The following is a 72,089-nucleotide window of genomic DNA, read 5'->3' as shown; positions in this document are numbered from 1 at the left end:
GATAAGCAACTTAATCAATAAGAAGAACAACAAGAACTCATAAGATGTGGTAGAGAAAGAAAACAACTAGTAATGTTGACTTATTCTCAAAGAGGGAAAGCGAAAGTACAAATTATGCTCTCATGAAACCTATCATCCTCAAAAAAAACTATTGGGCAATTGATCATGAATATCAACATAAGGGCATGCATATTCCTTTGCTATTTCTTAGCTATCCAACAAACAACCTATAGTTTATTTGTCTTCAATAAAAGTAGTATATAGATCTCTAGGGTATGTGAAGTTATAGGGCTCAAAAGAATCTTATAAAAAATAGATTACTTTGATGAGACAAATCCACCAACTACCATATTCTGTGATAATTAGTAAGCTCAAGCCATGGCAAAGAATCTAGTATATCATTCAAGGACAAAGCAAGTTGATGTTAGAGAGCATTTCATCTATGAAAGAGTGCTCAATGAAGATATAACATTGCAACACTACGCCAGCAAAGATAATGTTGTAAAGTATCTTACAAAGCCAATTGGAAAAACATTGAAAAACTTTCGGTTTGACTTTGGAAACCCTAACCCTAAAAGTTTATATATATTCATTCTTTACAACTAATTTAGTGTAGAGTTAGTCATTTGTAGTGTTCTCTCTAGCTATGCCCCTCTCTCCTCCATCTTCACTCTCTCCTCCCCTCTTTCAATATTTTATCAAGGGGCCAAGGACTTTAAAGGGGGTGATGAGATTTTATGGTTAGTATGTGGCATCCTTTTGACTTTTGCTTTTAATGGTTATGTTGGAATATCTAGTAATTAAAAGAAAAAATGCTCAAAATTCTAAGCTCTTTGATGTTGCCTCCATCTCTTAGCCTAAATGCATTGTTTGTAGCAAGATTATTGGTGTTAACAAGGGTTCCAGAAGCAAGCATTTATTTATAATTACATTAAGCTTGGCAATATCTGAAAGCATTTTCATACTCCTTTTCCTTGAGTAATTTATAAGTGATAGCTTTCACAGGGGTTCTTTCCTCATGCTTGTTTGCACATGATCCACTTTCTCTTAAGCTGCTAATCTCTCAAGAAGCGGTGCCAAATCTTGTCACTATTTGTAATTTCTAAGTTTTTAGTCACCTACAAATGCATTTGTTTATTTGTTGTAGTGGATATCATAGTTCTAACATAGGTCCTTAAGTCATGTTATGGTTAGAGATGTAGGTTCAAACATGGAAAGGAATTCCTCGTTTCTTAGGTGAATGAAATTTGTTGTTTATGGAGGTTTTTGCCATCGGGAGTTTTAATGGTGAGAAGAAGTTGTAGGGTTCAAGAAAAAGTTGCAGGGTCCAAAAAGGGGATAGGTTTGAGAAGGGGGAGAGCTAATCTCCTTCATAGAGCATGAAAATGTTGTTAGATTCATAAAGAGGATAGGGTTGAAAAGGGGAGAGTAGTCTTCTTCAGAGGTCAAAGGGGAATAAGGTCTGAGAAGTCTAATCTAGGAATTTAAGGATTGAAAGGGTAGACTAGAATTGGGAGGCAAGATTATGAAAGTAGAATGAGTTTTGAAGTTAATGGGAAGTGTAGATCTAACAAAGGAATAGAAGGGGGAAGAGACAGACACAGAGAGAGAGAGAGAGAGAGAGAGAGAGAGAGAGAGAGAGGGGGGGGGGGGGGGGGGAGGGGGGGGGAGTGCAAGGATTAAGGGAAGAGTGGAGAGAGAGGAGATTACAAGGCAAGAGCATGCTATCACACATTGATAGCATTAAAGGAGCATAGACACACTAAGTGAGAATGCACAAGAACACAAAAGTGGAGTGAACACAATACGTGTGTGGGTTTCTTTGCATTATGGAGTATTTAACACATTCCTTGATCTTGCCATAGCATGTGGTAAAGATGCTTCTCTCTCTCTCTCTCTCTCTCTCTCTCTCTCTCTCTCTCTCTCTCTCTCTCTCCTCTCTCTCTCTCTCTCTCTCTCTCTCTCTCTCTCTCTCTCTCTCTCTATGATGTGCATGAGGTAACAAATTTCTCCACTATTGGCATATGGTATGGAATTCCTCTCTCCAAACCATTTTATAAGTATGTCTAGATCATTTCTAGAGAGGGTCTTGGCTACACCCCTCCTATTAGATCTATCTAAATATATGACCTTAGGTTCAAGCTATTACAAATAAAGCTTTGCTGCTACTCCACATACACACGTTGATCTCATAGAAAACACTTGATTGTGCTTTTGAACCTCATCAAAACATGGTTAACACTCCATGAGAACACATCCACATGGGTCTTCAACATGTCATGTATCAAAATTCCCTTCTTCTACTACCATTTGAACTGATAGTGCATTGCACATGAATTCTTTGAAGGCTACCAATTCTTGCTTTTTTGATCCATCAAGATTAACCTTAATCTGATATTGAGAAATGGTTTTCATCACATCAATTTCAAATATTGGGACTAGTGATAGATTTTGTAGCAAGCTAATATCCTCTATCTGAGTGCGTCCTTCAACATATAGTGATCATGTAGTCCTATTGATTGCCCTAGCCATAGGCACCTACATTCTTTTCTTTTTCTTGCCCATTTTAACTTTTTTTTGTTTTTTCTTTTTCTTTATCTCTCTCTTTTACGGTCAGATTGAAAACTCACAAGGGAATCACAACACGCATCTATAAGGGGCATCGAGATAGATGCACCAGCCTAGTCATGCTTGATTTTGGCCTGATGCAACAAACGTTATCCTAATAGAATTGAATGTGACCCTGATACTTCCTCCATTCTTAGAACAACAAAATTTGTAGGGAAATACATATTTATTGCAGCTAAATCTCAAAGTATCTTGAGATGCTTGACTTGCCCCATTCATCTACCATTTATACAAAATTTGTAGGGAAAGACATATTTATTGCAGCTAAATCTCAAAGTATCTTGACATGCTTGACTTGCCCCATTCATCTACCATTTTGATGGACAATGAAGCTTGCTCCACATGTCTACTCTAGTTGTTGCTGACCTTTAAGGGCTTAGATATTTTACAAAATGTTCCAAGCAAGGTGAGAACTTGTCCTCCCCCCACCTCGAAGATTGGGAAACAAAAAAAAGGTACACTACCACGTACCAAATTGATCCCCCTTAATTACTTGATAGCAACCATAGATTTGTGTGATAAGTATGTTCATGATTTTAATCCACACCATAAAGCCATTGCTCAAACCAGATTACCACCAATGTGGTACATCTCAGACAATCAAGCAAAATCACTATTGTGGATTACTTAGTGCATCTCATTAAAGTGTTTTGAGAGACTATCGAGCATCATAGTTACTGAAATCTACAACTTGTAGATTTAATTGCTCTTAGTATATCAATGGCCTATAGAAAAGTGAACATGGACTTATAAGTGAGAATAAATTGCAACTAAAGTTTGATCCTCTAGGCATTTGCAACTAGATGTGTTTGACAATATAAGAAGGAATGGTGCATCTATCTTGATGCCCCTTACAACATAAGTTGTCACCACTATCTTGAAGGCTAGATTGATGAAATATGTACAATCCTATTTTGAGTTGTCTACATGGCTTTGTTTGTTCTCATATAAGGAATAGCAATGCTATCTAGTTGTAAGAACTCTTCTTGGAGCTGTGCACCACATTGCTATTAGTTGTCTTGCTATAGGAATCATTGTACCTTAATGGTTTGTATATGTTATTGACCGCCTACAAGACATAAGGTGCATTCTTCATTGTGTCCAATAAATAATTAAAAATTCACAATGGTGCAATTCATGAGTAATCTTGTGAGAGTTTTGCTAGGACATCTCAGGAGCAGTCATAGATATGGTCTATATGCAATCTACTTAGGACTTGATACAATGTGAGAATATGCTGCCTTCTTAGCCTCAACCTCACTAGGACAAATAGGATTATGGCTTTCACCTATTGTCCCTTAGCTACACTCGTTAAAGGATGAGTGATTTAAGTAGGTAGAGCTATATATAGCCCCTGGCTACATACTACTTGGGAAGAAGAGACAAAAATGCATCAATACTCATGCAAGATTAAAAGACTTGGTAGATAGCCAATCTATAAAGGAGTTTGAGTGAAATTGATGGGCCTTATTATAAAAATTAGACTACAGTCAAAATTGCACACAAAACCTCCACAAAACACAATATAAAAATAAAAAAGGATTTTAGTAAAGGACTCTTACAATTACTCCAAACAAGAATAAAGAAGAAATTTTGACTTATGATGATAGGTTATGAAAATGTTCCAAAATACAATTGATATTTATGACCACAATGAGACATACGAATAAGAAACAAGGTATGTCTTATGGCTATGCAAAAATCATTTATGGTTTGCAATAAATACAAAATATCTAGGATCAAAATGATGAAGAAACTAATAATGTGATACAATGGTAGTCTTGTGTGGATTTCTTTCAAAGTGTGCACTGGCCAAGTACATGTGGCGGTGCATTTCTACTTCAAGGCTGCGTACATTATAAAAGATAGATTTGGATATAAAAATGAGTATGTTGGCAACCCATGGTTTTTAAAAGAGGATACCATGATGTATATTTTATCTGTTTGCTTATGTGAGGTGTGGATAATCATATGAATAGCTTGTCAACAAACAACTTGAGCAATAGAGTTCTATGGCTACACATTTACACATGGAGTTCTATGGCTACACCTTTACACATATCCTATGGTTTTCGAAGAGCATATTTTTAAGATCCACAAGAATGAAAGATATAGATTCATAATGTAGATCCTAGCAAGTCTGATATCCAAAAACCAATTTGATTGAGACATTCTAGTCCACACAATGAATATGAAAGATATCGAGATCACTTGTTGAAAAGCATACACATTCAAAAGATATGGGTTTCTTATACACTTGATGAATTTGAAAGATATCGACATCACTTGATGAAAAGTATACACATTCAAAAGACATGGGTTTCCTATGCTACTACAAATAATATGAAGACTTCTTTCGATTGGCTCATGATGATCAAAGTTTGTCAATGGAAATTAACACATTTTTGGTTCATCATGGTAATGATTAGGTTTGGGTAGTATAGTGACAATACTCATATGGGAATTTTCTTACCATTTTTAGGCTTTAAAAAAGAGCCTATGAGCACTAGAATGATAAAAAGGCAAAGATACAAAGCTCTAACACACTATACATAGAATCATATTGTAAAACCCTCTAAAAATCTCATTTAGGGGGGGATAATGAACAAGTAACGATAATTTATTTGAGATGAGGAAGAAAAGTCATCAATTCAAAGGAGATGGATAAAAACTAAATTAGCAATTGAAATGATATGGATAGAAGCACATCATGATGACTCTGCAAATAACATGTAAAAACAAAACATAGTAAAGATAGCATCAATAAAATATAGCAAAGTACAAAAAGTACGAAAGAAATCAAGAAGCAAGTGGAGAAAGAAACTCAAAAGAAGAAAGTAGCAAACGACAATGAGGAAAATTGAAGAAGCAATTGAAATGATATGGACAGCAACAAATTTCATTATTTATGTGTGTGCATTATTGAGTCTCCACCTTCATTATTTTCCAACACTTGTTCATTCCTAGGGAAAATCAAGTAGTTAAAGACTCATATGCATTCTCCAACTTGAAGAGTGCATACAAACTCTAGGTAGTATAGTTCAATGCAAAGTGTTATTGAACCATCCCTAATTCGATCCACCAAGTCAAACTTCACGTTATTTTGGTAGATAACATTAGGGGCTCCATATCACCACTACCATTTGAACCATTCACAATGCTTATTTAGATGGAAATTAAAAAGTTTTTTAAAAAATCATCAATCTAAATATAGCAACCACATCAAAAAGGTATAATAGTCAATATATCATATATTCACGCTATCATTAGAAAACCCAAGGCTATTATTTATATTTATATCAACACTTACAACACCTTTTTAAATAGATTAGGGAAAATTAGGTCTTAAACTTGCCCCAATGTAAGGGGTTCTCAAAGGCATGTATAGGACACCTCAAATGCATTGTTGCAAAACTTTTCATTACATATGACCATTCAAATTTGACTTCAAGAATGAGCTATCCTACCATAGTAGCTACATACTATGTAACTTCAAAAAGTCAAACCCTTGCTACTTATTATTGAAGGAACTACTATTGCCGCCTCATTTGAGTCATAACCCTTTTTGTCATGCTAAACATAGAAAGGACCCAGCTCAACTTGTCCTCAACTTTAAAATTGTCCCTCATATTGCCCTTCTCCATGTCTGCCAACCATTGTTTGCATATGTGAAGGGTGGCCCTAGTTGTCTATACATCAAAGAGACAAAAGGTACATATGTATTTAGAATCTCTCCTACAATTCACATGCTTGCATAAAATTACAGTATGGGTTTAAGGTTTTAAAACTTTTGCAACTTGGCATTTTTATATTGGTACTTGTTAGTGATTTGATTTAGCTTATTATTGGCTATCTTCCCATGTTTCTTATGGTAATAGACTTGCTGATGTGCTATTAGAGGAGCATGCATGAGATTCACCCAACAACTCACATGAATAAATCTCGCTAGTTGTTGATTGGGTGGCCGCCTCTATTTCATGGAAATATCTACTATTGCAACCCTATTGTTGTACAATTTGTGAGCAAATTGTAGATAGAACTATTGGCAAGCAAAAAGGTTTAAATTAAAATTTCCCTCCCTAGTTATATGATTGCATGACTTAAAACAAGGCAAGCTATCTACGTGTTCAATGTTGTAGTTTTACCATCCTTTAGCATTGCTTTACTCTAGTATGAGTACATGGTGACCTACTAGCTCAATAAAAACATTGCTTATATATGTTCGGCTTATCAGATTATGAGCATGACATCAAACTTGAGTGAGATTTAAGCTCAAAAGTTCAAGCATGCAAGATAAAACAAAGATCAATGTTACGGAAATTATATTTCTGATATATCTTGCTTTGGATATTATTATTTTAGTCAAGTGTGACTATGGCAAAGTAGTCCATAGGAGCGCACTGGACGCGGCGGGGGTCCTAGTAGATACTTTATGTGGTTAGTTGGGGATGCTTGACTAGCTTGTGTTTTGCCATGCTAGATGGTTGGTATTGTGGGTGATTCCATGTTCATACTGATGTCACCAGTGTTATTAGTGTTGTGCTTGATTATTGTGCTTTGAGCGCACTTATGTTGGGATCGGTTGATTCAGTGATTCGTTCAATCGATTGTTAATAACTAATGTAATTGGCGACTTGAGTACAGGTAATGAAACTCATAGCGAGGATTGGAGTTAGTGCAAGGGTACTGATCGAGGTGTCGCACAGCGCATTATATATGGCCATGGGCCAATTTTGTATTTGTTTTATTGCAACTTTGAGCAATATATGTTTTGTAGTGGACATAATTCATTTTTTAGCCTTAAGATGGCTATGTAAAGCAAATCCCTCATTTTTGGAAGAGAAGGATAATTTTGGCTCCTTGGTGCTTTTATGAAATATCATAAATACTCTAGATGAGGAAGCATGAGCCACTCATCTAGGGGGGGGGAGATTTGTACCCAGTCTACTGTCGTTCTCGTGGTGTGATTGTGTTCTTCTCCTCCAATTGATTAAGTGGTGAATTTGTGTGTGAAAGAAAACCCTTTTGGTTTCAGTGGTATCAGAGCCGAGGTCATGCTCTTGTGAAAGAAAAGAAAGTCTGAAGCTTCCTCGTGTGGATTCAAGAAGAAAAAGATACCTTGGAAAGAGAAGTCCTGTGGAAGATTCAAGAGGACATGTACATAATCGGAGCTCATGAATCGTGGGAAAAGAATATGAAAGGAAGATTGGCTGCACGTTTATTTTAAAGGCCAACAAAGCCTCGTCAAACGTGCCCTTAATTCCTCTCTATCTAGCCTTGGAGCAAGCTTTGGAGCAGCTGTTGCGAAAACGTGACTTATCCTTGCATTAAATGGTAGCCGTTTCTAGACTCGAGAGTTCTTTGTCTTCATCGCATCACGTGCCCATCTTCGCAGGGTCTAGATGCCCACCATCATAGGCATGCATTAAAGCTACCTTGGCAGTCGATCTTTTTGCTAAGCCTAGCCTGCAACAGCCACAATCCCACAGTCTTGCAGTCTTCAATAGCGCCGCCACCCTCGGGAGAACTAGCCGTACAGTGCAGAATCCTTTAGAGACCTTAGTAGTCTCTCTTCTGTTGCACGACCCCGTCTGTGGATTTGCAGTATTTTGGTCAACGTGCCATCTTGGATTCCGAAGCCTCTAGCCCTCTGATTTCGCAAGTGGTGCAGCCCTATAGTTTCAATGCATAGAGGCCACCTCCATTGCCTTTGCACAACTACAATCGCCGACAACAATAGCCTCTGGCTCTCAGGCCTATCAACGCAGACAGCAACTGATTTCGCGCTGCCGCCCTTGGGAAAATAACCCCTCCAAAGGTCGTTTAAAGGATTTATTTTATTTCCCAAAAAAAAAAAAGAGCGCTCTAAGGTTCTCAAAAAGAAGAGGTTTTCCCTCTCTTTGGCGATCTACAACACAAAGTACAAGGCCGTTCCACCAACCATCAAAGGTGTTTAAAAAAAAGAGAGAGAGAAGAAGAAAAAGGCAAAGCAAAATCTGAGAAGCGAATCAAGGAGGCGATTGGAACCACGAATCACCGAGCAATTAATTGGAGATTAGTCGAGCGCAAAGACGACTACGAGCGACATCATTGGTCACATATCTCCCACTCTAGTCCTTTCTACCTCTGATCAAAGAGCGAGATAAGTGATTTCTTTTGCTTTATATTTCATACACTTAGTATCTTTCGCCATCCATTTCTTACCATACACTCGAATTACACTTTCTTATCCGTTTAATTCTCATATACTTAGTATCCTTATTTTCCTCCGTTCTGCTTTATTTGTACTTATCGCATTATCATGGCACATCAGCCACAACCACCACGCTCCAAGAGCAGTTAGACACACTTCAGGCACAGTTGGCTGATAAGCGTGAGCATAGGGAGAGATTGGAAAAGAGAATCAATAGTAAGAAAAGGAAGAGACATTCATATAACGATGAGTCATCCAACGATGATTCCGACGATGATACTATTATCAGGACGGTCAAAGCCACACTGAGAGCACAAAATTCAAGGAAGGAGAGTAAGATAAGTAAAAAAGCTTTCTCATTTTAAAATTTCGATGGAAAGAAAGAAGCACACACAGTCTTGTCTTGGATCAGTCAGCTAGACGATTATTTTTTAGGGGAGAAATTCTCTGAAAAAGATAAGATTAAATGTGCTGCAAATCATTTGGTAGAGAGTGCTGCACTTTGGTGGAACATCACTAAGCACAGTAAAAGGCGACCAAAATCTTGGAAGTCTTTCCAAAAACTCATCAAGAGAGATTTCCTTCCCTCACATTTCAAAGCAAAAACCAGACAATAGTGGGATACTTTTAGGCAATTCGATAAGGAAACGATCTCCACATACACTGATAGATTTTGGCAAACATTGATCCAATTACAATCCTTAGAGAAAGTTAATGAGCGAGATCAATGTAAGAAGTATGTAGCAGGTCTAAAGTCTAAGTTGAGAGTCGAGATTAACATGTTTCATCCTCGCTCACTGAGCTCTGCAATTTCTCTTGCAATGACTTGTGAAAGGAAGAATGGGATCCCAAAAGAAGGGAAAGATTTAGAACGGCATGTACCTTTCCATAAGAAAAAGAGATTTGATAAAAAGCCCTTCTTTAAATCTAAAAATGGTTTTGTTCCACAGAAGACAGATTCTTCTTCGAAGCTAAATAGTGGAAATTTTCCAAAGAAAGAAATCAGGTGTTTTAAGTGCAACAAGGTGGGACACAGAGCCACTGAGTGTCTTGAAAGAAAGAAGACCCCGACGGCAAAAGTGCACATGATTGACGACGAAGCAGCCAAGCAAGAGGGAGGTAAGTATAATTGTCATGCTCTTCTAAAAATGAAAGGTTTCATTAATGGCAAAGAGGTTGTTATTCTGCATGATGATGGTAGTACACATGATTTCATTTCGGAAAGAACTTTAGCAAAGCTAAACCTAGAGCCTTTTGCATCTAATTATAAGGTCAAAGCTGCATTTACCAAAACAAAGTACAATTGCACTAGAGAAGTCAAGAATCTTGAAATCTCAATCAAACCCTACAAGGATACATGAGACTTTCTAGTGGCACCCCTACAGGGAGTGGACATCATCTTAGGAATGCCATGGAGGCATCAATATAATCCTAAGAGAGATTACGATTCACATTAGATGTGGATTGAGAAGGACAAACAAGAAATATGTCTGAAAAGCTCAATGAAACCTGAGATCACAGTCCTTTACTCAACCACACACAAGCCAAAAGAGCAATTAGAAAACGTGAGAAGACATATCTGATTTTGGTGAATACGGTAACAGCCACTCAGCTAAACACTAAGCCTACACACCAAAAGTTTCTTTCTCAAATTTTTGATTGTTTCTTAGAGGACTTACTGCCTGGACTACCATGTTCTCGACCTGAAGATCATAGGATAGAAATCCTACCGGGCAATACTCCACCTTGCAAAGCTCCTTATAGAATAAATCAGCTAGAACAAAAGGAAATTCAAAAGCAAGTGGAGGAACTGATAGAGAGAGGATTGATAAGACCCAACAGTTCTCCTTATGGAGCACCTGTCTTATTAGTCAAAAAGAAAAATGGAACCTATCGAATGTGCATAGACTATCATGCACTAAACAAAATCACAGTGAAAAACAAACATCCAATCCCTAGGATTGATGACCTTTTGGACAAATTGAAAGGGGCCAAGGTCTTCAATAAGATAGATCTCAAATCCGGCTATCATCAAGTTCGTATGGTAGAAGAGGATATATACAAGATTGCCTTTAGAACTCAAACGAGACATTATGAGTTCCTAGTTATGCCTTTTGGGCTAACTAATGCTCCAGCTACTTTTAGTAGAATAATGAACCGAATCTTTCTTAAACATCAAGATTGTGTGGTAGTATTCTTTAATGATATTCTGGTGTTTAGCAAAGACATTGAGGAGCATAAGGAACATCTGAAGCTAGTCTTTTCACTCTTGAGAGAAAATCAATTGTACATAAATCCTGAAAAGAGTAGTTTCTTTCAAGATCAGATAGAGTATTTGGGTCACATTGTATCCGCCGATGGGATTCCAGTAGATCCAAAGAAGATTGAGTGCATAGTCACATGGCCTAAACCCCAAGATATACATGACTTAAGATCATTCTTGGGATTGTGTAGCTTTTATAGAAAGTTTGTCAAGAATTTCGCATACATTGCACATCCATTGACAGACCTTCTTAGAAAAGCTAAACATTTCTTATGGACCAAGCATCAAGATAAATCTTTTACAGCTTTGAAAGAAGCTCTCACACAAGCTCCTATGTTGCAACTACCCGATTTCTCTAGACCGTTCTTTGTAGTTGTAACCGATGCTAGTGGATATGGAATTAGAGCCGTGCTTATGCAAGATGGACATCCAATAGCATATGAGAGCCAAAAATTAAAACCAGCGGAATGTAATTATAGCACATATGATAAAGAATTAACCGTTGTTGTGCATGCCTTACGAATGTGGAAACATTATTTGATGGGATCTGAGTTTCTTATCAAAACCAGTTAGCAAAGTATCAAGCATTTGTTGACTCAGCCACTTATATCTGATAGGCATATCAAGTGGGCATCATTTATATAGAGTTTTTAGCCCATGGTTCAGTATCAACTTGGAAAAGAAAATGTAGTTGCTGATGCTCTTAGTAGAAAGCCAAGTATTAATCACATCACTGATGTAGAGAACCAGCCTTTTGAAAGTATGAAGAATTCTTATCAAGGGGATCTAGACTTTTTCGATATATGGAACAAATTAGAGAATAATAATTGGAATCCTATGTTGGACTATTCATGCAATGATGGATTCCTCTTTTATCAAAAGAAATTATGCATCACTCGACCCTTTAAACAAATTGTAATGGAGGAAATGCACCAACCACCATATATGGGACATAGGGGAGTGACTGCCACATTACAAGTAATAGCGAGGGAATTTCATTGGCCTACTATAAGAAAAGATGTGGCTAAGTTTGTAGCCAAATGCATCACTTGCCAGAAGATCAAGAGTTACAAAGGAAAGACTCCAGGATTGTTGATGCCTTTGCCTATTCCTACGCAACCTTGGGAACAAATATCCATGGATTTCATAACAGGTTTTCCTACTACAGCGAATCAAAATGATATGATATGGATGATAGTAGATCACTTTAGTAAGCAAGCTTATTTCATCCCATGCAAGAAGACTTTAACAGCTCAGCAAGCTGCACATTTATTCCTCAAGCATATCTTTGTTCATCATGGCTTGCCAAAGATTATAGTGTCTGATCGAGATTCAAAGTTTTGCAGTAATTTCTGGACTGCATTATTTCATAATCTAGGCACTAAGTTAGATTTCTCATCATCTTTTCATCCAGAATCAAATGAACAAACTGAAGTTACAAATAGTACTATTCTGGATATGATAAAAGCTTATGGGAAGTCAACCAAAGACTTGGGATAAATATCTTCATCTCTTATAGTTTGCTTATAATAATACTCCTCATTCTGCAACTGGAAGAGCACCCTTTGAGATTATCTATGGGAAGGTTTTACCTATTCCTATCACACGATTGACCCATAGAGTGGAGGCAGCAGATGCATTTACCCATGACTATCAAAATATTCTCAAAGAAGTTCGAGAAGCCATTGCAATCGCTCAAGAGAAGTACACAAAACAAGTTAATAAGAAACGGAAACACATGTTTTTTAAAGAAGGTGATTATGTACTTCTTCGGATTGAGAAAAGAAGATTGAAGAGTGTTGAGAAATGGCTAGTAATCAAGATGTCCCCACGTTTTTATGGACCATTCAAGGTGATTCAGAAAATCAATGATCTAGCTTATAGGCTTGAATTACCTGGTAATTGGAAAATACATAATGCTTTCCATATCAACCCCTTAAAGCCCTTCAAAGGACCTTTACCTATTCATCCTGTCTATGAAGAGGCCCCATTGATTGTTGACGAAGAAGAAATTTTAGAACCCGAATGCATTGTTGATCATCAACAAACCTCGACCCGAAAAGGAAATGTCTATACTGAATACTTGCTCAAATTTAAGAATCATCCGAGAGATGATGCTCAGTGGATGCCTGAGCGGTTCTTTCGAACTTTTCGAGACCTCATTATTTCCTATAATCAAACACGCAACTAAGGTCAATTGCAATCCAAGCAAGAGGGATGTTATGAAAATTATATTTTTGATATATCTTGCTTTGGATATTATTATTTTAGTCAAGTGTGACTATGGCAAAGTACTCCATAGGAGCGCACCGGACGTGGCAGAGGTCCTAGTGGATACTTTGTGTGGTTAGTTGGGGACGCCTGACTAGCTTGTGTTTTGCCATGCTAGATGGTCGGTATTGTGGGTGATTCCATGTTAATACTAATGTCGCTAGTGTTATTGGTGTTGTGCTTGATTATTGTGCTTTGAGCGCAGTTATGTTGGGATCGGTTGATTCGGTGATTCGTTCAATCGATTGTTTATAACTAATGTAATTGGAGGCTTGAGTATAGGTGATGGAACTCATAGCGAGGATTGGAGTTAGTGTGAGGGTACTGATCAAGGTGTCACACAGCGCATTATATATGGCCATGGGCCAATTTTGTATTTGTTTTATTGCAACTTTGAGCAATATATGTTTTGTAGTGGACATAACTCATTTTTGGAAGAGAGGGATAATTTTGGCTCCTTGGTGTTTTTATAAAATATCATAAATACTCTAGATAAGGAACCGTGAGCCACTCATCTAGGGGGGAGATTGTACCCAGTCTACTGTCATTCTCATGGTGTGATTGTGTTCTTCTTCTCCAATTGATTAAGTGGTGAATTTGTGTGTGAAAGAGAACCCTTTTGGTTTCAATCAATATTTACCATTGCATGTCAAAAGTGTCACTCTTAAGAAATAGGAACCTTAGAGACCTTGGACATTTTGGACAAAGTAAGTAGAACAACAAGATCTACCTACTACAACCTCAAAGGATATTTGAAGACTTTTAAGACCCACCAAAGACCTAGTGATGAGGAGAGAGGAAGCTACAAAGCTAACCCTCTCCTCTACACCTAAAGTACATCTTCCCCCACCACAATGAAGCAAATCAAGAAATCATAGAGCTTGGTTCAAAAAATTGACATCATGAAACAGCTACAAAAAACTAAATTGCCTCCAATACACTCGAGAGAAGAGAATGGCACTACTACGAGCGAGATGAGGGTGATGCACAAATGATGCTCTAGACAATTTATGAGGCCTACTACACATCGAAGCCGCCCAAAGATGGGTGGCAATGTGGCCCAAACAAAGTTTTTAAAATCTTGTGGGTGGAACCCTCTAGACGTCGCCAAACCTCTTGCCATTTCTTATGTTGATGTGGCAAGCTGATTGCTGCCCATGATAAGTTAATTCTTGGGCAGCCACAGTTAGTTGCTCAAAGTTCATCAACACACACTCATCAACCAATCAAATTCAAGTAGAGTTTTAGTCCTCAATTCAAAATTGTCAACAATGTATTGAATACTAACTTTTTAAAAGACACATTGCTTGGGCAATGTTTACACACCCTGCCCATTGAAGACCACCCCTTGCCCTTACATTGGCCACACATTGGGTGGGCCTGAGCAAATTTGATACTTAGGTTGGGTTCACAGGAGCTTGACGGTGCCCATTCCCATAAATTGACTGGCCAATTAGACAAAATATAGCCAGACTATGGCATTTCACATAGTCCGACAAATACCGCAAGGCCAAGCTGAGGTGAGACACAGCTCACAATAGAGTTTCACATAAAGTCATCTGGCATGGCATCCTTGTCTGCCGTTTGACACTTTGATGCACACTAATCCAATCCTGCACACTCCCTGGCACACTCACAATTTTTTTTGCAAATGCTACACCAAAAATGTGCGGCCATGGATGATTGGGTGTCACTTTGTTTGAACACCATAGCTGGTGGACATGACTTCATGGGCTCTTCCTAGATGAACAAGCTAGGCAAGGATGAAGTGGTGGGCGCCACTTTGTTTGAAGCTAGCCTTAATTGCAAAAACCCTTAGTCAATGTAAGCAACATGTGTGGGAGAGATATCTATCTATCTATCTATCTATCTATCTATCTATCCATCCATCCATCCATCCATCTATCTACATAACTATCTATCTATCTATTCTACCTATTACCCATGGAACAAAAAAAAGGCAATGGGTTTTCATCACGTGAAAGCTTGGAGGAGAAGAGCTTAGGAACCACCCTTGGACTCTTAGACTATCACTACCTCTTGGATTACCACTCTTTAAAAAAAACAACTGTGTCGACTTGTATTAACAGAAAAAGGGTGGTTAGCCCAAGAAACAAAACCAGATACAAAAATTGGCCAACTCAAGAGGCTAACGTCTGTGGCCTACCCTGCTAATGCAATAAGAAACTAGCCCTATAATATGTTGCCTATATCCTGAAGAGCATTCCCTACTAGTTGGTCCTTCTTAGCTAACACCACTCCCAGATCTTGTAAGTCCTCCTTGCAGTCATAAACCAACAAAGGTAACATACATGCCCACGGCATCGACTCTCGAAAGACCAGCCAATTTTCTGACAGACCAAATGGCCATGATCAGGGCTGCACGACACAAAAAGGGCCAACGTCCAGCTAGAGTTGATGGGAGTTGTGTTGTTTCCCCCAACAGAGCTAGGCGCCACTTGGCTCCCAACAAGAAGCTCGCCATTAGACCAGCCAAATAGACAACACTTCCCATTCTCCTCCACAACTCATGGGCTACAGGGCACTCCCAAAATAGATGTTGAATCAGGCCACAAAGGGGACAAAGTGGGTTCAGTTGCATCCATTTGGCCAACTTGCTTCTGACCAGTAACCAACCGTGTAAAAGCTTCCACAAAAGAAATTTAGACTTCCCTAGGAACGCACTTTTCCAGAGCTCGTCGAAGCGTGCTGTCCACCAAGATTGTGACCTATGCAAATTCCAAACTGTGTTGAGATCATGAGACTCCATCCGATTGAACAAGAGCTCTCTATAGCACACTTTGGCTGAAATCTTGGACAGCACCGTATGACCAATCATGCAGTGGTTTTCCCTCCAAAGGAAAGAAGGGCACAAATTAGACGGCCAAGACTGAGGCAAACCTGCTACCACTCTAGAGAGAAATCGAGCTTCTAGAACCGTGAGACCAAACTCCTGCACCACACTAATCAACGGCTTCCAAAAAGCTTGCCTTACATCCCAAATATCCAGCTAGCATCTCACCCCTTTCTTGTAGAGTGCCCTGGATTTTTGAATATCTAAAAAGGCCAGGGGCTTCCCTTCCACCGACGTAGCAAGTCCCCACCATATGCTCTCATATAGGCTGGAGTCTCGTCTCAGCCCATCTCTTTCTTTCCACTTCAAGATAGGCATACAAGACTTCCAAGCCCCAACCATACCCGCCAATAGCTCTGAACCTCTGATTTTTATTGGAAACCAGGACATAATCTTATCCACCCAAGAGAGATTTCTCCAAGTACCAATTCTCCTACCACCTTCTTTCTCCACAAAGTCTCGAAGAATATCAGAGCATGGCGCAATACTTTTTAGAAACTTGGGTAACCATTTGAATAGAAGGACAGATCCCTCAGGGAAATATCTGGAATCGCCAGGCCACCCGCACTCTTTGGTGACTTAATGACATTCCATGGAATATAGTGAAGCCTTTTAACGCCTGCCTCCTCCATCTACTCTTGGACTCTTGGACTTTTAGAGACTCATGACCTACCATGCACATACACATATGCATATGTGTACGCAACACACACACACACACACACACATGGGTGAGCGCACGCGCACACACGTATACTTTGCAAGACCTATAGAAGGCTGGTTGGCAGTCATGCAAAGTCGTGTATATCTATTCTGTGAATGTTCTCTTTCTACACGTGTCGCCTTCATAAGATCCCAATATGAGGCTTAAAAACAACAAAGGAGTGGCATGATCAAAGCTAAGGTTTCCACCACCATTGCCCACTCTTCGCTCCTTGTAATTAATGTCTCTCGCCCATTCTAATTAATGTCTCCCACTCATTCTAATTAATATGTCCCCCTCCCACACTCATATTCCCCATCTCCCAAGTTGATAGACACACTCTACAAAGAGTATTTTACACCTTTGATGGGCTTGCTAGGATTTTTGAGAAGCTTGGCATTATAAAGACAAGACAAGCTGTTTCATCCTTGCTAGATTTTGGGTAGCTCAAAGACATTTCATTTAGTAGTTCGACAAGGAAGATGACGGCTAACCGTTCCTTTTATTGCTTTATTGCTTTTGTTTGCCGGTGGGATCAAGAGAAAAGCCATCTACAGAGAGGGTCCCTTGCATGTATAATGTGTGTGTATGTGTGTGTGTGTGTGTGTGTAAGGTTGGGTTCACAGCACCCGACGGCCCTCGTTTAAAAGGGTGGTGTGAAGAGTTGCTGTCCTACTTGGCCCAATAGGAGATACAGGCTCCACTCCATGGCCAACTCCTCCAACTGCTATATGATTGGCCCAAGTTGGTGATTGGTTGCCCACTCCATGGCCAACGCCTCCAATTGCTACATGATTGGCACATTCGATCTCACTACACCAATAACATGTTGGTGATCAACATGACCGTTGGGTGGTGTGAACCACCACACTTAGCAGTGATGCTCGAATTTTATTTTCCTCCTATGTGGGCAGGTGGGTGGTGTGAACTCGCCCTTAGGTTGGGTTCACACTAGTCACGACCATCCTCCAAAAGGTGGTGTGAAGGGTTGCCGTCCTAGTTGGCCCAACAGGAGGGACACGGGCTCGGACCCTGGCCAGCTCCTCAAACCGTCACACGATTAGCCCATTCTATTTTCTGCAACCGCTACACGAATCACACGTGGGTAGTGAGTGACAGTGGGCTGATGAGGCAGCAGATCCTCCAATTGTATTTCCTCTACCGGCGTGCGGAACGGACTCTATGAGATATGTTTGAGATGTGGGAAAACATCTCATAATTCATATGACGTATGACAAGAAGAATTGGCCAATGAAATGATGTTAAGGAGTTAAGGTAGAAGGTAGAAGGGAGTGAAATGCATGAACAGAGTATGTAAAGCTGCAAAGCAAGCTTGTTGAAGCTCCCATGGCTTGTTCCATGCAACAGAGCTCTTGCTTCTCCCCTGCTCCTGCATTGCCCCCTTCCTCCCCTCGTCCCTCCCATTTGCTCTCTTTCCCCCTCCCCCCTCGTCAATTCTCCAAATTCCGATACCCCCGATTGTCTTCCTTGCATTGCTCCCCCCACTTTTGTAGCTTCACCGTCTTTGCTGGCTTGCCCTCCGCCCTTTCCCCCGATAAACGTGTGGAGACCGATTTCCTTCCCTCTGATACCCGTGAGCGCACCTTGAGAGCTGTCGATAGCCTCGGAGGCCGGGTCACTGTCGGAGATGTCGCTAGCAGAGCTGGAATTAAGATCAGTGAAGCTGAAACGGCCCTGCAGGCCCTTGCAACAGATTCTGGAGGTTTTCTAGAGGTGTGTGTTTCAGGGGAATTTGTTTTGTTCCTCCTCGGGAGCATCAGGGCTTTGCACGTAATGCCTATGCTTCTTCTTCATACAGGTATCAGAGGAAGGGGACGTCCTTTACGTGTTCCCCAAGGATTACCGATCTAATCTTGCCGCAAAATCAATTAGAATAAAAATTGAACCTCTCTTGGGGAAGCTTAAGGTACCGACTGCTATGCCATTTCAATTTGTTATCATGCAAGCTTTTATTGGCTGGGATGCAAGTGATTTATATGGGCTTTGTCAGGCCGTTGCAGATTACTTAATTCGGGTCAGTTTTGGAACGACCTTATTAGCTTCGATTGTGCTTGTGTACAGCACTATAATGGTGCTCCTTACATCTTCAAGGAGGTAGGATCAACTGAATAGAATAATTATAATTTCTGGGAATTAGAACAATCACTCATGAATAATTTTCCTCCTTTATTCTCAGACCTGTCATATAGTCTTGAATATTGTTGTAGTGAGAATGACAACCGTGGTGGTCGAGGAGGCTACAACACGAGTCAGAGGTCATATAACTCTGGTTTTACAGTTTTCATCAGTCCTACTGATTTGTTTTGGTAAGTGCTTTCTTATTCGATGAGGACTGAGACATAACAAATTTTATCTGTTAGTTGCTGCAGAGACTTACATTTTATGACCTTCTTGTGCTCATTCAGGTATTGGGATCCATATTATTACCGGAGAAGAAGGATCAAGGAAGGTGGCATGAATTTTTTCGAATCTGTAATTCATTTCCCTTGAGCTATATAAGACTCCTATAAGTGTTGCCTTCTGCAGCAATGAAGTCTGCTTAGAATTTACAGGATTGTATCTAGTTATCTCTTTCTTTGAGAAAAGAAGGTTTATGAACCGTGCTGGTGCTTCACTAGGTCTTCTCATTTGTCTTTGGAGATGGTGATCCAAACGAAGGAAGGGAAGAACTTCGCTGGAAAATGGTAGCCCTTTTTGTTTTCTCCTACCTCTCTTCTTCTCCCCCTCTTTCCTAAAGAGCAAGACACAAGTGCCTGTCCTAAGGCTTAATCACCAACAACCCAATCCCAAGCCAGGTCCCCCCTCCCTCTCTGCCCCCACAATTAACTACTAGTTTTCATCTATTTTTGGGAATGGTCTTTTGGGGTGTTGTTGGACCAGAATTTTAGGTTATGAAGATATTGCAAATGTGAACTCGTATGGAGCAGTCAATTCTCAAACTTTCTATTATATGATCACACTTACTAACGGTTTTATTTGTCTATATTTGAGTTAGTAAGAAATATGTCCCCTGTAAAGCAGCAACTTTCGGTAAATGATCAATAAGATCACCGAGTTGTGTACTGTTGCGCAGTGTGACGTTTTTCCCCTGGTTGTAGATTGGAGAATATATAATTTCAAAAGGAGGTGTTGTTTGTGCCGAAGAACTTGCACCTTTTTTAGATGCGCCACTTTTGGAAGAGAACAAGGTGAATTACGGACTTTCATATTGCCTGGCTGAAAATTTCCTATTGCAAGTATATATTACATTGCTTGTTCCTGGTATGCATGATGGGGTTGATGATTTTCAACGTTATGGGTGAGAGTCATGAGGTAAATCACCGCATTTTGTTTTGCTTTTCAATGATGGGTTTGGCCACGTTCTTAAATTAAGGGCTATCTTTCGCTTGGCTTCAACATATTCCTCTTTTCCATTGGGTAATTTTGGAAATCGATGACCACATCTCTGGGTTTGGTTGTAAGGAGAGTACACACACTTAGTTCAAGATTTCTTTTCCCTTTTCTCTTGGATACAACTGCATTGACACAACCTTGTAATGGATGGTTTGAAAAAGGCTGCAAGTATGGAGGGTGATAGGATACCCAAGCCTCACTAAGCATGAACATTTTACCCATTTTTTTCAGCATGATGTCCATTCTCTTCACACTTCCTTATTGGAAGGCTATTAGAAGCATCTAGAAAAACTTGTATACTAGATCCAGTACACACATAATACAATACCAACAAGAACATTTGGAAGTATCTCTTTGTTAATAAAGAGATCAAGGTGCAGCAAAATGACTTGCAAGTGAATGAGGTATATATGAACAAGTTTCCACCAAGACAAGAATGAGTGCACGCAAGATGCTACTAATAGCACCATGAGTATAAACAAGGCCTGAGGAGAAATATCGGAAGAGCATAGATGCAAGCATGCAAAACCAGACAAGATACATGCTACTCACCAAACTAAAATTGCACAATTGGCACAAGATGCTACAAGTAAAATTTGTCGTTGGTTCTATTTCTATTGCATCAAAAGGGATGCGTTGATTATGCTTTATGAATGAGTATGCTCAACCCCAAAACCACTTTTCTTGGGAATGCACCTACATTTGGCCATTCGTAGACTTTGTGTGGGAAACTACTATTGCATTTGATACTTTAGTTAAGGACATCAGATACTATAGAATTGAGAACTTTTTCACTTAGTTGTTCAATGCTTGTAGCTAAAATTTTCAAATTTTTGTATAGATCACATACACAGCCATAGTTTGTCTAGATGGCATGCTTGAAGATGAGTTAAAATTTACTCTAGTTTGGTAGTACTTTAATCTCAATGTTCCTACCATTGTTGCACAACCATTGTGTTATATTTTTGTTTCATTGTAGCCTATTATAGCACCTAGTTGATGTGTTGATCATTTGTACTGTATGAGGCTAACTAAAAAGCCACAAGCCTTGGTTGCTATTGTAAGTAATTGATCTTGGAAAATCAAATCACCGAAAATAATTGAGCTAGCTATCCCAAGCCATCTATTGATTTAGGAAAAATATTATGTCTACTTGATATATCTATCACATACGTGTAACAGTCCATGATTTGGAAGGCAATGGAAAACAGGAAATTATTCAAGAGGTATTGCACAAATATAATTCATCCCCACCAGCACATCATTTTGTATCTACAGTAAGGGAAATGATCACTAACCAAGTGAGCTCCATCAAGCATGAAATGGTTGCTAAGTGTAAAAAGCTGACCTTTATGCAGAAGTAAAGGAGCAGAAGAACAGAATGACCAGCAAAACGATCTTACGCATTTGGGGGGCTGCAAGAGGGCTGCCTTGGTGATGAAGAGGGATACACCAAAGACTAAAAGATTACATGCCTCAAGAAGGAAATACCTCAAGTTGAATGGGATGAAAATGATATAAGCTGTATCACTCAAAAGGGAACACAAGTGCAAGTCTATTTCAGAGAGAGGAAAGCAAGAGTCAAGATTCTCAGACAAACATATGCTGAAGGTTAACACGGATCTGAATATCGGAAGAGCTCATTTTGACTCAACTCAAACAAAGGAAGAGTGAACTCATTAAATTGAAGAACGCACGTAAAGCAGGCAAATGGGCTGCTAGTATATCAAGATGGACAATCATTATATTAATTAGGGATTTCAATTTCAAACCTAAAGACTCTCAATCTCAAACCCGGATGAGGGGTTTATTAACCCATTAGGGTATACACAGATTCACTTGCCCCATTCATTGAGGATTTCCATTGGGCACTTTCGGATCTCTTCACATAGACTCCGCATTGAGAGTGGTCGGGCAGCGGGTATATCGAGGGAGAGGCGTATATGCACTTTGTGGAACCTATAGGAGGTTGAGTCGAAGGAACATTTCATTGCTAGATGCCCTGTTTACTAGGAGATCAGAGGACGTTTTTATTGCCTATTCAAAGATAGCTCCGGGTTGTTATTCCGATTTCTCTTTTTGGGATTAGAGGGGCCTCGCCGCGTTCATTCATGAGGTAGTTAGGCATTGTGAGCGCCTACTTCGATCTCAAAGACGCGAGGAGCGTGCCCTGGTGGACACTTCTCAGAGCATGATCACGGAGTTCTTCCAGTCGGACCATATAGATCCCCTCTCTACAGGTCCTAGGCATGATTGAGACCCAGAGCTAGTGACACGACAGCTTAGATAGAGGGTTGATGCACAGATTACACTTGGGGACTCCCCTCCATGTTCAGAGTTGGTGTGAGATCGGCAAGGGTGATTGACGCCCTTGTTAGGCGTAGAGCCGTGACCAAAGACAGCAGAGGATTGCATCCACAGGGAGCCGGCAGCATTCTATATCTGATTTCATGCTATCACTCCCTCGATCTTCACAAGGGAAGGGACCAGGCTGACCTTGGAGCACATTTCACTTTATATTATGATGACAGCTGCTTTGGTGCTGATGATGATGGTGATGTTGTAGATGACTACTTTTTTTTATATGACTACTTTTTGTTGTTGTAGGATACAGTTTTTTGGCTTTTGTATGGGTGTGGATGCTAAATTAGTAGCTAGCTTGTATTGGTCTTCCGAAGACTTTAATAAACTCTCTCTCTGTCCATCGTGAGGCTTTGACTTGTTAAGCACTCTTAGCCATACTTGTAGCAAATTGTTTCTTAGTAGATGAGAGTATTCTGTGACAAAGATTTTTCATAGCAAGAAAGTTAGTATACTTGTTGAGGAGGTTAATATATTTGAATTTTTGTTAAGGCTTTCTTTGAGGAAATAGGGAAGGGAAGTTCATGGACTCTTGTATTCTATCATCATATATCTTTTTCATCTACACCTATCATCATATTCCTAGTATTTTTGCATTTATTTGTGGATTCTATGCACTTAGATTGTAGGTTATTCCAACATTGGAGATGAAAAGTCTGGTCTTTTTGTAGGTATCATTTACGATATCAGATGTAGTTGAAGAGGTAGGCAAACCCTCTCTCTCTCTATATGTGTGTGTGTGTGTGTGTGTGTGCATGCATGCATGCATGTATGTATGTATATACATATATACATACATATATATATGTGTGTGTGTGTGAAATCGTTTAGACTTCACAAGTAGTTGTAGCTTGAATGAAGAGTTCTTGGAGTACTTTTTGATTAGCCTTCTCCTTTAGTGCTAGCCTTCGTCATGGTCTGCCCTTCACCTCCAGAGTGCCGATAGAAACTCAGTATGAAGACTCATATTTTTATACTATGGTCTTCACCCACTGTTGGGCACTGATGACGCCAACGGGGATGCCATAGTAGCTAGTCCCTACTATGCGCGATGGAGTTTATGGTTTTCAACTTTATGGCCATATTAGCGGACATGCAAATTTCACCTTGTGAAGTTTTCGTCCATATTGCGGCCTCCTGGTATTGCGATAATTCTTTCTATCTTAAATGGTGTGTTGCCCTATTGGCTAGATTTAGATGCTCATTTGGGAGAGACTAAAATGAAATCGTTTAGACTTCACAAGAAGTTGTAGCTTGAATGAAGAGTTCTTGGACTACTTTTTGATTAGCCTTCTCCTTTAGTGCTAGCCTTTGTCATGGCTGAGTCTGCCCTTCACCTCTGGAGTGCTGACAGAAACTCAGTACGAAGACTTTGATAAATGGATGCTCAAGTATGTATGGGTGTTTGGATTTGTATGTGTGAGAGCATATTTTTATACTATGGTCTACACCCATTGTTGGGTGCTGATGATGTCAGTGGGGATGTCATAGTAGCTAGTCCCTGCTATGCGTGATGGAGTTTATGGTTTTCAACCTTATGAGTGACTATCATGAGATTGAAACTGCACTATGTTGTGTTTTTAGAGGATGAGTTTGGGAATGTTCTTGGATTCATCTAGGTATATGTGTGTGTGTATGTGTGCAGCATGTGTGTGTGTGTGTGTGTGTGTGTGTGTGTGTGTGTGTGTCTGAAATATTCATAAGATTGCAAGAACGGATTCATAATATTTCAGACTCTCCCTACGGCAATCTATCTATGATGCTTGCTATCAAGGAGATCTTCCTCAGTCATGCCTGGAAATAGTTTTTCTTTGCTTTTGATTTCCTGTTGAGGCTCTCTGCTTTTTTGAGACCCTCATGTAAATTTTGCTGATAATATGATCATGGATTTACCAAAAAAAAGTGTGTGTGTGTGTGTGTGTAGTGTAGTGTGTGTGTGTGTGTGTGAGAGAGAGAGAGAGAGAGAGAGCTCCAGCCATGGCGACGATTCCAGCCCTTAGCCGGCCCTGTTGGTGATCCCGACCTACCCCTACTGCTGCCTACGGTCCGTTCATCCTCCTGAGCTTGCTCGCTGCTACCAGCCACCTTTCTAGAGCTCCATCTGGTGTCTTTTCCATTTCGTTTCAGCCTCCTCAGCTCCCCGTTTGTGTGTGTGTTTCCTGCAGCTCGCCGCTTGTGTGTGTGTGAGCGAGTCAGGTGGTGTGTGTGTGGATACGTTCCCCGCCTTCATTTGCCTTCTGATCTTTTTTCCTCGCCGGCGGCCTTTTTCCAGCTTGTCTACTGCGCTTACTGCCCCGCCTATTGCCTTCCTTTACCCGCTACCTCTGCCTTTCTCCTGGCTCTTCTACACTCTGGTACTGCTGCTCTTTTCTTCCTTCTTGTCTTGTCGTATTTCAATCATGGCTTTAGGTTTGGATGTTTGTACATATGCTCGAAAAGAAAGACCCGCAGATGCTAAGCGCCGCCTATCAGAGCCTGCATCACAAGATGATGAACTTACTATGGAAGCTCAGTACGTGTTTGACACCCTCAAGGATGACTTTCAGTAGTCACGACAGGAATGGGGCAAACCGGTTCCAGAGGTCACGTACAAATTGAAATTGCCGTCCCTCGTGAATCCTCTCAGGAAGTTGTCTCAAACTGCGGTTATAATTTTCTTTCCAGGAAGAATCCCAGCGGCCAGTGATGTCGCGCAATGGATTAAGTCCATCCTTGGAGGATGCTTTGTAGAGGGAGTGTATTTTGCTTCCAGAGGCTTTTATGAGGTGCATTTATCAGATGCTTCGTGCAAGCAGAGGCTTCTTGAGTTCTCTCCCCTGTTTTACGGGAAGTAGATGGTACATGCTATGCCCTGGTCCCCAAACAAGGATTATCAAAGTCTTATACGACACCATTGTCCTGTATGGGTTGAGGTTGTTAACTTCCCGGACTATATGCGTGAAGAGTTGCTTGGCCTGGCTGCTTCTTTGGGACAAGTCATTTGTCCTCCACGCCCCATGGGAAACCGTAACAGGTTCTGCATTCTCTGGGACACTGATACACCTACCCCTCCTTCTATTGCAGTGGAAGTTGAGGGAGTGCAATTGGGAAAAAAGTATTTTGAATTGAAGTGGGGCTTGTTTGCAGGAGCTTGTTTTGCCTGCCACAAGTTTGGGCATCTAGCCTCTGAATGCCCAATGGTTCTGCATCAGCCCCCTCCCAATGCCTTGCCGCCCCAGACACGGGAAAAGAATGAGAATTTGCAAGCTAAGACAGCAAATAGAAATGGAGCAAAGAATGACAAACCAATCAATCAGGTGCAGTCACTTGTTGGAAAAGGAAAAGATAAAGGAAAAGAGAAGATGAAGGAATTTGCGGGGAATCGGGATTGATCAGGATGGTTTTCAACAACCTAAGAAGGTGGTTGTATTGAAGCAACGCCCCCTTCAATCTCGTCAATGGGATGCTTCTTCTCCCTCACCAGGACAGGCTTCTACTTCAGCTCCTGTCCTTCAAAATTGGGTGGGGGTATTGAAGAAGGGCATCCCCATATGTGATTCAGAAGAAGGGGAGAATGCTATGTCTTTCATGGATCATGAAGGAATTCAGCCCATGCAGGCAGAGGCTTTGCCTCTCTGATGTCTTGTTTTATTCTGATACTTTGCTGTATATACCTCTTTCATGCCTCAAACACTCAAGTGCTTTACATACAATATACAGAGCCTCTGCAATGTCTCAAAGTGGAGGCTTTTATGGAATTATGTACATAAAATGCAGCCAGATATTGTTTGTTTGCAAGAGCATAATCAACACTCCATGGTTGGTCATCATGGTTATTTTGGCGGTTATGATATATATTATGCTGGTACCACTACCTACTCAGGTGTATGCATACTGGTTAGACATGAGCTGGAGCCTCAGTTAGCCTTCAACGACAGTAGTGGCAGATGGATGGTCATACAATGTAATGTCAATGGTGATTTGCATCAGTCTATGCTTCCCAGACCTCTGCCATGAGGGCTTCATTATGGGATTCTTTATGCAGATATCCATGGAGATCCAATGCATTCATCTGTGGAGATTTTAATAATTCCCCTCTGCCAAGAGATAACACCACTTCAAGATCTCATATGCTATCATTGGAAAGGCAGAAATGGGATAGCATGCTTCTTTCTGTGCAGGCTGAAGATTTATGGCTGCTTCTCCAAGGGTCGTTAAATGGGCAAAAAGGACAGCACAACAATTGACTGAATTTTCTCAGTTAAGGCCTCTCTCTGATTCAGAAAAGGATTCCCTTTCACATGCTCAGTTTAAATTGACTGTTAATGATCATAGGAAATTGCACAAATGGCAGATTAGGGCAAGAATGAAGCCCCTCATGGATAAGGGCTGCTCATCAAAAGCCTTTTTCCAGAGCTTGCATGCTACTCGAAAGAAAACTTCATGTCTAAGGGTAAGGAAGCTAGATGGCTCTTGGACGCACTCTTTCTCTGATCTCCAAGATGAATGCCAAAATTATTTCCAAAAATTGTTCTCCGCTCCTGGTTTCCCATCAAATCAAATGACTGATGCTAGGACTGAATTTCTCCAATATGTTTCTGGAATAGTGGAAATGGATGATGCTCTTACCTTGGAGAGACCTTTTACTGACACAGAACTTGATAATGCATTGTTCCACCTCAGCAAATACAAGTCCCCTGGCTGGGATGGCCCTACGGTGGAATTTTATATTTCTTTTTGGGATGATTTGAAAGAAGTCCTCTTGCAAATGATCAATGTTGCCTGGCAAGAAAATCAGTTGCCGCACTCTTGGAAGCATGGCATAGTCAAACTTGTGCCCAAAAAACATATGTGTGACCATATGTCAGATTGGAGGCCTATTACTTTGATGCATGTAGTTTACAAACTCATTGCCAAAATGATTGTGCATAGGCTTCACAGGATACTGGATGCGGGACTTCATCCTCATCAGTATGGGTCTGTGCCGCGAAGACAAATCCATGACAATATATCCAATGCCTTGACTGCAATTGAATATGCTAAGTATTCGCATCAAGATGTGCTTATATTGCAGGTGGATATTGCTAAGGCATTTGACACTGTTCAATGGGATTTTATCTCTCAAATCATGACAAAGTTGGGCTTTGGTCCCAAGATGGCAAATGCAGTTTACTGGCTTTATTCTGGCTCTACTTCTCAGTGCATTCTTGGGGGTCATCTGTCTCGGTCATGGACATGGGGTCGATCAGTTAGACAGGGCTGCCCTCTTAGTGCTCTCTTCTATGCCATTGCGACCCATCCCCTTTTAATGTATCTTGATGATCTTACAAACACAGGACAGATGACTGGTCTTAAAATCCCTGGGGCTGCATCTTTTTTGGCACAAGCATATGCTGATGATTCCTTCTTTATGCCATAGAATTCTCCCCGGGAAGTTCACATGCTTATGACCACTCTTTCATTGTATGGTTTGGCAGCGGGATTGCATGTCAATTTTGACAAATCTAAATTACTTCCCCTGAAACAATGTGACTGGCATTCTATTCTTTGGCCAGGTCAGGTGGTGCATTCCAAAGATGTAGTCAGGCATTTGGGATATCCCATAGGATGGCATATCACCAGGAAGCAGCAGCTAAAATGGATCTTCCAAAGACTTCAACATAAACTGGAATACTGGAAGATTTCTACTTGGCCTCTTCATGTCAGGCTCAGAATAGTACAGTCCATTGTAATGTCCCATGTCCAGTTCTATTTACCTTTGTTGCATTGGTCCTCCAGGGATATTTCAGCCTTTATGTCTCAAGCTATGGAGATGTTATGGAGGACAAAAACTGCTGTGAAAGCATTGAGACTGATGAAGATGGAAATGGTGTGCTCTCCTAGGATGCATGGTGGACTTAATGTCCTCAATATAAGATATCATGTACTTGCAAGGAATGCGACTATGCTGCATACTTTTTTCCGCCAACAATAGCCATGGACCTGTATGCTAGCATCCATGTGTGTCAACATGAGGACTTGTGCTTATGGTCATTGGACTACTGATCATTGGGAGGTTGTCATTGGGAGATTTGTAGGGAAGATACATGGCTGTCCTTTCTCTACTGCTCTGATACTTGACTGGAAACAAGTACTTTCTAAGGTCAAATGGGCTCCTGATAATTGCTCGGCGACAAACTCAATGAGGAAAGAAAGTATTCATTGGAGTGCCATCTTTGACATTCCACTCGCTTTATAGGAACCTGTTCGGGCATACAATCTTATGAAATTGGGAATTAGATACATACATGATGTGGTAGATGATCAGGGCTATGTCTTATCTTTTCCTTAGGCCACTGCTTCCTATGCATTGGGAATGCATCATAGGTCTATATGGAAGAAAATTGCTGATTTGTTACATCCTTTTCTACCTGTTCCTCCTGTGGCTGACACAGACATGCTTACGGATTGGCAATTGCAACCCTCTGCTACATGCACTCATCCTGTTCCTCTTCCTGCCTTAACCTCCATCAAAGCCTACAGGCTTCTTCAGCCTGCTCCATGGATTCAGCAATATGCTAATTCTCTGTGGCATATAAGGAAGCCCCTCTCATGGTGGCGGAAGAATCTCAAGATGTTATGGAAGTGTAAAATGCCATTGAAACAAAGAATTTTTCTTTGGAGATGTATGACAGGCACATTGTCAGTGGGGGTCACACTTGCTAAACGTCGCATTGCACCATCCACATGTTTAAGATGTCAGGCTCCTTCAGAGACGGTTCTTCATTTGCTTTGGCACTGCCCGTGTTCTAGGATCCTCCTCAGGAGAATTTCAGATCATCTTCGGATCTGTTTCCCGAGTCACAGATTTGGGAAACATTTCTGGCTCTTTGGTAGATTTATGAGGTCTTTGTCTCAATACTCACTATTTCTCTCTTGGATATTGGGCTCTTTGGACAATCTGGAGTGAGCATAATTTGGCATACTTGGGTCAGCAGATTCACAAGTCATATGAATCTTTCCGAGCCTCATTGCGGCAATCCTTATATGATGCTTGCCATAAGGGTTATATGGATGCTTCTTGCATAGAGCTTTTCTTTTTATGTTTCTGATCTTTGGGATACTCTCCATTTTGGAGACCTCCCATCATGTAAATTTATGAGCATATAAATATACTGCACTGGATATTACCAAAAAAAAAAGAAAAAAGAAGTGTGTGTGTGTGTATCTGGACACACACACACACATGTATACATGTACTTGTATATACATACATGTACATACACATTATTTTTTGGGGGTGAAAATGTTGTAGCTTTATATTACAGAATCACTATCCCAAAACGGGATGTGGAAAATACATCACGAGAAGATCTCAGTATAAGACAAATACATTTCATGATCTATGTACTTAGTTTGCAAGCAATCATAGAAAGATTGCCTGAAGAAAGAAAAAAGTGAAAAAGTAGGATCACCAAAGACTCTATGATTTCTATCCTTCCATAGAGTCTAGAGTGCCCAACAACAAACCCAAACAAAAAACAGATCAAATCCTGTCTAGGTGGGTGTATCCCAAAGAGCGAGAAGAACTGCCTGATAGAATATGTGTGCCTACTGTCCCTGTGAGCTCCCCCTCTGTTCGCGGACCTGCGCCTTGCCGCGCTGCTCCTCCACCTTGCCCCTTCCGTCTACCCGCAGCCCTATCGTCGCCCTTGTCACGACAATATTATGGTTTAGATTGTCTTAGGTTAATCGATCGAATGTATTAAGATGGAAAGAAAAGCATGCTGCCTCTAGGGATATTGTTGCATATCATCCCAAATCAAACCTCTACTGCGTGAGCATTGAGGTGCATACACTGAGGCAAATTCAAAGTTTTTTCCTGAATAAGACATCCATCCATCTGCCTTGTGCATCATTGAAGGCAATCGTGGGCTGAAGATCATGCTTCACTATAAAGACGACTACTGAAAAAGAATGCTGCCCAGCATGGAAGATATCATAACCAGCAAAATGACCATGCTGTCCAGTGTACATGTGTTGGTGATGCTCTTGTAAAGCCACTATGTCAGGCTGCAAATGATGGAGATACACCCATACTATCTTCCATTTACTAGCATCGCATAAACCCTGTACATTCGAATGTCAAACATTTGATTTGTGATAACATATTTACAGTTTATGTACATTGAAAGCAAAGCCGACTCAAGCCTTGCATATCCACCGCAGGGTCAAAACCTCTACCTTGAGGTGACAAAGGTGTTTGATGAGAGGACAGTAAACCCACCACATCCTCTTCCAGAAACAGAGTGCGACTGGCTGTCACAGTAGCCCAAGTAATGCCAATACCTGAATTTTCTTCAGGTGTATGGCCATTAGATTCAGTACCCTTCCATGTGCGAGGAGGCAAAGGTCTCTGAGCTGTGCGAGTTTTCCTCGGTGTTTGCCAAACTTCTTGTAAGGTTTTTCTTTTCCCTTAGATTGAGAAGTGGAAGGCAATGAGATAGGAGCATTCCCTGTAGAAACCATTGGTGCTTTGCCTTTATCTTGAACTGTATAAACCTGTTTATTGCCTTTGTTTTTGAATCCAGAAGATCCACCAGTGTCCTAATGCTGCATCTGTGTAGGCATAGCTTCTTGTGGCATTCTTTGCACCCGCAAAGGATATTGTGAAGCCATATGCCCGAATTTCTTGCATTCAAAACAAGCTCCTGCAAAGAAACCCCACTTGAGCTTGTAAAATGCACTCCCCATAGCAACATTATTTACAATAACAGAATAACATTCGGGTGTGGGATTCCCCCCCCGACACACACACACACGTACACACGCATGTATGTATGTATGTGAAGTTGTACACACACATGCACACATACCCACAATTAACACTAATCTACGACTAGCATCAATGCACACAATGAAGAGAGAAATTAGAATACAAAAACAAGCATTCATCTCTCTCTTTCTCTCTCTCTCTCTCTCTCTCACACACACACACACACACATTCTCTCTGACCTACGAAGCTCAAGAAAGTGCTAATTATTAGCCATTCTCATAGCAAATTGTTTCTTAGTAGATGATAGTATTCTGTTAGAAAGATTTTCTCATAGCAAGAAAGTCAGTATACTAGTTGAGGAGGTTAATATCTTTGGCTTTTTGTTAAGGTTTTCTTTGAGGAAATAGACAAGGGAAATTCATGGTTGTGATGTGGAATGCTTGGGTTGTTTTGAAACCTTGTGCTCGCTTTCTCTCATTTGTATACTACTTGTTAGTGACTGTTATTTGTCAGTGATTTAGTAAAACCATTTTAGAATGTCAATGCTACATTTCTGGTTTATGACCTTGGTTTCAGAATGATTCTGAAGCATTCAGGTTGTCCATTTAAGCAGGATGTTGAATCGCTCATCTTACCAGTGCTGCTTAGATTTGATGGAGAACCAGAAGTTGATCAATCGGTAAGCAAACTTTTTAACCCACATGTTTCCTACATGTTGAAAAAATTTATGCTTCTAAGTTCTGTATACTTGCTATTTTCACATCTTAAATATCTTTTAGTTTGAGGGGCCAAATAGGGCTTTCCTCTTTAGAAACCATATCTTCAAAAGAACATTTTGGACAGGCAGACCAAGAAGCCTAGCAGTTTATTTCAAAATTGTGAAAATATAATGGATAAAAAAATAATGGCTGAAGGTTTCTTGGGTCACTCCAAATTTTGAAACCCGTCAGCTTTCTCAGCAATAGCAGTTAGATGGTCTCCATTTCTATCTCGTGTGCAAATTTTTCTTGAAATCTACTCATTCGTTTGCCCAAGAGACTCTACGGGTCTGTAGAAATAAGTATAGTTGCTTATGCTTGGGCACTGATGACGACATAAGCATTGCTTTGCTTGCCAAGTAGTCTACCTTTTGTTTTTCAAATAATTTTGTTAGCTAGCTCATTTTTCTTCTCTTTCGTTCTCTTTTATTTTCAATGTAGAAATTTGGACTTTAGAATAAGAAAATTTCGAATTTGTATGAATGGATTTATTCAAGTCTTATACACACACACTTTTTTTTTTTGGGGTGAAATCATTGATTGATTATATTATATGAGTAGCAACCTCAAAAAAAGGTGCTACAATTACATCAACTGAAAATTTCAGTATATGCCAAAAAGACCTCATGATCAAAGCTCTATCACAAGAAGATTGGGGGGCATAAACCGATGCAAATTCAAAAATTTCCCCTTGAACAAGGCATTGAACAATAATCCATCTACCATGGCGATCATTGAGAGCGACAACAGGTTGAAGGTCGTGCTTTACCAAAAAAGCCACACCAGAAAAGGAGTGCTCTTCAGCATAGAAGATATCATAACCAGCAAAATGGCCTATTTGACCAGCATACATATGCTGATTATGCTCTTGCAAAGCAATTATATCAGGCTGCAATTGCCTGATATACATCCAGACCAGTTTCCATTTGCGACCATCACACATTCCCTGTACATTAAGAGTAACACGCTTCAGATGATCAAGCATATTTACAGTTATGGGTCAGGTATGTACAGCAACTAACGGGCTGTCTACGTCTGCATTTCCACCTCAATGTCCGAGCCTTTGCCCTGGGATGAAGCATCAGCCTGAGGAGAGGGCAAAAGTGCAGCAACTTCTTCTTCAGGAAACAAGGTCCGATTTGCAGTCACAGCAGCGTAGGTCAAGCCAACACCAGAGTTTTCAGCAGGTGTTTTTCCATGAGAGGATGCACCACTCCAAGTCCGAGAAGGCAAAGGTCGCCTGGGGGAGATCACTTTGCGAGGAGTTTGCCATCCATCAGTCAAAAAATTTTCCCCCTTCCCCTGAGGTGGAGAGGACAAGGGCACAGGAAAAGAAGCATTACCATGTGAGACAGCCGGGGCTTTGCCTTTGTCTTGAACAGAGAAAAACTGTTTGACCCCTTTGTTTTTGACCACAGAACAGGCATTTGCATTCTTGTTCAAATGCTGAACCATTTCAGCTTGCACTGGCATCCGTGGAGCTCGGGAAGGGCATTGTGAAGCCATGTGCCCAAATTGCTTGCATTCAAAGCAAGCACCTGCAAACAGCCCCCACTTGAGCTTGTAAAAGGCACTCCCCATGGAAACATTATTCACAGTGACCGAATATGAAGCTGGAGTGGGATGATCTATATCCCACAAAATGCAAAAGCGATTCGAATTTCCATTGGGTCGTGGTGGACATACCACCTTATCGAGGGAAGCTGCAATTTTAGGTAGAAGAGAAGACAAGCATTGAGGAAAATCCACAACTTCTACCTAAACAGGGCAACGATGCCGAATCAATGCCTAGTAATCCCGGGTGGGAGACCAGGGCAGAACATGGACCATCTGCTGGCCATAGAAAAGAGGAGAGTGCTCCAACAAAACCTGACGGTGCTCCTCATCAGCCATGATGATCTCAAAAAGCCCCTCGCTGCATAATGAACTTTTTTGACATAAGAACCACCCAGGGTTCGAGTCAACCAATTCCCAACATCTGCTGCAGCAGGCATCCGTCCTGGGAAGAAAATTATAATGGCATGCTTTGCATACTCCTTAATTGGATCAAATATATCATCCACTTCCACCATAATGCCAGTGGTGGGAAGTGGATCTTTCCAACCTTTACGGGTGTCTTCAAACCCTTCATGCATAACCTCATAAACAAGCTGAGCCTCAGCACAGTCATGAAGGGAATCACCTGAATCCATCACCTGTTTTGTTTCTCGTTGGAAACCGACTTGTCTTTGTGAAAGGTTTTCTCATAGGAATAATCCGCCATTCGAGTTAAGGAAAAAACTTGGAAGCAGCAACACTTTACAAGGAGGAAAGCACAGCAGGTACAAAACTATACGGTGTTTTCTTGGCTGTACGGATGAAATCGTACGGATTTTTGACAGTACGAAAAAAAAAAATTCCTGACAGGCAAACTGTACGGACTTCCCCGACTGTACGGACAAAACTGTACGGATTTTCGACACTAAATTATTATTATTTTTGACAAGAAAACTGTACGGACTTCCCCAACTGTACAGACAAAACTGTACGGACTGCACGGATTTTTCTGACTGTACGGACGAAATTGTACGGATTTTTAACAGTACGAAATTTTTTTTTTTGGGGATTTTCTGACAAAGCATACGGACAGAAAACGGATGTCAAAAGGAACCTCGAGGGTGTCAAACTGAGGGAGAAACAAGCAGCTGTAGCGTGGGAGCACGAGGGTTAGCACGGGATCTCAGAGAGCACACTCACACACACAAACTGCTCACTCTCTCTCTCTCACACACACACACACACCCACACACACACACACATATATATCCTTCTTGGTGAGAGTAACCTTTTGTAACCAACCTTTGGTTTTAGTTCGACTTTATATACTCATTGCAAGCAAAACAATATTCTTGCCTGGATGTGGCTTCAGAATTTTGATGTTCCTCATTGGGCCTTCATATTCTTCCTGTATTGCTAGAACCCTATTTTCTGACTTGGTTCTTCTTCAAAAGATGCTAGCTCCTTGAGATTTGACAAGAGAGCGCCTGTTGGAGTAGATGGTTCATTGTCCTACTTGTAAGCCCCCAAATACAAAGGGCACGGGGAGATGGTACTTGCACAGATTGGGGGGATCAGAGAGGCGCCCATGTGCACACAAGATTGTGGTACCACATGGGCAGATCTAAATGGAAGGAGTTACTTATGGTGGCTGTCATATGGTAGCACAAAGGCTGAGCAGCATTTACATGTGCATTCATGGGTTTGCATAAGGCAGCACAATCAAGCATATGTTGCAACAAATATGGGCAGCAAATCAAAGGCGAGAGGTGGAGATGGCTGCAAAAGAGGCAGCAAGATCCGGTTGGCAGATCTGCAGACAGAGGAAGGGATCTGATACAGAGGATAATTCGGCTCTAGGGCCTGTGGACAGGAGCCAGAAATAGTGGCATAAGACGGATCAAGGATGGGGCAGATTGGAGCCTAGCCAAGGGCCATATAATGTGAGTCGTGGCACATAAAATAACGCAGCACCCAGTCGGCTATTTGGAGCAGCCTCTGAGGCCCGCAGCCCCATAATTTCAGGTGGTGAATACACACCTGTGCACGGTGGGAGATGAAGGCAACTCTCTCCAATACACAAACAGAAAATCTGAACCCACAAACTGTAAATGAGACGGGGAAATAGAGCAACAAAGGTACTTGCAAAAATACTCAGTTTACGTCACCACTAGAGTGGCTGAACTGCTTCAGGATGAAGCCACAAGCAACCAACAGAGTGCTGGGCAAAATACTGTCAGCAAAACTGAAGTATAGACATAGAGGGAAGGGCTCCAGAAAGTCTGCTCCTGCGTGCCTTTGAAAGGGCTTCTGTGGATGCAGAAAATGGGGCAAGGGCCTCATATTTATAGGCGTAGAGACACCTAGAACTGGCCGACTAGCTCTGCCAACTAGACCAGGCTGACCTGGTCTGGTGTTTGACCGACCATGGAAAGGGTGCTGCTGCAAATTTCCTATAATTCCAATCACCCAACTTACAGTGCTTCTCAGCCTCATAAGCAGTACTATGCATGCTGCCCGTGACATTCTTATACTTGGTGGAATATTTTGGCTCTAATACTTCTACGAGTTGGGCTGACTGTACGGAGCTGTATGGACAGTCTCCAGGGCCTGGAAGGGACCAGAACAGGTGCGGAACATGCGCAGCAGGTAGGTGCCTTGTTTGGAGTTGTTTTAGGCCTGATATGGGGCCAGGGACAGATCGGGTTTGCGCAGGCCTGCCTAGGGCCAGTGGCAGCCTGCCATGTGGCCAGGCAGGGCCAGCCAACCCTCTATAAATGTGCCTGCAGATCTGTCCTCTCCAATCATGGACAGCCACGTGGCACTTCCGTACCAGTTCTGCCCACCATGGTGGCCTCCAACTGCCAGGTTCTTGATTCTTTGTTGTGCTGCCCACATGGCAGCCTGTTTGCTGCCCATGTGGCAGCCCCCTCTTTCTGCTTTTCCATATCTCAATGCTGCCCACATGATACCTCTATTCTGCCCATATGGCAGTTCCTCAATCCCCCCCCATGCTCTCCTCATTTGGGGGCTTACAGGTGACCGACCCTACTCCAACACACCCTCTCACCGACACATGTTGGCCCGATACCAACGCGTTGATGCAGATGCTCCACTAGCTCCCATGTCGTAGCCCTCTGGATCATTGTGGTGTCATCGTGTGGCTGCTGGGCTAACTACTACTCTAGTGGATAAGATATGAAGGTCCAAAGCCTCCCTTATAGGGCTGGACGCCCCTCAATATAGCCGACTGGGTAGAGGGATTTGGATCGACCCAAACCGTGCACCCCCCCCTCCCCCCCCCTACGTACTTTCCAATCTGTAAATACCCCCTGGTGTTGTGATATCTTGAATGTGGTCACCCTCCAATGCCAAGCTTGCTTGGATCCAATCATGCACCTGGCTCCTCGTGGGCGAGAGGCCAACGATACAGCCCACTAGTGTTACTGTCTTAGAGGGACTGAACTGCTGTCTTCACTTGCCGCTTGTCTTTTGGGGAAAGAACCCGAACTGCTGTGAGAGTTGAGGGAGCTGCCATTAGAGCCCCTCTAGCCAGACCAAAGGAAGGTCACCACCCGGAATGTGAACCCCAAGAAAACAAAACCAAGAACTGCTCCTGAGAAAAGGGGCAAGAAAAGGGAAACCACCTCCCCCATTCTTTCTTTCTCAAGTGCTTTGTTTGTCTTCAATTTTGCTTTTTATTATTTCATGTTTGTGGTCCTTGTTGATGCAGGAATTTTGTGATAGTCTTAACTCCATTGGCATGATAGTTGAGATGCAATATGAAGCTCATGGTAATAAAGTCACAAGTGAAGGCCAAAAAATGCAATTTGCATAGAATATCTGCCTTTTGTTTTTTGATTTTAAGAGCAAAGTTTTTATGTTCTTTAAATGTTTGGTTTCAACTGTAACTTCTAGCAGGGAAACATACTCTACCGTTTTCCTTCATTGCAACGAACGGCATCAGGATGGTCAAGGAAAAGACAGACATTTGACATTTTACAGCCATTTGAAGAAGAACGCTGGCCATTCAGGTACTTCAAAATTTGTAAGACATGATAGTATATGTGATTATTTCACTATTTGCAATGGTCTCTAGGTGTGGAATGTGATTGCTGATATTGTGCTCATAGAGTTAGAAGATAAGGTCAAGCTAAAACAAGGTACAATGGTTGTAGAAGAGATCTTGTCACGGGGACGTGGTGGTGATGGTGAAGTGTCTAAACTAACTGTCACTGAATTTGGCCTAGGGTACTAGGCTAGGGGCCTTAGTTAATGCCCAAAAGGTACCTATGATTTTATGTGCAACAAGTGCAACTCTCAGTGCTATTAGAGTGGTTTCATTTTCTAAGGTCATTGGTTTGGTTCTGTGGGTCATCCTTTAAAAACTGACCCCCTAGAGATCCTTCAAAATAGGGTCATTGGTTCCTTTGCACTAGGGTCATGGTGTGCCATCTGACCCCCTACGGGCATAAAAAATCCCACGCCTCATTTTGCTTAGGTGTCTGCTGGTGGCCTATCTGCTTGCCTTGTGTCACCTCTGGAAGCCCCTGGATCCCTTCCTTGGCTCTCCTTTCTGTTTTGAGACTTCACCCCTACCAGAGCAGCCTTATTCTCTTCATGGCGGATTTCTGCAGCTCTCCCTCTCCTTGCTGAACTGGAATTTCATGCTTTCTTCACGACAGTTCTCCTCCCCTTGGTGCCCTCTCTTGATGGCATGCTTCCGGGACCTGGACGCCTTCATTCTGGGCCACTTTTGAAGCTGTTTTCGACTTTCTTCGCGACAAAAGTTCTCTTTTTCTGAATCTGAAGCCATATTCATGGGTGCCTCTCTTCCTGCTCCTGCCTGGTGCAAGGTGCACTGAAAGCGGAGCTGTTTGTGGGCTGAAAACACTGTTCTGGTGGATGAATTCTTGGCTTATCTGCTACAGCTTGCTGGATGCACTTTCTCTGATCTATTCTGGTGTTGGAAGACACTCCTAGACAGCTCTCTCTTACCAGAGTTTGCTGTCCGCTTGTCATCCTACTTCTGGAGCTGTTTCGGGCTGTAACAGGCTCTTTCTGTTGGCTGAACTCTCATCTGCCCTTTCTACTCTTTGCTACAGCTATCTTTACTGAGTTCCTGCTAGGTTGGATGCCTTGCCGTTGGCCCGGGAGAGGATTGGGGCATTGGTTGTGATACTCTCTTCCTGGGGGTGCAGTGGTTTGCCTTGGGCTTTGTAATGGTTTGGAAATGGGTAATGCATTGCTTGGTATGCTGTCAGAGTGGTCTACTTGTGACTATGCATGTTTACTATTACGTATATAAACTGTTAACACCTAACTTTCTCTGTAAATCACGGGCATAGGCACACACACTTTCCTCCCAGCCAACCTCGGTGGTAGCAAACTCTCCTCAATATCAACAACGTGAAGGCTCCAGCTTGCAAATTCCACCAAGCCCCAAAATTCCCTAGATGGATCTAGTATGCCACATGTCTATGTTTGAGGGCCTCTCCTCAATGCATCATTTACCCCTCTCTTGGGATATCATTGAAATCATTTGCTCCTTGGCACATTTAATGCATGTAGACCCCTTAGCCTTAGATCCACCTAGTCTTGTGCCATGTCACCCTCACCAAGGACCTTGACCTTGATTCCTTTTTTATCATTTACGTGAAGCCCAAACAAATATAATACAAACATTGATCCTTTAAAGGAAAATGTCGACTGACCCTTCCGAGGTCATGTTGCCTCAACTTGAGCGTAACATTCCTTCCCTCTTGGGGCATTAACGTCCTCGATGATAAAGTCTGGGAACACTCTCTGTAACTGGTATACGGATTTCCAGGTAGCTTCTGATAGAGGTAAACCATGCCATGCAACCAACACCGTGGGTATTTTTCGACTGCGTACTTGCATTGTTCCTCGGTCCAAGATTCTTATCTCCGGAAACAAAACAACACCCTCGATTAGTGAGTCACTTGTATGCAAAAATTTCTTTAAACGAGAAACATGAAACATTGGGTGCACCTTACAACCCTATGGTAATTCTAATTTATAGGCTACCTTGCCTATTCTTTTTAGAATTAAAGGTAGTGGTATTTCCAAAGGTTATAAAAGTCCGGGTGGCTTCACCCGCTCTGCCTTACTTACCTGACACAAAAATGAACGTGTCACATATTCATGAATATGTTTTTTCATCTTTGGCCAAAAGAAATCTCGCTTCACGAGATCATACGTTTGGATGTCCCGCACATGGGCTATCATGGCATTGTTGAATGACTCTTTGCCTGAGATCATTCTGATTAGGTACTACTACCTTACCATTTCTTTTCAGCATACCATCTCTTATGGTATATCTTGCATAAGTTTGGTCTTTTTTGGATGCCAGGTGATCCTTTTCCCTGGGTTTAAATACATGAGCCTTAGGCCAAAGGCTCTAGATGAACTCGTCCACCTTTTGAGTTTCTCTAATCTCGGTCATTAGAGCACTCTCTAATACCGTGAAACTCATATTATAATGCATGACAACGCATCAGCAACTTTATTATCCTTCTCTCTTCGGTACGGAATCGTCAAGTTAAACTCCTGCATGAGTTCTGCCCACCTAGCTTGGCGCCTCTCAAGTCAGGTTGTTTACAAAAATGTTTCAGAGTATCATGATTAACATCAACATAAAACTCGGACCCATACAAATAATGTCTACATGTATTTAGAGCATGGACAATAGCATACAACTCTGATTCATGAGTTGGCCAATTTCATTGAGAGGGAGAAAGCTTCTTGCTTTCAAAGGCTACTGGCCTTCCCTCTTGAAGGAGAACTGCTCCTACCGCAATGCCACTTGCATCGGTTTCAAGGAAAAATGGTTTTTGGGGATCAATTGTTTTTAACATCGGTCCTGAGACCACAGCGTGTTTTATGGTGTTAAAACTCTCTTGTTGATTCTGTCCCCATATAAAAGGTACTTTATTTGAGGTCAGCAGTCAATGGCGATACTATTTCGGAATATCCTTTGATATGTCTTCGATAAAATTGGACAAATCCCAAGAATGATCGCAAAGCGGTCAAACTCTGAGGGATAGGCCAAGTCAGTATCGCAACCACTTTCTTTGGATCCATTTCTACCCCCTCAGGAGTAATAATGAATCCTAAATATTCAAGTCTTACCATACATAGTACAGTTTTCTTTTTATTTACATAAAGACCGGCTTTCCTCAAAGTATTGAACACTATTCTTAAGTATTCGTGATGCTCAGTAATACTTTTGCTGAATACAAGAATATCGTCAATAAAATGTACAAACTTCCCGATATACGGACGTAGTAAATCGTTCATAAGCATGACGAATGTAGCTGGAGCATTGGTAAGTCCAAACGGCATTACCAAAAACTCATAATGTCCAAACCTACTTCTAAAAACGGAGTAGAGGTATGGGGTGGGAGTATATCTCCATCAACGTGGAATGAGATAGAGAAAATGCAAAAGTCTTTCATTAGGAGACACCTGGGCATCAAGGCTACTACACCATACTCTTTGTTACTCCTAGAGACAGGATGTATACCCATAGAGCTACATGCTCTGAAGAGAGTACTCAGATACATCACAAAGGTCAAGTGCATGGATAATGAAAGGCTACCAAAGAGAGCATGGAATGAAAGTCAGAAGCTTCAAAAGACAAACAAGGGCAAGATTTTGACATCCGGATGGGCACAGGACCTAAAAAAATGGTTCAGGAAGTGGGAAGTAGAAGAGTATTTAAACTACTCTTCAGAGGAGATTGATGAAGAGGCTTTTCATTATGACCTGCTGAATGCACTACACAGGAAATGGCAAACAGCAGAAAACAAAGATAAATTTGAGTACTATCGCACATATATCAACCCCGAATATTGGTCAATTTATACAGGAAGGGAGACAACAACGCAGAAGTACATATGTACACCTATAGCAGTGCATAAACGGAGGGCTTTAGCCTCACTTCGCACCCGATCACACCAGCTGCAAATAGAAACAGGGGGATGGAAAAAGATGCCAAGGGAGAGTAGAATATGCCAACTATGTGATCAAGGTATGGTTGAAACAGAAGAACACATGGTAATGATATGCCCTCACTATGCACACATTAGGGAAGAGTTCAATCACCTCCTTGAGGGACATAACAAACTGGCTGATTTGCTGCATAAAGGGTCACCTTCAGCTTTAGGAACATTTGTGTATAAGCTCTTCAAGCATAGGAATCCACCTGAATCCTAGAAGGTGGTTTCTCTTTCCACCCTCCCATCTTCGGGAGGAGCTTTCATGTACTTGTGATATTGTATTGCTCAGGTCCCATAGGCCGGTTTTGGTCTTCAGAGGACGATAATATATTCTTCTTCTTCTTCTTCTCTCTCTCTCTCGCAGCCTCTCCACCCCCCCCCCTCCCGTAGCTTCTCCGCTCCCCCTCCCATAGCCTCTTTGCTCCGTCCCCCTCTCGTAGCCTCTCCGCTCCCCTCTCACAGCCTCTCCGTCCCTCCCCCTCTCGCAGCCTCTCTGCTCCCCCCTCTCGCAGCCTTCCGCCCCCCCCCCTCCTGTAGCCTCTCCGCTCGCCCTCCCGTAGCCTCTTTGCCTCCCCCTGTAGCCTCTCCGCCCCCCTCTCGCAACCTCTCCACTCTCCCTCCCGTAGCCTCTCTGCCCTCCTTCCCGTAGCCTCTCTGCTCCCTCTCGTAGCCTCTCCGCTCCCTCCTTCGTAGCCTCTCTCTCTCCGCTCCCCCTCCCGTAGCCTCCCCCCCCTCCCGTAGCCTCTGCGCCCCCCCCTCTCCCGTAGCCTCTCCGCCCCCCCCCCCTCCCGTAGTCTCTTCGCCCCTTCTAACGTAGCCTCTCCTAGTTGGGCTGAACCCCCAACCCAACTAGGGGGTTAGCTTAGCCAGGGGGTAACAGGAGATATGGCCAGCAAAGCATGGCCCAGCCTACCTTCCTCCTCTTCACATTCTCTCTAACCCCGAGTTGGGCTAAACCCCCAACCCAACCCGGGGGTTAGGTTAAGCCAGGGGGGTTCATCATACAACCAACTATGGATTGGCCTACCCTCTCCTCCAAGTCCCCCTCAACCCCCTCAACTCCTTCAACATCCATTAGGACTCGGTACTCTACAGTTGCAGCCATGACACCCTCTCCATACGCACGGAATTACCAACAAGAAGGCTCAAAACGGCCCATCCTCGGGCAACAGGATCGGATTTTTTATCTGTAGCAGGCAGTGAGAGAGCTACGATTGGAGCTAGCAGAAGTAAAGGCCCGACTTCACATCTTGGAAGGGCCTGGTAAGCAGGCAGTAATTGATGAGGCTGTAAAATCTTGTAAGGATTCCCTGCCTACCCCACAGCTAGTCTCTACAGTCAAAGATCTTATTCACACTGAAGTACAAACTACTAGGAAGGAAGTGTTTGTGGAAGTTGATAACAAAGCAAGTAAGTCTGATATCCAACCAGAGATTAAAGAACACGAAGCTAGATGTGATAATGCGCTGAAGATTAGAATAGGGGGGCTCCCAAAAGATTGGTACAAAGAGGAGGATACATATAGTGAAATATTGACAAAGATCAAATCAAGTTTGCCCAACATCGAATGGGTGAATGATGATGAGCAGGATGATAACAACTCCAGGCCAGCTTCTATTTTGCACTATAGAGGTCATGCAATCCTTACACTGAAGTCAAAAGATATGCGGATCAAGCTTCTTCGAGCTGAAGGGCACCAAAGTATGGATAGCAGAGGAGCTTACACAAAATCAACTCAAGATTAGGCAACTGAATTAGCTAAAGTCAGGGCTGCCAGAAAGGATGGAAAATGGGCAATTTACCATGAAGGGGTAGCACTAATCAGAGATTTTAAATCAAAACCAAAAGACTCTCAGTCTTAAACTGATGTATGGCTGTTTACTCTCTAGAATATCATGTAGGTACTCTAAATAATTGGGGTTGCTTTTTGCACTCCTTGGGAGCTGCCATGTGCCCTCCCTTAAGCAGATGTACTAGAGGGTTTCTTGCTGTCCCATAGACCTTTTGGTCTCCAGTGGACGTTAATAGACTTTCTTTCTAATACGGATCTAATGGTAGCCACATTTAAGATCTATCTTACTGAAAATTACGGCCCCATGTAACGCATCTAGCAAATCATTGATCCGAGCCATCGGATACGTGTGCTTAATAGTGATATTATTCAATGCTCTGTAATCTATACAAAGGCGAAAAGTATCATCTTTCCTTTTTTTTAATATCACTGGCGAAGAAAAAGGTGAGAAACTAGGTTGAATATGCCCCAGCTTGAGGTATTCTTTCAGTTGTCTTTGTACCTCCACTCATCCCTAAAACAATCAGAGAACTTCTCTACTATTTCATCAGCCAACTTGACCATCTCTCCATTTTGGGTAACATCAGTGCTAGCCGAAGGACCGTCAATCAGCTCTACCGATGCTGTACAAAGAAACAAAAACTCTTCTTGAGCTTTTCAAACTTCCATTATGGAAACCAACGGTCCTTGAGGTATATCTTTTTCACCTTGTAAGACATACACCACATCATTATCTTGAATTGATAAATGTGCTTTTTCCAATCTATGGCTGGATTCTTCCTAGAATGCCAAGCCTTACTTAGGGCTATGTCAGCGTGAGCAAGCTTTGTCATTTTTAAATCAAGCTTCTCAGTAAGTCTTGAATTCGAAGTTCCAACTGGGTAACCCTTTGGTACCATACTTAGTTGAACTTCTGTCTACCATTCTGACTGTATATGCATAGTCAGATGGGCTAGTCTTTAATTTCAGCCTCTTTACAATCTTGGAGTTAATTACATTGTGCGTTGACGCAGAGTCAAATAACACAATTACGTCATGATTAGCTACTTGCCCCTTTATCTTAATTAACTCCGTATCGTTAAAGGCTGTATACCCTGTTGCTACGGGCTTTGACAGGACATTATCAGGTGCACTAGTTACTAGCTTAGCAACAGACACACATAACAAAACAGGTATTGACCTTTGAGAGGATTGCGCTAGCTCAATCTGCATCTGTTCTGCTTTGGGACTTCCCTCCATTTCCACGTCGCATTCTGAGATTACCATCTTAGCCATCCGACGATCCTTGTTTCGTGGACAATCTTTCCACTGATGAGGTTAAAGGCATCCAAAACACAAGCCTTCTCTCCTTGCTTTTTCTCTTTGCTCTGGGATCAAAGAAGACTTCGACCAAGCCCGGTGTTACTTTTCTTTTCGTTCCAATGGTGGTACTTGGTTTAGGAGTCTCAACTGGCTTCGCTTGCTTGGCGTGACCACTAGGCTGTGAGGCACTCCCTTTGCTAATCCACTTCTTCTTAAACCCAGTTTTCTTCGGGTACTCATACCGAGTCCCAACCTGCACAAACCCACTTGGTATGTTCCCTTTTGCATCCTCATAGTGCAGGGCTATGGCAATTGCTTCATCTAGCGTGTTTGCATACTTAGCCCGAACTTCCATCTTGATTTGATCATTCAGTCCAAAGATAAAATCTTTTACCTGGATTGACTGAGGTAGAGGTTCATAAACTTTCATTACACTTTCTCTGAACTTATCAGTGTATTCCGCCACTGATAAATTTCTCTGACGAAGGTTTTGATACTGATCCCAAGCTCGGGTACCGATTGGCGATATCAAGATGACTAAAAGAAGCAGGCGGTCATCGATGAATTAAAACAAAAATACCCTAACCCGCCAAATTGGGAGTTTAATGAGAATTATATGCGAGAGTGCATGGGTTTGGTGTTGAAGCATCGTAGATCAACCTTGTGTACTTCCATCACAAAGGGGTTGGCTAAACCCAGCTGGGTAGACCAAGCTGATTGGAAGTTCTTCAAGAAGCAGAATAGGGACCATCCCGAAATGTTTCGCTAGGAGGTAAGAAGTGTTTTCTAAATTCTTTTTTAAACCCCTCCCAAGTAGTGGATGCCACTCCATCTTTCTGTTGTTTTATCCACCACCTATCCGTTGCCTCATTAAACATATGGGTGGCCTCGCGGATTTTCTTCATATCATTCCTGATTTCACAAATGGCGAAGGCCTCGTCCCATTTGTATAACCAGGTCTCTATGATATCGGAACTACGGTCAGACATCCGATCAGAATACTTTTCTGGCCTATAATTGGCAATATTAGGCACCTTAGCCCTCCTAGGCTCGATCGTATGAACACTGGTTTCAGGCTCCCTTGGAGCTTTACCTTTCTCTTCACGAGATGGTTTAGTAGACATGCTATGAACCATTTTCCCGAGCTCAGATTGCCCTACATTTACTTGTAACTGTTGCGCTAAAATTTGTTGCAAGGCATTCTCCACTAATGCAATTCTACCAGATAGTGTATGGCCTGCTGGGCACGATACCTGCGGGGTCGGCCGGACTCTCAATTCTACGGGATCCACCCTAGAAGCTTCTTTTTCAACTTTCATTCAGGCCGATGGGTGTTTCCTTAAAAAATAAAATAAAATAAAAATAAATAAAACACCGCCTAAAACTGTATTTACAAACTGTTTTTCAATCTCATAACCACAAAAGGTGTCTAAACAGGCGTAACCATCAACAGAAAATAGCTGAGAACCAAGATAAATATCTTTTCCCTATACTAGAGAAATATCTGCAATCTCAAATAACTCAAACACCGAGGGCAAATAAACTAGCATATACCCCAACAAAACTTAAAAGGCATAGAAAGCTCCCTGGTCATATTTCTGTTGCATGAAGAGATCAATTTGTCCCTATAAGCCACTCCCAATGTGTATTTATAATCTGTGTTGCAGCGATGCCTAGACCACGAACATGCGGAACTGCCTACCCTTTCCTCAAGCTCACGCACCAACAAACAAAGCACTTCGACCAAGAGAGGGGTGAAATAGGAATGGATGATGTGGCCTTTTTTTTTTCTCAAGGTCCAAAGGCCTTAGATAGCGCGGCCTCTGTCAATACAAACGTTCAGACGGTTGCCTTGCTCTCGGGATCTCCTTCACCCAATCTTTGTGAGTATGTGTTCTGGATGCTACATGCAAAGTAACCATGTCGTAGCAGCAAACACAACGCCCAGCTCTACGTACTCAGACGACCATCCACTCCTTAAAGATCCTTCGGGATACTTTTGTGATCTCAGCACAGAGCCGTAGTTGTTTCACGCTCCATTCTTTGGTATTAACCAAAGTTCCGCCAGCCAGTTACTACGCCAGCTCAATAGGACATGCGCTCCATCTGATACCAAAATATAACAATAGCTAGCCCCCACAATGCCAAGGAGCCTTGAAGGCAACCACCCGTAAATGTGCGTGTGCGCCTCTGTGATATCCAACGTAGCTCCAACGTTGACGAACTACTGGATAGCATGAACCAGACAACACGAACGATCTGCCAGAATTCAGCACAACTTGATGCACCGCCTATCGACCAACCTACGTCCACGCCTATGTAATGACCAGCAGCTCGCCCAATAGCTCCCGTATCGTTATCTGCTCCTCAGCCCGTGAGCTTAAACATACGCCCAGCCAGCCCAAAACCTCTTGTAATCCGTTCATCTATAATCGCCCTTTTCCAATAACCTGCTCTAATACCAAAATATTACGTATATAAACTGTTAACGCCTAACTTTCTCTGTAAATCACGGGCATAGGCACACACACTTTCCTCCCAGTCAACCTCGGTGGTAGCAAACTCTCCTCAATATCAACAACGTGAAGGGTCTAGCTTGCAAATTCCACCAAGCCCCAAAATTCCCTAGATGGATCTAGTATGCCACATGTCTACATTTGAGGGCTTCTCCTCAATGCATCATTTACCCCTCTCTTGGGATATCATTGAAATCATTTGCCCCTTGGCACATTTAATGCATTTAGACCCCTTAGCCTTAGATCCACCTAGTCTTGTGCCATGTCACCCTCACCAAGGACCTTGACCTTGATTCCTTTTTGATCATTTACGTGAAGCCCAAACAAATATAATACAAACATCGATCCTTTAAAGGAAAATGTCGACTGACCCTTCCGAGGTCATGTTGCCTGAACTTGAGCGTAACATTTACTGAAAGGAACCAAGGTAATAGCACTGGGAGTTGGTCACTAGCACAGCCACGGGTTGGCGTTGTACTGGGTTGCACCTGCAGGTGAGCTCATGAAGGGAGTCCCTTTGTATCTTTGAGCTAACCAGTTTAAATAAAAACCGCAAGGGGCGCCAAGTGTTGGGGCCAACAGGAGTCACTCTCTATGTTTCTGAGTAGGGGCATTCTAGCCTCCCTTGTCTTGAATGGTTCCATGATGCTGTGCAATGAAGTTCTATGCCTTGAGTTTGGTTTGTGAACAAAGGCAATCAATTAAGTTGGCTGTATTTTCATCATTGTGAGTTAGTAGAGACAAATACACTACCCTTAGTGATCTAAGGCCGGTTACTGTGGTTCCGTTGCCGGGACCCTCATCAAATCATCCAGAGGAGTCCCTGGGCAGCTTGGATAGAGAAAGCCTTTGCTGATTTTTGTACAGCCATCCATTGCTTTTGGATATGGATAATATCATGCTTGGTTATGATGCAGACTCAGAGTCTGACCAAGAGCCACTCTGGAAATAAGAGTGCAGAACGCAGCCCATGAAGGGCAGAATGTTCAAGCTGATGCATTGGGGCAGCCAGCTCCACAAATGCAAAATCCTGTGGGTACAGTTGCATTGGGTGTTGACCCAAGTGTGCAGGCGCTATGGCAGTAATGCAAACATAGATGGCTTCTGTGTTGCAAGTTTTGACTCAGCTCACTCAGAGCTTTGCTGAGATTGTGCATAATCCAGCTTTGATGCCAAGGGCAGAGGCACAACCCATTCAGGGTCCACAGATGCATGTGGGACAGCCACTACTAGAGCCACCGACACTAGTGGTACAGTCACTTGTAGTGCCATAGGGGCAGGGACCAAATGGGAATGAGCGTGGAAGCAATTCTCAAAATGTGCAGCAAGGGCAGCAAGCCCAACCACTGTATGTGGTTCAGCCTACACACTTTGGAGGAGGATCCATTTTTGAGGCCATGACCTCACAGCCAGCCCCAAATTTTTTGTATGCTAATGTGGGGATACAGCCTGGATTGTAGGGAGGCAGTCCTATGATGTCACACACTCAACGAGTACCACCTGTGCCTGCAAACCCAGCTGTGGGGGGTGTTCTTCAAGCTCTTGAAGGACCCCAAGGACAGCAGCCCCTTTACTTGCAGCCCCCTGGCTATGATCAGCTGGAGCCCAGGCTCAAGATGAAGGATTACAAGGAAGGGGGGGCAGCAGTGAAGTTTGAGACCTTCAATGGTCATGCAGATAGAATGAAGGCTCTTACCTTCTTGCAGCAATTTGATTTGGCTTTTGCTGGAGGGTACTTTAGAGAGTCTTCGAAAATTAGGAAGGCAGCCACATTCCTTAAGGGAAATGCCATGCAGTGGTGGTCTAACCTTCTCCTTCAGGGCCAAACACCTGCTACATGGGTTGAATTCAAAAAGGCATTCTCAGCCGCATGGCTCACCACTACTTTTGAAGTGGATGTCATGACTCAGTGGCATAACTTGAATGCTAGGGAATGCAGGAATCTTGAGGATTACAACAAGAAGTTTTGGGATGCGCTTCTAGCTCTTACAGAACAGTCCCTATTTCAGAGCAAGCTGAAAAGTATTGTTGTGGTCTTCCTAAAGAGTTGAGGGACTATTGCACCAAGACACATATTTCCAGCATGCCACAGTTGATAGAGAATGCCAACACAGCTTACTCACTCATGCAGGGCAGAGTCTCAGGTTTCAAGAGCAACTTCAAGGAGGAGCCAAAGAAACCACAGCAAGCTGGAAAAGTCCCTCTTAGGTTTCAAGAGCAACTTCAAGGAGGAGCCAAAGAAACCACAGCAAGCTGGAAAAGTCCCTCTTAAATCAAAGTTTGTGGTAGGACAAAGGAGAAAACATCAACCCTCTTCTCTCACTCCTGAGGAGAGGAACAAGTTGTTTACTGAAGGGAGGTGTTTTCTTTGCAAAGAGACGGGTCATAGGGCAGCAGATTGTCCTAACAAGAAGAGGAAAGAATCTGCAGCAACTTGGGCTGACACTAATCAAGGCAATAGAGAGGACCCCAGGGCAAGAAGCCCAAGCCAAGTGCTGGCCATATACCTGACATTATTAGGGGTGAGCATGATGAGAAGAAGACAGAGATGTGCAGAGCATGAGGCAAGCTACGGGATCAGCATTGTCTGTACTTCTTTGATTCAGGAGCCAAAGCAAATTTCATTACTCCTGAACTTGCAGCTCAGTTGGGTCTTCGACCAGAGGAGATTGGTCCTCTTTGTGAGGCCAACATTGCTAATCTGGAGCTTAGTACCCCTGTCACTCCTATCATAGTCAAGCTACGGATTCACATTTAGGGATATGTGGACTATGAGGACTTCTATGTGATGCCTTTACGTGAGTGTGATGTTTTGCTGGGGATGCCTTGGATGTATAATGTGCATGCTATCATAGATACACATGACAAGAAGCTTACCTTGACTTATAGGGGTAAAACCCATGTCATTGATGTAAACTCGAAGGGAGAATCAGTCCCATTTGTATCCGCTTCGGTGATTTCCTCTATAATGAAAAAGCATCTTTCTGCGTATTTGATTTTTGTCAAAGAAAAAGAACCTGATGAGGATAACTCTGATTTTTCTAAGCTGGAAAAACAGCAAACTGAGTTTTTATTTCAGTTTCAAAATTGTTTTTCAAATGAACTCCGAGAGGAGTTACCTCTTGAGAGGCTAGAAGATCATACTATTGATATCATTCCTGGCAGTTCTCCACCTAACCAACCACCATACAGGGTGAGTGCGGTAGAGCAGGAGGAGATCATGTGTCAGGTCAATGAATTGCTACAGAAGGGGCTGATTCAGCCAAGCTCTTCTCCATACTGTTCTCCCGTCCTACTTGTGCAGAAGAAGGATGGATCTTGGAGGATGTGTATTGACTACAAGGCTTTGAATAAGATCTCTATCAAGAATCGATTTCCTATTCCACGCATTGATGATATTTTGGATTGATTAGAGGGATCAGCCATCTTCAGTCGCATTGACTTGAAGAGTGGTTACCATCAGATACGAATCAGGCCCGAAGATGTACATAAGACTGCCTTTAGGACTACTTTTGGGCTTTATGATTTTCTTGTTATGCCATTTGGTTTGACCAATGCTCTTGCTACCTTCAATCGTATGATGGATCGCATTTTCAGAGAGCACAGGAAGTTTGTTGGTACATTCTTTGATGACATTATTGTGCACTTGAAAGATGAAGAGGAGCATAGGCAACACTTGGCAGTTGTATTTGCAGAACTCAAGAAACACAGTTTGCTGGTCAACACCAAGAAGAGTGAGTTCTTTATGTCAGAGATACATTTCTTGGGACACATCATCTCACGAGATGGAGTGAGGATGGACCCTGCCAAGATAGAGGCAATCAAGAATTGGCCTCCATTGAAGAACTTACATGAAGTTCGTAGTTTTCTTGGCTTATGTTCATACTACAGGCGCTTCATTCGCTATTTTGTTGAGACAGCTTCACCCTTACATGCTTTGCAGAAGAAGGCAGTGCCTTTCCGTTGGGGAAAGAAAGAAATTGCAGCATTTAATGAGCTGAAAGAAAAGCTATGCTCAGATCGTGTCATCATTTTGCCAGACTTGCGAAAGCCTTCTGTTCTTCAATGTGGTGCAAGCGGCAATAGTGTTGGAAGAGTACTAATGCAGGAAGGCAAAGTGGTTGCATATGAGAGCAGGTTGCTCCGAGATGCTGAACACAACATGAATGTATATGAACAAGAGTTGGTATGAAACCGGCCTCTAATCACTCAGAGGGCAGTGGAACTAAACCTTTAATCACTTTAGCACTTATTTACAGCTCACAAAGCATATATCACAACCATTAACCATTGCATGATCACCATTTGGCATTTACCCATTTCTTCACAAACAAAACCACTGAAAAAGGGATGGAGGCTAGAATGCCCCTGCTCAACAGACATAGACAAGTGCACCCGATTGGCCCCAAACACCGTGGCATCCCTTTCAGTATTTCTTTATATTTCATAGTGAAATGATTACAAGTTGCATCTGGGAGACCTTCCTTGCAACTGAGCACGCAGCCCCAATTCACTAAGCCTTTGCAAGGCTTTCAAGCATAGAACACCATCACATAAGTGCACTTAATCCATAGGCTCAACCCAAAGGCATTCTCTTTTCCGAGTGCAATTCCATTGGCTGTCCAGATGCAATCACACTGCACCCCAGCTGCACTCTCTTTGAGTGATTTCCAGATGGCATTCACAAAGTTTTTCAAAGCTCCAAAATAAAATCAGCAAAGTACCCAACCAAAGAATGACTCATGTAGCACTGCCTGGGCATGTGTGAGCCAAGAAAGAGGCGGCACACGAGGCCAACCAATAGCTTATGGCAAAAAAAAATTGTAGTAGCAAAATCACAACTCACCAAGCCCTGAAAACTCGAACCAAGTCCTCAATCGCCAAGAGGACATAGTAGCCAATGCCCAATTGCATTCTCAGCCAAAGAGGAGTGCAAAGGCATGAAGAAAGAGCATTTACAAGAGCCGACCAACAAGAATTCCACTGAAAAATGCGAAAAGAAGCACTTCTGTCGTGAAGAAATGGGAGTTCTTGGGCTCAAAAGAAGCATGCTTTAGAGAGAAATGCATTGAGAAGGTTTTGGAGAAGTTTCATCGCTGGAAAGTCCTCCAAAACTGAGAAAAACCAGTCAACCAGCGCGTGGGACCACTCGAAATTCAACAGAAAGCTGTAGCTTTGCAAGAGGAGAGGCCCAGGAGGCGGTAGAAGTGCTCAGCTCTGCCCGTTCTACCAAACGCACGGAGGGAAAAGCATATCACTACGAAGGGGAGGCAGAGGGGAAGCCATCGGGCCAAACGGAAGTCGAGGAATCCAAACGGGTGAGGAGTTATGAAGAAAAACGGAATTTAGCTGAAGGAGGCTGAAAAACCAGTCCAAAATCTCAACAAAGGGAGAAGATGAGAGAGAAAACCACACATGTGAAGTTTAGAAGGCCCTGGAAGGTCCAGGAATGGCAAAGGAGGATGTAGAAGGCACTAGAGCCACCTGGAAAGGTACATGGCCCTCTAGGGGGCCCATTAAAAATGCCACATCATCATTTCCCAACAACCACTCTTTTAATTCCTTGGAATGCCTTTGGGCTTAGGGATTAATTACGCTTATGTGCTAGGCACCATGCCGCGTTTAATTACACATTATTAAGCCCACGCTTGGACTTTTAAAACCAAAGTTGTCACAGTCTTGTAGTACATTAAAGTACTTAGAATTTCACGCCCCCGTGACATGGTAGCTGTGAACACAACATGAATGTATATGAGCAAGAGTTGGTAGCTGTAATTCTTGCTCTTACTATGTGGAAGCACTATCTTTTAGGTGCTGATTTTTATGTGCAAACTGATCATCAATCGCTGCGATACTTTCTCACTCAGAGAAAGTTATCAGAAAAGCACATGAGATGGGAAAACTTCCTTTCCATTTTTCATTTTCAGATTGTACATGTGGCTGGAAAGAAAAATGTAGTGGCTAATGCACTTTCCAGAAGGCCACGCACGAAAGCTATGTCCGAGAAACCACAGGTATCTGCAGTTGCCATTGCTTATCACAATGAGCTAGATGCCATGAAGGGGTAGTATGCTACAGATGACGCCTTTGCACGTATTTATGATCAGCTTATGGAGGGCAACAGGCATGATCATTATACACTTAAGCAGGGATTTATGATAATGCATGGAAAGCTGTGTGTAACGCAGCCATTGAGGCATAAGGTGCTCACTGAAAGTCATGCCCCACCGCATGCAGGGCATAGGGGTATTGAGGCTACAGTCAAAGCAGTGGAGCACTACTTTATTGGCCTTCACTACGGAAGGATGTTGAGGCTTATGTCAGGACATGCATCACTTGTCAAAAGGTGAAGTATGAAAGGCAGAAACAGCCCGGTTTACTTCAGCCTTTGCCTATACCAGATAGACCATGGCAAACTATCGCCATGGATTTTGTTTTTGATCTCCCTCGCACTCCTTCTGGTCATGATGGCATTTGGACCATAATTTGCAGATTCAGCAAGATGACTCATTTCATTCCAGTAAGGAAGAAGATTACTTCAGAGCAAATGGCAAAGGAGTTCTTAAAATCTGTTTTCAAGTATCATGGGATGCCTGAGTCTATCATGAGCGATAGAGATCCACGGATTACTAGCATGTTCTGGAGAGGTTTGTTTGAAGACATGGGAACCTCACTGCTGTTTTCATCTTCTTATCATCCATAGTCTGATGGTCAATCAGAAGAGGCAAATTCTATAGCTTTGGATTTGCTCTGATGCTATGTGTCTGAGCACAAAACAAAGTGGGAACAGTACTTGCCATTGATTGAGTATGCATACAACAATACAGTGCACTGTTCCACGGGTAAGGCACCGTTTGAAATAGTGGAAGGAGCAAGGAAGGTTCCTCCTATCTTGCATACAAAGGAGAAATTTTTTGTGGCAGATGAGTATGTGGAGGATTTGCGGGCAGCCTATGAAAAGGTTAAGCATGCCCTCCAGCGCGGCCAAGATAAACAGAAAAGAGCTGCGGATAAGCATCGCAGGGACTTGGTTTTCACTGAAGGTGATTGGGTGTTGCTGCGTTTTCTTAAAGCACGCCTCAGGAGCAAGAAAGGGAAGGTAAAGCTGTACACTAAGCTGAATATGAGGTACTACAGTCCTTTTCAAGTTCTTGAGAAGATCAATGAGGTAGCTTACAGGTTGAAGCTACCTGAGCAGTGGACCATCCACAATGCTTTCCATGTTAGCTTGCTGAAGCCTTTTTATGGAGAAGTGCCATAGGATATGCCAGTTGAAGGGCAACCTGAAGTTGATGAGCAAGATGAGGTCTTGATTCCTGAGCAGATTGTGGCACATAAGGAACGGAAAATTGATGGTAGAGTGGCTAGACGCTATCGTTTGAAGTGCAAGAACTATCCTGCAAACGATGCGGTCTGGATGGAAGAGAGTGAATTGGCAGATTCACCTCAGATTTTACAGCTCTACCTTGAGGCATTTGGTCTCGAGCCTACTGCGGTAGTCTCTCATGCCGGTTCAGCAGAGCATATGTCTGGAGCATTACTGGATGCTCATGGGAGCGGCAGCACCTCCGCACCCACAGTGCAGACAGGCTCATAGGATATTTAGAGGTGGCTTGGTGACATTGCGGTTTCACTCGAGGCATTGATGCTGACAATGTTTCTGCCATGAGACTTCTATGATGAGTGATCATGACACTCGAGTTGGTTGATACACTGCCATACAAATGGATCTGAAGTCTGCTGTATGTACATTGTATTGTTGGTACTTCATGTGATGTTGTACTATTGATTATGGGCTGTTTTATGCCTATTGTGATACCCTTTCCTATTTGCTGTAATTTTGTGACAGCAAACAAGATAGTTTGCTGTTTCAAGAGGGGGGTATGTCATGGGGATGTGGTGGTGATGGTGAAGTATCTAAACTAACAGTCACTGAATTTGGCCTAGGATAGCACGCTAGGGGCCTTAGTTAATGCCCAAAAGGTACCTATGATTTTATGTGCAACAAGTGCAACTCTCAGTGCTATTAGAGTGGTTTCATTTTCTAAGGTCATTGGTTTGGTTCAGTGGGGTCATCCTTTAAAAACTGACCCCCTAGAGATCCTTCAAAATAGGGTCATTGGTTCCTTTGCACTAGGGTCATGGTGTGCCATGTGACCCCCTAGGGGCATTAAAATTCCCACGCCTCATTTTGCTTAGGTGTCTGCTGGTGGCCTATCTACTTGCCTTGTGTCACCTTTGGAAGCCCCTGGATCCCTTCCTTGGCTCTCCTTTCTGTTTTGAGACTTCACCCCTACCAGAGCAGCCTCATTCTCTTCATGGCAGATTTCTGTAGCTCTCCCTCTCCTTGCTGAACTGGAATTTCATGCTTTCTTTGCGACAGTTCTCCTCCCCTTGGTGCCCTCTCTTGCTGGCATGCTTGCGGGACCTGGACGCCTTCATTCTGGGCCACTTTTGAACTTGTTTTCGACTTTCTTCGTGACAAAAGTTCTCTTTTTTTGAATCTGAAGCCATATTCATGGGCGCCTCTCTTCCTGCTCCTGCCTGGTGCAAGGTGCACTGAAAACGGAGCTGTTTGTGGGCTGAAAACACTGTTTTGGTGGACGAATTCTTGGCTGATCTGCTACAGCTTGCTGGATGCACTTTTCTATGATCTTTTCTGGTGTTGGAAGACACTCCTAGACAGCTCTCTCTTACCAAAGTTTGCTGTCCGCTTGTCATCCTACTTTTGGAGCTGTTTCGGGCTGAAACAGGCTCTTTCTGTTGGCTGAACTCTCATCTTCCCTTTCTACTCTTTGCTACAGCTATCTTTACTGAGTTCCTGCTAGGTTGGATGCCTTGCCGTTGGCCCGGGAGAGGATTGGGGCACTGGTTGTGATACTCTCTTCCTGGGGGTGCAGTGGTTGGCCTTGGGCTTGGTAATGGTTTGGAAATGGGTAATGCATTGCTTGGTATGCTGTCAGACTGGTCTACTTGTGACTATGCATGTTTACTGAAAGGAACCAAGGTAATAGCACTGGGAGTTGGTCACTAGCACAGCCATGGGTTGGCGTTGTACTGGGTTGCACCTGCGGGTGAGCTCATGAAGGGAGTCCCTTTGTATCTTTGAGCTAACCAGTTTAAATAAATACCGCAAGGGGCGCCAAGTGTTGGGGCCAACAGGTGTCACTCTCTATGTTTCTGAGTAGGAGCATTCTAGCCTCCCTTGTCTTGAATGGTTCCATGATGCTGTGCAATGAAGTTCTATGCTTTGAGTTTGGTTTGTGAACAAAGGCAATCAATTAAGTTGGCTGTATTTTCATCATTGTGAGTTGGTAGAGACAGATACACTGCCCTTAGTGATCTAAGGCCGGTTACAGATCTGAACTGAGCAGTTGCTACCATGCTTCGTGCATTCTCTGGACTGACAAGGATGGAACACGTTTTGCAGAAGCCAGTATTAGAGAAGCCTTCTCTGAAACATGGTTTGAACTATGGGCCATACTGACAGACGTGCAGCTGCCATACTTATTGCCAATGCGGGCCTGTACCGTAGCTGTCCCATGATCAAGATTAGCTCAAAACCCGTGATCACATATGCTGCAGCCTTGCCCTGGTTTGTCAGCGCTCTGACGATCATGCAGTCCCAAAACTTCTCTGTAATTTGCAAAATAAGAAAGACAGGCTGAGTAGTCTGTTGTGGACTGTGACACAGTCCTCGACCCCAGCAATCAACCTCTTGAGCCCTGCCAATGATCCATTGGCCTTCCTGCACTAGCAGCCCCAACAATTTCGAAGGGTAATCTAGTCTCTTTTTGCAGACCTTTTGATGCCAATGCAGCCCAAGGCTAGTCTGAAAATCCTGCACCACTCTCAGCTGTCATGAAGGCCCTCAACAGAAATCTAAGCCTGAATAGCACGTTTGAGCCATGTCCCACAAGCTAATCAACACCCCGATTGGCTTCCTTCTGCCACAACCTGGTGCCTCTACAGCTCGTGATTTGACGTACTATCCCTTTCACTTTTAGAATAGCAACAACCAACATTGCGGATGCTCAAGAGGTTTAGGGTAAAGCAGTCCAAAATATATGAATTAATGACCTTATCCTATGGAACAGCTTAGGGAACGTTCCATAGGCGTCTCCTAGAAGCTTTCTAGCCGTTTCTTATGCCCAGAATTCTCTGCCATTCCCAGTGGTTTCCTAAGCAGAATGCCCCCAGCTTCCCTGATAACTATGGAAGAGAGAGACATTGAAGCTGAAAGGGGGGGGACAGCGGGCTGGAAACACCTTCACACAGGGCTCTCATAAGCTAGCTCACAGTACAGAGATGTAGCACAGTGCAGTCTGAGACAAAAGGTGATATGTGAGCACACCGGTTGGGTGTGGTGGGACAACATGCCAGCCAGCTCCCCTGGGATCCTCGAGCAGGTTTGCATGAGGAGAGGCTCTGTAGTCTCTCCCACCTGAGAGGGATCCAATCGCAGGATAACCATGATAGACCCAACCATCCCAAAGGCTTGGAGGGACTACATCCTACTGGCAATGATTCCACCATAAACTGGCAGGGGTCAACTCTCCTGGCCAGTTATCCATTGCCAGTGAGGAATAAACAACACCATCTTCTACTGTTCTTTCAGACTCCAGGTGGTAGGATACTTCAGTCATAGCTCCCCCTACAGCAGGAGCTTCATTCTTAAAGGAGCCCTGTGGTAGAGGGTCAAAGTGATTGATCGGCAGGTGAGGGGATGCGTTATCAAAGCTGGACAGCCTTTGGTGGCAATTCCAATTGAGGTTTGGCTATGGGCAGACCGCCCACTTCAGGAGGTGCATTGGTACAGTAGTTTTGCTTGCATGGGCCCCTAAGCAAGAGCCAATACCCTTCTCTTATACAACCTGATTGGCAAGCATCTTCAGCTCTCTTCCTCTCCATGGCAGACTTTATGAATGAGATACTGGCTAATTGTGCCATCTACAGATGCTTCCAGGGCCCAGATGTGCAGCCACATTAACGTACATAGGGGCAGGGATCCACACAGCAGCAGCGAATCATTGGACAGCAGCAAGGGAGGTTCTATTTGGACTGTTTCAGCATTTTTTCTCAGTTCATCTTTCATTCTCTCTCAGCTCATTCATACCTCAGTTCATCTCTCACACACGCAGGCACCTGCTTACCCATGGGCAGCACTAACCTCATTCTCAGCCTGGCAGTAGTGTCCTACATCAACAGCATTGAGGCCTCGAATCAGGGTTTGGAGCTGTTTCGTAGGTTTTTGGGCATTTGTTCGGAGTCAAAGTCCCTCTTCAGAGTTGCATCCGTTTACTCTCTTGAAGAGTGCATTTCCGTATTGTATTTCAGTTCAAATTCTCCTATGATTGTAGGAGGGGACCCTCAGTGGGTATAAGTACCCAATCGGTTGTCGACTCTATGATCTCTCTACTCTTATCCACTCTTTCTCTTTATGGTGTACGTTGAAGATGACTCGCTAAAGGTTTAAAGAAGGTCTTGTTGTGATTCACACGATCATTAACTGTTGCATGTCACATTGGTATTAGAGCTTTGGGCGTGATCTAGCTTAACTACCACGAGTGCATGGTTGTGTTGAGATTAGAAAACTCACGACAACCAAGCGACATGGAAAAGGAAAGGAGAGAGAAGTTCGGCCAAGAGGCTGACTTCACTAAAGACAAAGACAGCCATAAAGATATGCTTCCGCAAAGCACCCAGGAAATGATGCTTATGGAGCGGAATCGGCACCTCTTGTCCCGGCTGGAAGATAATTCATGGCAGCTAGAAGAAACTAAGAAGCAGCTGGAAGGGAAAAAGGAGTTAGTAAAGCCTCAACAATCTAGAGGAGGCTCATATTTTGAAAAACTTCTCTTGTTGATGTAGGTATTTAGGCATGCTGAGCTTGCCCAGACTGAGAACCAGCATAGACTTGATCGAGAGGCCATGCTGCTTCAAATCAACATATGTTAGCCACTATGCAGGCGAGTTTGACTGCAAAGGCATCCACCCCAGCTACGACCTCATCAGATCTAGCCACTCGTCATTTGATCACACGATCCAATCCCAAGTTCACTAAGTACGATGGTAAGTGTGATCACTCAGCCATTCTCCAGTTTATTCATCAGTTTGTTGCACATTTTCCACTTGCATGCATTTGGGCCAGTAGATGTACTGACACCACCACAAAAGTCTCAAATTTCATTTCGGAATGAGTTTGTCTTGTTTTCTACCTCCAAAGTATATGCTTAATCTAGAAGATGAGTTTCCTTGCCTCTCTTAGAATGGTTTGTCTGTATTGTCCTCTAGCAACAAGGTCATCCTCTAGCAACAAGGTCATAACAATGAGGACAAAAGGTTAAGCAATTCATTTGAGGTCTGGATTTGAACGTTAGAATTCTAGTGGGTAATTTTAACGTGGTGACCCACAAATGAGTGTTGACCCTCGCACAAAATTAGGAAATGATGCTGAATGGGGGGAAGCCCAAGGAGGTCCAAACAAGTGCCAAGGCCTGGTAGTGTTCATCATCACCCGTGGGCAAGGACACACAGCAAAAGGACTCTAATAACCAAAAGAAAGATCATCAGCAGTTGTCTGGAGGAAATTGGGCTGTTAGAAATTTAGTATTTGCGATACATCATTAATTACGCCACCAAATTATTGCCAAAAAATCTAGGCTTTCAGATTGCTCCACTAAGAAGTAGGCATGGTCTGAAGCCACTTAAGGGCTTGATAATCTGTTTTGACTGTGAAGGTCGGACCATAAGGAAGAGCTAACTGTTGGAATGGTCACTTCCCCATCTGTAAGCCCCCATATGAGGAGAGCATGGGGGAGGGAGACCTAGGGCAGTACCCCACAGAAAAAGAGAGAAAGGGGCTGCCACATGGACAGCATCATGGCTGTCATGTGGGCAGCACATCTAGAGAAGACCCGGGACAGGTGGCGCAACTGTACGGAGTAGTACGGAGGGTGTGTAGACCCGGGACAGGTGGCGTGCAACTGTATGGAGCAGTACGGGGATGGATGAGGCCTATTGGAGCAGCAAAAGAGGCTGCCATGAGGCAGGGACCTGCCTTTATATCGGCTGGGCCCTTGCCTTGATTGGAGGGCCAAGGCCCTAGAAGAGTGGGCCCCAAAAGACCCCAGGTTGTGAGCCCTAATAGGGCTGGACCAGCCATAGACTGGTCGGCCAGTTTGCTGCAGGCTGGTTGGTTTTTTGCCAGCCCCCTTGGGGCCTATAAAGGAAGGCCTCCAGCCCTCATTTATCATCACTTGCAGCAGCAGTTGGGGAGCAGACAGCAGCAGCCTTAGGCCCACCCTTGGACCTACACACAGGAGGAGAAGGAGGCAGGCATAGGGCTGCAGACTGAGCTCAAGGTGCTGCCCACCTAGGCTGGTGTCCGGACAGCAAGGTGGAAGGCATCTAGATAGAGAGTCTACATATGCTCGAGGTGGAGCACGCGGGCTCAGAGATCTAGAAGTGCCAGGCTTGTAGTTGAAGAACCTTTTGGTATTGTATCTTGTCCTAGTTTTTGGACGGACGGAAATATAAAGTGTCGATACATAAGTGTAAAGGGCCATTTAGCTTTTTATGTTTTAAATAAGAGAGAGAGTTTCTAGTTTTTTGGAAGATTTTGTTTCTTGACTTGCTTGTTTATTTTTGCTTAGTCACCTGCTTCGTTTCTTCTTTATTTCTTGTTTTCATTCTCTTTTGTTTGTTTGACGTATTTTAGTAAGCACTGGGTTTGCCCAAGAGACTCCGCGGGTCTTTAGAAACCGAGTATAGCTACTTATGCTTGGGCACTGACGACGACATAAGTGTTGCTTTGCTTGCTAAGTATGTCTTCCTTTTGTTTTTCATAAAAGTTTTTGTTTACCTCTTTTTTCTTCTCTTTCATTTTCTCTTTTATATTCTTTGTAGATTTTTGATCTTTAGAACAACAAAAATTCTAAATTTGTATGATTGGACTTATTCTAGTCTTACAAAGGTATATGTTGCTTCTATATTTGTCTCTGAGCATTGTCTATTTATTGCCTTGCACATCTATGCACATAAGTTAAGAAGTTTGTGATTCCACACCCCACATCACACTGTGTGAGCTCTTGGGCATTACTATGAGTCCTCCGCTGTGCGTACCCTCTGTTGGGTCATTTTTAACACTTCCAGCTTTAATGCTTGAATTACACCGAGTAACTCCATAATTGCACCAATGGCTACGTTGATTGCGTCAATGATGACAAAAAATGGATCATCCCAAGATGCTAGCTTAAGAACTAGAGCTGATGAGACCAAACGTTGTAAATCATCAAAGGTATGTAGAGCTTTGCCGGTGACGGAGATCTTTTATGAGAGGTGCTGCAAATGTGTAGAAGCCGTCAATATGTGCAGTGTAGGCCTGGCAAAGACAAACAAAGGATCTATTCTCTTGTGTAATCGTGGAATGGCCCAATCCACCTAAACCTTCTCAAGGTTCAAGCGAATGAGTATGTCCCTGGAAAAAATAATCTGGTAGCATACAGACCATTCATGGGGCTAAAGTGCTTGAGATTTAAGGGAAGGAGCTTGACAGCATGAAGGCACAACGCATGCACGTGTGCTTTTTTTTGGGGTGGGGGGAGTTCAAGGGCTGGTGAGATGATTTTCTTACATTGAAGGTGAAACTCAATTATGAGATGAGCAGCCTTGAAGTGTGTTTCCTTCGCTATGCTGTTATGTCTCTTTGGTCTCTGTGGGATTTCTGTGCTGCATACTTGTTGATTGTTCCAATAGTATTTAAGAGCAAGCAGTTCTGCTTTAAGATAGGAGATTTAGTCTAGTTTTGTCAACATACAGTCTAAGGGGAGATTTAGTCTAGTCTTGTCAACATACAGTCTAAAGGGAGCAAGCTGCAGCGTTGTCATTGATGTTTAATATCCTTTCTATAAATGAAATGCGGTTCAATGAAATGCTTTTCTCGTTCAATTCTAGAGCAGAAAAATGCTCTATTTTTGGAATTCAAACTTTGCCGATAATCAAACAGAAATCCACTCTGTTTTTTATATTCAGACTTTGGTTGCCCTATCTAAAGGTCATGATTGGCCATTAGATAACTTTGAATGGAATTAGTTGAAATGTTTTGTTAGAGGTTTGTTTGTCTGGATGTGCAGTTTTTACTTCATCCTTAACAAATTGACCATGGTCAATGTATGGCCGCATGTATGGTATTGCCATCTTTAAGTTTATGCCCCCAGGGATTACCTGTAGACACATAGATTAGGTTCTCTCAGCCCTAGCTTGGATTTGATCAAGCAACAAGAGCTCTCTTGCTAGGAGGGTAATACACTATCATCGCATTTAGATTAGTACATGCATGGCACAGTCCTCTAATATTTACAACATAAATTGCATCTCTAATATTTACAACATAAATTGCATCTCTGATATAACACTGCTTACTTTTCAATAAACAGCCTTCAAGCTTCTGCTCTTCACTTGGTTGCTGCCTGTTGTCACAGCAAAGCCAATAAGATGGAGCAGGTTATGGTGATTGGGCTCGGAGGAGTTAATCTGATTGGAGTACTTATATTGAGCGGCTTGCTAAGGTATTCTCTCTTTGCAAGTTTAAAATTGGTAGTTTTATCTAGCTCTCATGGATATATGGTTTGTTTTTTGGCACACTCAATTTGTTACCTTCATTTAGAGCACTGGTGTTCTTACAGGGATTTAGCAGTTGTTGGGCAATTTGGAGGGGGTCTTGTCCCTTTTGTGGCCAAAATATTACCCATTCTTCAGGTATCATCAACAGGCTTAGTTTATGAAGAGCTCTGCAAATATGATTTTGTTGTGAATTTCCATCTAACGACCTTTTGGATGGCTGTTGTATGGTTGCTTATGGTTCTGTATTAGTTATCACACAATATAGTCCTTTATGATTTTTGAAATAAATACATGCTGCTGTACAACTGAGATTTTGTGGCTCATTCATGCTCTGCTGATCATAGCTATTGCCAGAACGGCCCAGAAGGGCGTTGAGCTGCGCTGGGTCAAACAACGCAACATTCCCCTTCTTGTGCCCCTTTCCCCCACTCTCAGGGCATGCACAACCTCGTTATTGGATTTCCTATCTTCCCCTACTTTCTTCTTTGTTTCCCTCTTTCTTGTTGCTCATCTCGTACCCTAATTATCAATATGCAAGCAAGTGAAAAGATTGTCGGCCTGTAGGTGGCCTTTTCAGTCAATGTAGGTGCCTTTGTTTTGAAGGTGTCTGGATGGCACATATTCTCCACTTGCACACTGTGGGCTTTGCACTCATGGACCAGCAATGTTAAAACTCTCATTTGCACGTCTATGTAAAATGAAGCTTGCATGTAGGGTAGTCTTGAGAATGCTGTGGTGGTATAAAGCAAAGACTTAGCACCCAGGAGTTTGAAATTTTCTTGCAGTCCTTTGTTAAGCCTAGATTTTTTACCGAAGTTGGTGGCGTATGTTGTAGCATGCTGTATTTTCTTCTCAATTGCAAGTCTATTCACGTGTGTTAACCCTCTGTAAGGTAGGGCATAACACATGCTTGCACTCGGCTAGATTTTGTTCTCTGCTTTTCGTGGATATGCATTTTGCACCTTATGTCTCCTTGGAACCTCATTCTTGAAGTAGAGCACCTGAGATGTCTATGAAGTTGGTCACACTATGTTTCTCATTAGGGTGCAAGGAGCTTTGATTTATTTGATTTCTATGCCAAGTGGGCTACTTTTTTGATTTTGTTGAGCTAGTTTTAGTTGTAAGATTGCCCAAGCAAGAGAAGTACAATGTCACCACTTTTGCTCTGTTTATTTGGTGTGCTCTATTTATTTGGTGTAGAGTTGTCTCCCTTGGTTATTCTGATTCTTATGCTACGCGAGCTATCGTCTATTTTTGTTGTTTGTTAAACACAAATTAAGGGATGTTTGCCTCTGAGAAGCCAACGTACTCTTTGGTTGGCTTTTTTGAATGGTTTCTCAATTGTTGGCCTCTCTTGTACAAGTAGGCCTCAAGCTCTAAGAAAGCTTTGTAAAGGCACTAAGATGATTGCTCTTTGATGGTGACACATTTTGTGGTTGAGTCAAATGCTAGGGGTTGGGTAAGAATTTTTTGCTTTGGTATTTTGAGAATGGTTTTCTAGATAAGGGTTTAGCAAGGGTTATCCTCTTGTGTTTGTGGCCCTTACATGGTTGAGTCAAATGCTAGGGGATTGGTAAGAATCTTGCGGCTTTAATATTTTGATAAATCAGGCTTCAGCAATTGTTCTCCTCCTATGCTTTTGGCCCTTACTAGAGCTTTCAGGCATTCTACTGTGGGGCCAATGGCGAGTGGCCACCTAATAGTTTTATGTAAGGGGTTAGGTGTTAGAAATGAGAGAGTGAGAGAGCAGGAAGCAAGAGAGCTGAACGTAGTGCTTGCAATAGAAGAAGTGACTAATACAAGGAGTGGGATGGGTTTTGTCTAAGTGACAAAACCTTATCCTTCACTAACCATAGTTAGTGAACTAACTGTGGTTAGGGGAAAAAACCTCTAAATGAGGAAAAAGTGCCCCTAACCTACTTATTACATTACATTGGTCACTGCTGAATTATAATAATAATTCTAACACCCCCCTGCAGTGCCAATGTCATGTACAAGGAAATGATCAATCACCAAAAGGAGATAAGTTCAGGGCACTGCGAAATGCCTCAAACTTTTCACGTGGAAGTGCTTTGGTGAAGATGTCTGCAACATTGTCATGTGTTGACACATAGATCATACTGATCTCTCCTGCATGCAACTTCTCTCTGACATAGTGATAGTGAACCTCAATGTGCTTCGTGCGAGCATGAAACACAGGATTGGCACTCTGACTATCAGTGAGAATCGGAGAAGGACCCTCCAATGAAAGATGAAGATCAGCAAATAAACGACGCAGCCAAACACATTCAATTGTCGCTGTGAAAGCTGCCCTGTACTCAGCTCACATGACGAGGTAGCCACTGTAGACTGTTTCTTGCTCAACCAAGAAATGCAAGCATGTCCTAGAAAGAAACAATTCTCACTGGTGGACTACCTAGTATCATAGTCTCCAGCCCAATCTAAGTCACTGTAAGCATGCATCTGCAAGTCACCCCCCCTGGGAAAGATCAAGCCAAAAGACTTTGTACCTTGCAAGTAACGGAAGATGCATTTTACAGCCTGCCCTCACACTCTATAGTCAGGCTGTTGGATGCCTCATTTATCTCTGCAATACACGACCTGATATTCAGTTTTCAGTTTCTCAGGTGAGCAAGTATATGCACTCATCAACACTGAAAGAGCATTATGGTTCATCATCATTAGTGGCTGTAGTATCTGAACTACCCACTAAAAAATCTGAAGTGCAAGTCAAAAAGGCATAGTGCTCTTCAACCAAGTTAGCTGCAACATCTCCTCCATCATGGCAATGTGGACCTGATGCATCTGATACAGCCATACCGGAATCCCTTTTCTTTTCTTTGGCTATGCGCTTCTTGCACTCTCCAATATAATGACCTGGCTTCTTGCAATAATGACAGATGTCCTTTTTCTGCTTGTGTGTATCACCCTGTGCCTTACAAGAAGGCTGTCCAGAATCAGCTTTATGCTGATGTGTGGGCTGATGTGCATGTGGCTTATGCTGCCCTTTACCGTTGGGCTTGAACTTAGAGAGCATAGCATGCTCGCCAGCCCGGGTTGCCATATTTTTGCGTGTTTGTTCTTCCTGCAACAGAAGTCCTACCAACTTGTGAAAGGAGAGAGGATTGCTGCCTCCCCTCAATGACAAATTCAGCGAGGTGTGGAAACCAAGATAGGACTCAGGAAGAGAGTTCAAAGTGGTGGAGATCATCTTTGAATCCGGAATGACTTCATCAATGTTCAGCAATTGTTCCCTGAGATCCTGAAGCTTCGTGAGGTGAGAATTCATGGAATCTCCCTCCTCCATATGTGTATGGGAAAGTTCTCGCTTCAGAAAGGAAACTCTGGCATCGTTTCTTGCTGCAAACATACTCTCCAGTATTACCCAAGCTACCATAGATGTCTTGCATGACCGAATATGAGGTATAATGAACCTCTTGACAGAAAGAGAAATTACTGAAAGAGCTTGTGCATCTCTAGAGTCCCATCTTTTCTGCTCTGCTGTGGGAGCTCCTGGAGCGGCTGCTCCAATAATTTGTGCTGTATTTGTACCTCTACCGCTGCCTCTAGCTGTAGGAGTGACAGGTATAGGCGTTGTATCTGGTCTTTCTTCATCTCCATTGACATAATCCCAAAGATTTCTGCCAACTAAGATATTTCGAACCATGAAACTCCACAATGAGTAGTTGGTGCCATCCAACTTATCCTCTTGTGTGAGAACCCCGAACACCTCATTTGAGTTGTTCTGTGCCATTTTTGCCAGATAAACTCAGAAATACAGCAAACTGAACAAGTAAAATCCCTTCCTGGGATGTAAGATGCACAAATAAAATCTGCAAAGAAAGATATGCCCACAGTGACAAATATTGTCACAGCCTGTCAAAGGCTCAAAATGCACCACAATGCTCTGCTCAATGCCCAAAAATCTGCAAATAGAATCTGCAAAAGGTGGCAAAAGTCTGCAATTTGACTCGTACTGAGTCCAAAACTGTTTGCAAACTTCCAAACTCTTTTTTTACCTGCAAAATTGCAATTTAAATGCAACTTAAAGGGGCAAATCAACTAAAAGCCCCAAATTTTTGCAATTCTTTGCAAAAAAATGCAAAAGCTCACAAAATGCAAACCAAACAATGGTTCTCTACGCAAATGCCTACTAAAAAACACCTTCCAAAGTCCACCTACAAAGAAAAACTCTGCACGAAGTACGGGCTCCTCAACTTGTACAGAAATTTCCGTACGGATGTGTACGGCGAATTTGTACGGATGGCACTGAACTTGTACGAACTGTGTTGCACGGGGCCTATCAGCTCTGCTGTACGGCGACTTGTACGGACGAAATGTACGGATGTACAGACAATCGACGCAGATCTATACGGAACTAGTAGTACGACGTAGGTATGGCGGATGTACGGACTAGCGGCGAATGTACGGCTGTGGGGGGAATGTACGGCTGTACGAAACAGTCCGTACGACTTGTACGGACAGCAGCGCAAGAGCAGCGTGCGGACGATGAGTTGTAGTACGGAAGTCCGTACGTTGTACAGCGACTGTACGGCGCAGGGTGTACAACTGTACGATGCAGGGAGCTGAGAGCAGATTGGCGCTGGTACGGGAGTTGTGTACGGAACAGCCAACTGTGGCTGTACGGAATGATTCGCAGGTAGGTAGCTTCTCACGCTTGAGCTGAAGCTTGTGGAGGCTAGGAGCAGGGTCTTGCTGCTCTGATACCAAATGTTAGAAATGAGAGAGTGAGAGAGCAGGAAGCAAGAGAGCTGAACGTAGTGCTTGCAATAGAACTAATACAAGAGTGGGATGGGTTTTGTCTAAGTGACAAAACCTTATTCTTCACTAACCATAGTTAGTGAACTAATTGTGGTTAGGGGGAAAAACCTCTAAATGAGGGAAAAGTGCCCCTAACCTACTTATTACATTACATTGGTCACTGCTGAATTATAATAATAATTCTAACATTAGGGTCTGGTTTGCAGTTGGTTGGAAATCATGTGCTTGTTGCTTTCATCTAAGTTCTTATCAACTTAAGCATTTGGCCTTGCTTTGGCATGTTGTGGATAGCTCATTGGCAATGCCATCCTGCATTGGTTGACTTGAACAAGTGGGTTGATGTACTTTCAGCCCATTGTTCTTTGGTGAGGCCTTAGAGCAATCTTTACTCGCTGTATTTACCACTGTTTCTTCTTTATGTAGAGGGGATGTTTGTCTTTGGGGGATAGAATTGTGATGCAGTTATGGGATTTTTTCAGCTGAAGTGAGTTTTTTGTCGATTTGTAGGTGTATACAGCATCCTTTTTCGCTATTCCAGCGATTAGATTGTTCTTTCTTCAGCAAAGAAATGTAAGCATTGACAAGCGAAACTCTGCAAGGATTCAGTGGTTGGAGCGTCTTCAACGGCCAGATTTTCTACTAAAACAAAAGGTATTTGATCAAAATGTTGCTACGCGAGAAGGTTCTGGGGCAAGGAAATATTTTATTTTTTTAAAATTTGCCTTACATTACATTGTGTGTAATATATACATTTTTACTTTTAGTGGAAGTAGATGCTCTGCTTGTGTCAATGTTTTGCCTTGAAAACTAAGGATATTTGATAATTTGTGAGATTGTTAATTGAAAATGGCAAAGTGATAGTGAGAACTGTGCAGTCTTGTAAGCACGTGTGTATATTGGAGACAGTGGTTTTCTAATTGTTGAATTGTTGGATTCTCCGAGGCATCCAACAGATCAATAGGTTTCAGCATATGCCTTCCATCGACTCCCAAACCCAAACCACTAGATGGCTATGCACCTTCACTTTGCAGATAGGATAGCGAGTTCCATCCAGCTTTCCAGACTATCCAAAGTTCAGAATGACTGATTGGATCCCATGGCTCGGTGTAGATGACCTGAAGTCTGCTGACCTATTCTGCACTAGCTGCAAGCCACACAAGCAGACCTGAATGTGAGAGAAGATAGCATACATGGTGAAGAAGTAGAGAGGGGTGGTGTCTGAACTGTTGTGTCCCACCTCTGAAGTGTATTGAAGAATCCCACCTCAACCACTCCAGGCGTACGTCAACATTTGTGGATGCATCTTTATCTGCAAGATTTCCACATGGATGAAATAAGGTGCCAGCATCATTAACTTTACTTGCCATTTTGAGGTGTGGAAATTCTTGGTACTCAGTAATATATCTGGAAATATGGATTAATCTTAATAAACTTCATGCTCTTCAGAAGGAAGGTTACCCTCAGCATCATCATGCAGGAGATAAGCCAGGCGTCCTGACGTCTGTTAGGAGGAAATGTATATCCCCGCCCCTCCTCCACCCCTCGCCCCGGTGCCCCGAAGTGCTGCTTAAGAGGAAATTTTCTATAAAACAATGTGCATACTTAAGTCCTCTCTGTGCTAATCAATTAAGTGAACAGATTTCAAAAAGGGGAAAATTTCTTGACACCTGCTGCATGGGAGCAGTGGGCAGTCCGGGGAATTGGGTGAGTGTCTTAAAAGAAGAATTGGATCCCTCTGTTACCCCTTTGTATGAGTGCTTAAATTATCACCATAGGTTTGAGAGGTTCTTTTTGGGCCAGGTATGAGGAAAGTCAGAAAGAAGGAAAGTCTATTGTTTCAAGGCTCTCCTGAAAAAAAATTCAAGTGCATAGTAAATAATGACAGATTTTTATAAGATGATGTATACCAGGTCAAACAATCAAGGAGCTACTTTTCAATAAAGACTTTGGGCATTCTTCTAACTTTGGGGATGTCATAGTAGCTAGTCCCTGCGATGCGTGATGGAGTTTATGGTTTTCAATCTTATGAGTGACTCTCGTGAGATTGAAACTGCACTATGTTGTGTTTTTAGAGGATGACTTTGGGAATGTTCCTGGATTCATCTAGGTATATTCTTCTAATTTTGAGCCTTTAAAAAAAACATTGGGTGGGAGAACCATCAAATCATGGCAAGAGATAATGCCTTTACTTGGGGAGCTGAAATATGAGGTGGTTCTATAATTTCATAATTTCTCTGTTAAGTTTCTGGATTTGGGATTGACCTGCTTATGTTGTTTGCATGTTGTGTAAAGATTGAAAGTACCCGAGCTTTAGCAAAGGAGACGATCATTGGCCCTGAACAAATAATTTACACAACAGAAAAGGATCTGGCTGATCAAGACTACGGAGTCCAAGACTGGGAAAAAAGGTTGAGAGAGAGAGAAGCAAGATAATTTGAGGAATCTCTGACTGGCAATTTTTCCAAAGTTGTATATTGGCTCAAGTTTGCCATCTTCTTTTAATTCATTTTTGTAACAATATAATTGCTTGTAAATGTATAAATGGTCGAACAACTCCATTTGTAAAATATTTATAGGTCTCATTGGCTTTGGGTCAATGCGATAATTTTGTTCTCCATTTAATAAATGAATGAGAATCTTTTTAAATCAACTGTTTTATGCAACATGTGTTTGGGCATGCGCACGCATGCACGTGTGTGTGTGGAGAGAGAGAGAGAGAGAGAGAGAGAGAGAGATGATATGATTGTATTAAAGTCCTGTGTGAGACCCTTCAGAATCCATGGGACTAGTCATCACTATCAACTAATAATGATCCCTTACATCAAGTGAGAGAAAATATTACGAACTAATCAGGTAGTGAGTGCCTATTGGGCTAGCCTGGCTGCTAGTCCCAGTACCTTGTTGCAGTGTTCCAAAATCTATTTCAAGTAGCTTCCTAGCTTTTTGGCTGGCTGCTCCAGTAGATTTTTCAGATTATCTTTGCTGTACTTATAACCTTCTTTGATGTGTGCGTAGGCTCTACATCTTAGGAGTACATGCTGTTCATTTTCTACCTCCCCTATGGGACAGATTTTGCAGGTTCTTTCCTCTCTGGGGATCGTGGGTCTTGCCCATCCACCCCTCTCTACCTTGAGATCATGTGAACTAGTTTTGATTTTGCAGATTAGATGCTGAAATGTCTTCCTCGAGGTATTTTTGCATTCTATAGGTCTCCATTGAGTTAATTCCTGTTTGTCGAATGCATTTTTGTTCCCAAGTTTTGCCATAGTTTCTATAGCATTTTTTGCATCACAATCTCCCTTATATTTCACATGCATCTTTACAGTAGGCAGCCTAGAGGCAAGTTTCTCTTTTTTGAGCCCTCATTAAGCCATGTGTCTTCATTATAGGCGTTGATCTTAATGAAGATCCAATGGTTTGAGTTAAGAACGTCTTCAAATCTAGGTTGCTTTTTGCTTTTACAAATATGGACTCGGTGAATGCCTCATCATACTCTCTTTATTTCTGCAGGCTCTAGTCTAGTGTTTGGAAATCAATGAAGTTTGTTGATTTCTATATGCTCTCGCAAGGATCACATTGATTTCTATCGGCTCTCTTAGGGATGAGGAGCAAAGCAAGATATTTTTATTAAGGTATTCTGCAACAAAAGAAAAGTGCAGGGAGAAGAGAGATGAGACGGGGAGCTGCAGACAAAGAGCCTCAAGAGACTACTAGGATTGCTTCAAAACTTTGGTCCTGGCTCAGCTAGATGGCTTTGAAGGGTCTATCTCATTGGAACTTCGCCTTTTACGTTGATTCATGGTGTTGCATTTCGTCTAGAGATTTCTCGTCCGCTCGTCCGCTCGTCTATTCCATGCTTTGCAACGAGACCTTGTGGCTACCACCTTCTTGTGCTTCGTTGTCCCTGATGCTTTGTTGACCGATGCACCCATCAATTCGTTGAGAATGGCTCACTTCGTACGTTCACTGATCAGCGTTATGGAGAGTGGATGCAAAAGGTCCAACTCTTGACCCAAATCTCTTGTGCAAGACAGAAAATTGTTGATCAAGAAGAGGACTGAGGAGACCATATATCCTGCCCCGCCTTCTCCTTTGCCTCTCCTTCAATGACTAGATCATACCTTCTTCAAGGAATCTAGCCATGCCTTGAATGCTTCTCAACTCCTCAACAGCTGCTCACCTCCTTGTACCCCTGTGCTGGGCGATACAAAGAGCGAGAATGGCGGGCTTGATGTGGATTGTTCTGATCAGGGAGTAGCTATATGTGAGGTTTGGGTCGATGCCACTTTGGATTCATTTAGAGATTTTCAGCCCCATTCAGACTTTGTGCCATTGT

The 72,089-nt window shown here is 42.7% G+C and overlaps 1 protein-coding gene across 1 annotated transcript; it reads left to right on the top strand.

Annotated features, from left to right (window-relative positions):
- Window positions 1–18,174: 18,174 nt before the first annotated feature.
- Window positions 18,175–70,366, top strand: LOC147895162 (Iron-sulfur cluster biosynthesis family protein). The gene is made up of 13 exons (XM_087383991.1): window positions 18,175–18,646; window positions 18,732–18,839; window positions 18,924–19,027; window positions 19,141–19,239; window positions 19,339–19,405; window positions 19,552–19,617; window positions 20,032–20,121; window positions 32,036–32,101; window positions 37,638–37,750; window positions 62,830–62,916; window positions 63,034–63,106; window positions 68,261–68,404; window positions 70,046–70,366. The coding sequence occupies exons 1-13, from the start codon at window positions 18,260–18,262 to the stop codon at window positions 70,184–70,186; spliced, it is 1,545 nt and encodes a 514-aa protein (XP_087240117.1). The 5' UTR covers window positions 18,175–18,259; the 3' UTR covers window positions 70,187–70,366.
- Window positions 70,367–72,089: the final 1,723 nt, after the last annotated feature.

This window comes from Dipteris shenzhenensis, chromosome 13 (genome assembly GCF_047967505.1).
Source record: "Dipteris shenzhenensis isolate YYH24624 ecotype China chromosome 13, Dip_SZ_1.0, whole genome shotgun sequence".
NCBI lineage: Eukaryota > Viridiplantae > Streptophyta > Polypodiopsida > Gleicheniales > Dipteridaceae > Dipteris > Dipteris shenzhenensis.
This window is presented reverse-complemented; position numbering and strand designations above follow the sequence as displayed.

What these genes read in the sequence shown, in the direction of transcription:
- LOC147895162 (XM_087383991.1), top strand. Translation starts at nt 18,260, where the DNA reads ATGGCTTGTTCCATGCAACAGAGCTCTTGCTTCTCCCCTGCTCCTGCA. An exon ending in ATTCTGGAGGTTTTCTAGAG is followed by an intron (nt 18,647 to 18,731) that starts GTGTGTGTTTCA and finishes TTCTTCATACAG; the next exon opens with GTATCAGAGGAAGGGGACGT. An exon ending in CTCTCTTGGGGAAGCTTAAG is followed by an intron (nt 18,840 to 18,923) that starts GTACCGACTGCT and finishes GGGCTTTGTCAG; the next exon opens with GCCGTTGCAGATTACTTAAT.